Here is a 61,102-nt window from a genome sequence, read left to right on the forward strand (position 1 = left end):
TAACTGTCATTTTTATCGTTCCGGTCAAATATTGCAGCACAAATATTGTTAACATCTTTAATATGTGAATGCTGGCAAATGGCAGACCATGGCATAAACGGGCGGTTCTTCGCTGCACGTCGTGCATTCAAATCGTTTAATGCACAGCTAGCCGTTGATTAACCCTTACAAATATAATTTAATTTAATATAGTTGACTGATTTATTTATTTGCTTAATTTTGAAATTATATGTTTCATTCTGTTTTGACTTGCCATTTCAAAGATTAAATTTAAAAAATACTACACTTCATTAAAATATCTGTAATATGTTTATTGCAATATGTTACCCCATCATTGCCACACATGGCCCAGCTCTGGCTGAAAGGGTACATGCCATTGCCAACAGGAGGCCAGGTTGAGGCCACATTTGGGCCAAGATCGCTTGCTACGTGGGAAGGACCACACTGTTCATGATGAAACATCACTCTTAGGGCCAACCTATACATTGTCTTTACTTTTGAATAACTAAAATACAGATTGTCACTTTCTATGGTGAGAAGTTCAACATTTTCAGTTTACTTGTCTCATATCACAAATGCTATAAAGTCCTACTGCAGTCAGTATATATGCTATTAAATAAAAGTATGTAGACAAATTTTGTAACTTGCATGCAATTATGGCAGTATTTTTAAATAAGTGTTATGGTGGACAGAGGATTAACAGGCTGTGTAACACTGAAGGTCCAAATACAGAAAATACCGTACAGTAGTTGTACAACTGGTGCTTCTAAAGGAAAGATCATGGATTTGTTAAAATACAAAAGGGTGCTTATTGGTCATGTATAACTGCACAAGTAGCAAAACGTATACACACACACACGTCTGGTTTGCTACCCTTGTGGGGACTCTCCATAGGCGTAATGCTTTTTCTACTGTGCAGACCGTATATCCTAACACCCTACCAACCCTACACCTAAACCTACCCCTTACAGGAAACTTTCTGCATTTTTAGATTTTCAAAAAACTTCATTCTGTGTGATTTATTAGCTTGTTTACCCATGGGGACCTCAATTTAGGTCCCCACCATGACACGAGTCTCCATGAGTCTGTGTGTATTCAGGTTTAAATCCCCACCTGAATAGAAAAACAGGTACACACATAATAAACGCGAATATGGACACTTCTACCAGGAGCTAACAGACAAGCAAACTGCAAAAGGTAAGTACCTTTTATTAATGTACGTTATTGTAAAGGAGCCAACGAGACGAGAGACATGCAGATCCATGTGCGAGCTTTATTACAAAGGCGTGGTCAGGAAACAAGCAAGGGTCAAACAGCTATATCACAGGCAAGGCAAAGAGTCATCCAAAACGGGCATGAGTCAGTCGATAGCGAACAATATGCCAAGGGGTTTGACAAGAGAGGTAAATCCGAAAACGTAAGCAATAGTCCAAGCAGGGGGCGGGGCAAGGCAAACTATAAAAGGCTCTGTAGGGTAGCTAAAGCTAGGGCAGCGATAAGTGCATACAACACTCAGCAGTGAGGAAGAGAAAGTCCATGGCTTAAGTAAGGCGTACAAATGGGAATCAGCTGTGTGTGATCAGTGCAATCAGCTGTGGGCGTGTGGTCAGTGCAATGGATGATGGGAACTGTAGTCCGGAGGTGACGTGCAACAGTTAGTGTAGTGCAAGAGTCACTGTGGTGAGTGAGTGGCCTCTGGTGGTGAGTGAATGGAAGTTCACAGACCGGATTCATGACATTTATAGCCTAATGTTTTATAGTTACATCAAGATACAGCGCATTGAAGTGAGATGCTAATCGCGATTACATATCATATCCCAATGCCCTACCAGTTACTGTGTTTTGTTAGTATGAGCTAATACTGTTAGTTATTATAGTATTTTTCTTCCATGTTTTTAATTTGCTTTAATACCAGACAAAACAGGTGTCTTCTGACATAATCTTTTTTTCTTTCTCTTTCTCTACATTTCCAAGCATTCATTTTGCCATTAATTGTAATAATCCAGTGATATTTTTGTTTGGACAAGGAGTCTGACAACAGCCAGTGCTCCACACAGAGATCTGATCTCATCGTCTAAATCCAGAAGAACTGTGGCAGTGTCTCCAAGATGCTTCAAGAAACCTACCTGCAAAGCTAAAAGTTTTAGGCACTTGTGTAAAATTTCTGTAAAATGAGGATGTTGTCAAAAATAATGCCATGAATAAATTTTCTTTATCAATTAACTTCTATTAAGTAAATTAAATCAACATTTAGTGTGACCATCCTTTGCGTTTAAAGCAGCTTTTGCTCTAGGTGCACATGTGGTTAGTTTTTCAGGTAACTTTTCAGATAGGTTTCTTGAAGCGTCTTGGAGACGTTGCCACAGTTCTTCTGAATGTAGTCTGTCTCAGTTTGTTCTGTTCTTCATGTCATTCCAGACAGACTGGATGATGACCAGATCAGATCTCTGTGTGGAGCACTGGCTGTTATCAGACTCCTTGTGCAAACAAAAATCTCACTGGATTATTACAATTAATGGCAAAATGAATTTTTGGAACTGTAAACTGATATTTCCTACTGAAACACTACAGCAAAAGAAATAACTGACTTAAAACCATTTTTTAGCTGCTGAAAATACTAGTGTTCTAATCATTTTGGACACCACTGTATATGGAGCCCACAGGAGTCAGTAGACTATTGTGGATTAATATAAAACTTATGTGCTCATGACCTCATAATGAGAGTAACCCTAACTGATAAGATAGAAATGCAAATTTTAGCTATTCAATTCCTCCTGGGGGCTCTGAAGAAAGTGACACAACCGGAAACTGTAATGCCTGAGCTCAAAAAAGTTTCTCGTGCACACGCGAAAGTCTTCATTTTTTATTTTTTTGCCAATGTCCCTTTTGGGAGAAGGGGGAAAAAAAGACAACCTGTATCTGGAGATTATAACTTTATATATTTCTATATTATATTTCTATTTACCCCATATATTAAACCGTGTAGCGCACTCTAACACGATATAGCCTACTGTACTTTGAGCAACCATGCATGGTCCTCTCTGATACCGTGACCCAGATAGCACACAAAATTTTGACAAAATTATATCCCAGTATATAATTTCATGATGATAAAGTTCCCAGGATTCTGCTATGTCTATTTTAAAAATAATATTTGTATTAAGTCTCTGCATTGTTCCAAAGATGGCTCTATAGTTCTCAACTGAACGTGCAGGAGAAGCATTACTAAATTTGGCCAAAGGAAAACTGTTAAAATCTAAAATTTTCTATATTAATTTGTGCATTTTTCAAATGTTTATTAAAAGTGGAAAAATTCATTAAAAAAAAATCTGAAAAGAACTGAATATTTTACTTTTTCGGGTAACATTTTGTGTGTACGGTTCTAATTTCAGTTTTGGTTTTCAGCATGGCATTTAAAAATACAATAACCGTTCTTTTTTCATTTTTTGGTCAGGGTTAAAAAACAAAAAACAAATGGATAATGAAAGGAAAGTATCGTGAAGTATGATGATTTCTGATCATACAAGATAATGTGCATGAAAAAAAAAATATTAATACAATGTTTTGAGAACTATTTCTGTAGCAGTCATATCTGCCTAATAGGTTTATTTATTATATAGCTCTCCTGAGTACATTTTCTACCAAAGCATAAAGATTGTACTATCACAATATGGAAAGTTATGAATGAATTTAATGGTTTTTTAGTTTCAGTTTCAGTTTATTTATAAAGCACCACTAAACACAACTATCGTTGACCAGGGTGCAGTACAAGTAAGTCTTACAAGTAACCACAAACAAAATTAAAAACATAAGCAAAGTCACAAATAACACTACAGAACACAAGACAGAGCAAATTCAAATCACGAATAATAAGCCAGCTCAAATAAAAATGTTTTTAACCTGGATTTAAAAATGGGTAGTGTAGGGGCGGCTCTGATTTCTGTAGGAAGACTATTCCAAAGTCTCGGAGCAGCTACGGAGAATGCTCGATCACCCCTAGACTTAAGTCTGGTTCTGGGAATCACTAAGAGCCTTAAGTGCTAGAAAGGCGCTATATAAATAAAAATTATTATTATTAATTATTATTAAGTTGGCAGACCTAAGAGCTCTTGTAGGTTGATGGTCTATCAACAGATCCGAGAAGTAAGAGGGTGCTGAACCATTTAAACACTTATAAACCAGTAAGAGCATTTTAAACTGGAGGAAAAAAAACCTGAAAGAAAAAAAAAAAAAATGTGCAAATTTTATTTTTTATCACTAAACTACTGTCATAAAAAGTTATAGATTTGTATATACATAACTCCTGAATAAAAATTCAAATGTGTTTGGACTGATTTAAAAAAAAAAAAGAGTTTTGAACAAATTTGATTGGTTTGTCGATAGTGAGCGCAAATGCAGGTGATAAGCTATGGAGTCAATTTAATGCCGCATATATATGCAAAAGAAAATAAAGTTTTGCAAAAGAAAATCAGTTTTGCAAAGAAAAATAAAGAATTGCAAAAGCAAATGAAGTATTGCAAAAAGAAAATAAGTTTTTCAAATAAAAATAAAGAATTGCAAAATAGATAAATGAAACAGAGCAAAAGCAATGATTTTGCAATACATATTTTCCATGGCCATATCTACTAATTTATTTGCAATGCAGCTTTTATTTTGTGTTTCAGTCAAGTTTGAGCTTGCCATACCGTTTTCCCTTTTCGCTTCACGTTTCTGCGCGTCTCACTTTGTGGCGTTGTTTTGACATGGGGGTGGAGTCAGGGGACGGGGGCGTGTCTAACAGGCCTGGGCATGCCTCCCTGGAAGTGACGTCATCGGCCCGAGACGCAGATCACAGCTGATCCAGGCACCGTCATTGAGCAGAGGCATGCGGGCGGATCGTTTCCTTTTATTCACTAGCTTTAAAACATGCATGTTTTCATTTTAAAGAAGTTAAAGAAGTTGTTAATATGAACATCTGCTGTTTATTTCTCTCAATGTGTGCACATTTTAGCATTAAAATGTGTATCGTTTCATCTGGTTAACTAAATGTGCATTAATAGTGCTTGTTTAAAATCTCTTAACCTGTGCACAGCGCTCTTTGTTTACATTAGTTCAGAGTTACTGCTAGTTTTAATGTAAAAGAATGCAATTAACTTCACAAACTATACATCATTAAAAAGGTCTAAAACTCTAGCTTCATATCCATCTCGACTTCGTTTTTCATTTACATAACTCCTGGCATAAATTAAGAAATGACTGGCACTGGAAGTTAAAAAAAAAAATGAAGCTTGAGTCTTTTTGGTTTAAATTTCTCGTGGCCAAGAGATATTAATGGGTAAACAAACCAGCGTGACCATAGCAACCTGGGATTATCAGAGATGTATTTATTAATATTTTATTTTTAATTAAGAAATTATACAAAAAAAAAAATACATTATTAAATTATTATATTAACACCACCACGGGGTAATTTTACTCATGGCTGTTTTTCAAATAGGCTACATAATATATTTTCAATTAAAAATATCCAAGTCTTACAGTCATTGACTTTTACTAAAATTGTGTTATTTACAATCCCCTGTTTATTGTTAAAAAAATTGTTTAGATAAAACCAGAACAAAAATGGGGCATTTATACCTATAAGCGCCATCAGGACAAATTTACGCATAATTCCTGTCATCACGTTCAAATGAAGATGTTTTAGATGTTTATTCCTCTACTCATAAATGTTCAAACTTTGGATTAAATATTAATTTGTGTTTGCAATTTTTTATCGTTTATGGTTCGCTACTGTGTTGCTTATTTATTCCTGAAAAAAAAATCTGAATTATGATGTAATGAATAAAACAATTTTTATGATTACCCCAAGTTTATTGGTGTTGTTCTCTTATTCAAATGATAAATTATATAACTAAACAAATTAATTAATTAGGTGAAACTGTGCACTTGAGTCTGTCATTGTACATCCTTTGCAATGTGGTGAATTAGTATTGCTTATAATAGTCTATTTAGGGTGTTTTAGTCATTTAAATAACATGGGTTATCTTGAAACATTTTATTAGCTATAATATTACAACATCCAAATATATATTTAATTCCTCGTAATTCTCGTTGTCATTGCAGGCTGGTTTATATTCATCATTAAGAAAAGTGATTAGTGTAACCTGCTTAAAAATAGCTGTGAACTTAAAACAATAGGACAAAAACATAGCTGATGACTAAAAATAATAATTTTATGACTCTAGACATTGTGAAGACAGTGGCATAATACAGTGACATACTACGTTTTTAGCCATATCAAAACAGTAGTCATGGCATGGGTAAATTTGACCCGCTGGCGCTTTTAGGTATACAGCGACCTCTGGTGGTTGAAGTGTTAACCATAGGCTACGTACTGGACTGTATTGCGATGTAGACAACATTCGCAATTAAGTTTATTATGAATAAATGTTACATAAAGTATAATAAAATAGGCCGACAAGAAAACATTTTTATCCATCCCACAAGACTTGTAAGTCCATGTATTGTATTAGTATTGGTAATATTTTTATATTCGTTGTTATGTATTTGATTTATTTTCCCTTCATTTCGATCTCTTAACGTTCAGGGCTGTATAATAATAATAATAATAATAATAATAATAATAGCCTAATATACACATATATTACATAAAAAGACACGATCAACGGACTGTGGGATGGATAAATATATTTGATCAATCTCTGATAATCCCAGGTTGCTATGGTCACGCGGGTTTGTTTATGCATGATTAAACTCATGGCCACGACATACAGTATTATCATGTTCCCATGACTTAATATCTCGTGGCCACGATAAAACTAAACCAAAAAGACTTTTTAATCTTTTTTTAAACTTCCAGTGCCAGTCATTTCTTAATTTATGCCAGGAGTTATGTAAATGAAAAACGAAGTCGAGATGGATATGAAGCTTGAGTTTTAGACCTTTTTAATGATGTATAGTTTATGAAGTTAATTGCATTCTTTTACATTAAAACTAGCAGTAACTCTGAACTAATATAAACAAAGAGCGCTGTGCACAGGTTAAGAGATTTTAATCAAGCACTATTACTGCACATTTAGTTAACCAGATGAAACAATACACATGCTATAAAAGTGTGCACACATTGAGAGAAATAAACAGCAGATGTTCATATTAACAACTTCTTTAACTTGAGCAAACGCTGCTAATACACATATACATTTGTTAATAAAATGAAAACATGCATGTTTTAAAGCTAGTGAATAAAAGGAAACGATCCGCCCGCAGGCCTCTGCTCAATGACGGTGCCTGGATCAGCTGTGATCTGCGTCTCGGGCCGATGACGTCACTTCCAGGGAGGCATGCCCAGGCCTGTTGGACACGCCCCCGTCCCCTGACTCCACCCCCATGTCAAAACAGCGCCACAAAGTGAGACGCGCAGAAACGTGAAGCGCAAAGGGAAAACGGTATCGCAAGCTCAAACTTGACTGAAACGCAAAATAAAAGCTGCATTGCAAATAAATTAGTAGATATGGCCATGGAAAATATGTATTGCAAAATCATTGCTTTTGCTCTGTTTCATTTATCTATTTTGCAATTCTTTATTTTTATTTGCAAAACTTATTTTCTTTTTGCAATACTTCATTTTCTTTTGCAATTCTTTATTTTTCTTTGCAAAACTGATTTTCTTTTGCAAAACTTTATTTTCTTTTGCATATATATGCGGCATTAAATTGACTCCATAGGGACACTGACCATAATCAACCAATATACATAAAACCAGAAAAATATATCCAAATAAAATATGCAAACAATCAAACCAAAAATATATATCCAAATATAATCATCTTATATGATATACAAAACTTTATTTTCTTTTGCATATATATGCGGCATTAAATTGACTCCATAGACTTGTTATTTACTTGTTCAGATGGCAATATATGGTGAAAATTCTTATTTGGGTCACACATTCCAAGACATAGGCTAGAATCTGTGAATCATGAGTACAGTATCCACACCGGTGCGGTGACTGACTGCCACACACACATTCACCTCAAAACATTAGATTCATCCACGCTGGAGCCATGCAGGAACACCAGATCACAGCCCCGCACACGGAAGATAATTCTGCACAGAGCTGCAATTCCAGGTTTTCAAACAGAGATGGCGACAAAGAGGCAGAATTTACGGACTGCAGCTTTAAGTAAACTGTAGTCATTGAGAGAACAACCAACAACATAAGTTTTTTTAAAGGTATCTTCTGTGTTTTCCTGTAAAAAGTATTTAAATCAGTGTGTTAATTCATCTGAATGACATAAAAATATTATTTACATACCAAAGTTTGGTCACATCTGAAACACTGGGACATTCCAAGTGTTCTCATGCAGCACAAGCCATCTTTAGATACAAAATCTGCACACGATGAATTAATTCATTGAGTGTCCCTGCATTACTAAGCCTGTAACACCTACTGTACTTTTTTAATATTACACTCTTAAAAATAAAGGTGCTTCACGATGCCATAGAAGAACCTTTTTGTCTAAATGGTTCCACAAAGAACCTTTAACATCTGAAGAAACTTTTTGTTTCACAAAAGGTTCTTTGTGGTGAAAGAAGGTTCTTCAGATCATAAAAAGGTAAGGAAGAGATAGTTCTTTAAAGAACCTTTGACTGAATGGTTCTTTGTGGAACCAAAAATGGTTCTTCTATGGCATCGCTTGAAGAACCTTTTGAAGCACCTTTATTTTTAAGAGTGTACATTACATTTCCATGCAAGTAATTTGTTGTCCTATTGCATATAATTGCATACAGTAAGTGTCTGTGCAAAAAAAAAAAAAAAAAAAAAAGCAAACCAATGGAATTTAACTGAACTGTTCATTAATAGTTGAGGTTCATTTACTGGTTAATTTATGTCATTTTAATGTTTACACACTTTTTATTGATTAACTAATAATTTAACATTTGTAAATGTTCAAAATACCACACTATTGATTTATTTATTTATTTTTATTTGAGCCTCAATGATATTTGCAGTAGGTACTTATAGTGTCTTAAAGATGTAGTCTTGTTCATCACTCTTCTGTCTATCAGCAGGGATGTCACAATCATTATATCTCACTTTTACAAAAAAATCTACATTCTTTATATACATTCCTAATATTTTAAAGTGACTTGTTATATTGTGTTTGGCTTTCAACCCCTCTGGTTATCAGAGCAACTTATCGTCTAAATCAGTGTTTCTCAACCCTGGTCCTGGGCACACCCCAGCACTGCACATTTTGTGTGTCTCCCTAATCAAACACACCTGATTTAACTCATGAGCTCATTAGAAGAAACTCCAGGACCTGAAATGGGTGTGTCAGATAAGGGATACATACAAAATGCGCAGTGTTGGGGGGCGCCCAGGACCAGGGTTGAGAAACACTGGTCTAAATTAAACTTCAAGTAGTAGTTACAGGAAAAGTTCTTGTGTAAAAAAAAAATGTTGCCCCTCTTGTTCTTGAATTCCCGTCAACATATTAGATGTCTCAGGGGTTAGTTCATGCCGCAAATACTCACTGATGTGTATTTTGCTTTCATTATCATCCTCCATGTCAAAAGGGTGTAAAAATGTTTGTTTCCAATAACCAGTGTCATTTCTGCATACTGGTTGCATGCAAATATGGTAATCATCTCATTATGAGTGACTCATAACTTGAAACAAAAGGCAATTATTTTAGCACCTATCAAGACATGCTATTATGATTATCAGATTACAACAACCGGTGGGAGGGGTGGTCCTCGTGTCCCCACAAGGATAGTAATACCAGTCAATTTTGACCTTGTGGGGATATTTTTATTTTTTTGGTCCCCATGAGAAAACAAGCGTATGAATCATACAGAAGAAAGTGTTTTGAAAATCTAAAAATCCAGAAAGTTTCTGTCAGGGGTAGATTTAGGTGTTAAAATACCGTTCGTACAGTAGAAAAACTATTTATGCTTATGGAATGTCCCCATAAAACATGGAAACCCAATGTGTGTGTGAGTGAGGAGTTATTGGAGCAAATTGGATAACAGGGACCTCTGGTGGTGAAAATGAGTTTTCATAAGAGTGGAACTGGAACATTTTTAAACTGTGATTTCCTGGTTTGGAAAAGTAATAATTAAACAGAACCATAATGAACTATACATTAAATGTAAAACGGAAAGAAACTGATCTCAAGACTGAACAGAAATCCTTAAAAACTTAGAACTATTTTGCAAAGACAAAATTTGCATAGTATTTAACAAGATACACATTACAAGGAATTAGAAAGGTGTGTGAAGAATGAGGGGAACAAATGGGATGACAGGGACCTCTGGTGGTTGATCTGAGAGTGCATCTTTGAATTACTAAATATAACACGAAATATTAAGAACTGAATTGCCACAGACATGGAATAATTGTAAATAAATACATAAATAAATAAATCGCGATTTCCAACCTTGGGAAAGTCAATTAAATCTGTAAAATCTTGTTTGTTTACACATATTCATTTAGAAGTTTGTTGCCACCCACCAATTTTTGTTGAAATATTTCCTAACAACTTTATCCTGTAACAATTGGAAACAACTTTATTGATTAAAAAGTGTGGAAGACCTGAAAGTAGCCTGGGACCATAGAGAATTAAAGCTATCACAAGACGTTTAGCTGTAAATACACAGAAATGCTGGCTCCAGTCAAATTTGTCTATAGTGACATCATAAATGTTATTATAATAATGTTAGGACAGGGTGCATTTATCAAGTCCTTCATCACTGTTTGTTAACATTCAACAACTACTTTTCTTTAAATCTATCTGAACTATAGACATACTGGGCTTCTGGTAAATTAATCGACAAATTTTATTTGTCTTTAGAAAATGAATGTTAAAAATTTTTCAAATTAATATTTTTAATGAAAAGACCTTAGTCAGGTTAGACGCCGATTTAACGTGCATGAAAATGAGGCTGTGAGACAGACTTGCCTCTCTGCATTACTAAGCTTCTCTGCACTGTATTTCTACTGTATCTTTTCCCTTTCTGTTTCACTTCTAGAGACATTTACTTGTGACTGATAATGTCGGCGACCCTCTGGTGATCAAGTGTGGGGTTTTATGTCTGACTGTTAATTTCAAAGCCTGGAGAATTGCCGTGGTAAGGACATTAAATTACAATTCACATACATCACAGACTGAGTCTGATTATGACTAATAGTTTGGAACATCAATTGTACTTTTTATAATGCATTACATTTACATATATACATATAAATATATCTTGATGCATAAATTGTATATGTGTTATGGTAGAATCAGGTGGAATTAATTGCTCATCAATTTTTGAGGTTATTTTATTGATTTAACATTTTATGCATACATGCTTTATTTCTATATATTTCTATAATTTAAAATTCTTTTTGATTTTTTTTTTTTTTCTTGTTTAAGTCTTTCACAGTACACTCTTAGAAATAAAGGTACAACCTTTTCAAAAGGTACACTTTTGTTTTTATTAGGTTCAAATATGTACACTTTAAGTACTAATATGTACCTTTAAGGTACTAAAATGGACCCTTTAGGTACAAACATGTACCTTTTGAAAAGGTACCGCCCCAGTGACAGCTTTTGTACCTTTATTTCTGAGAATGTAGGGACTTTGAAATGTATAGTGTCTTAGAAATAACAACATTTACAACTACTAATGCTTTTTACAAAAGTTACTATCACAGACTTGAAGTCTGTCAAAGTGGATAATGAAAGCGAAAATCGCATTAGTGAGTATGTACAGCATGAACTGAGTTTTAAGAAATCTGCTATGCTTTCAGGAATTCAGGAACAAGAGGGGCAACATTTTTTACACTTTTCCTGTAACTAGTGCTTGGAGTTTAATTTAGATGTTAAAATGCTGTAAACAGAGGGGTTAAACACTAAACACACTATGACACAACAATTTGAAACGTAACTGATGTATAAAGAATATATAGAGTTTCTAAAGTGCAATATAATTGTGACTTCCCTGCTGATAACCATTTTGTTATGCTAACAAAAAATATACATAATTTAGTTGGAACACTGAAGAGAAGAAATAAATCAATGTGAAATGAATTACAATCAAATAATTAAACAATGTATTCATTTGAATTTTTGATTGGTTTTCCAGATGGCTTTTTCAGCTGCTACTTATGCTAAAGGAAACTTTGGAAAGGTGTATAAAGTAACCTACGGAAACACCCATGCAGCTCTTAAGAAAGTGCCTTCCACTTCTGTATCTAAACAAGAAATTCAGAAAGAGAAAAATATATACTGGTGAGTATTTGTATGCTTAAAACATAATAATAACAATAAGAAGAAGATTTTTGCATATTACTGATGTTAAATATAATTTGAAAAAGAAATGAGACATTTTAACCTGCCGTTTGTGATATTTCATATTTGGCAAATGTGAACTTATTGTAGGTCACTGAATCACTCCAATGTGGTGAAGCTCCTTGCTGAGCCCTGGCTGGACTCACGGGGCATGTGGAATATCCCACTGGAATTAATCTCTGGGAAAACTCTGGAAAAGCTAATGTTCAGCCCACAATCAAACATGGAGGTACTGTTAAAAATTAAGTTTTTTAAAAATTAAGTAAATTTTATTTACATTTTGGATGATAACAGATTTATCCTAAACTTAGTCAAACACTAATTGAAATTCAAGAATGTTTCAATTAAATAAAGAAAAAAAAGATATATATTTGTGTAGAAATGTGCTCCATGAACTAAAAAAATAGCCAGTAGTCATTAAGAACAGCTGAAAATCACAAACTGTAAAGTAGAAAAAATATTTAGTGTATCACTTCTAACACCTAATTATTCAGAAAGCTACACAATTTATATATATAAACAAACACACCTTTTATCTCTGTGCACAAAATGTAATTTACAGATCAATCCACAACCTTATAGTTTGAATTTTATCAATGCAAGTAGTGCTGATAGCTGTTATTTTCTTTCTCAGCTAACGAAGCCTGTCATGGTCACCATTATCAAAGGCATGTGTGAAGGCCTCACTTATATGCACAGCAAGAATATCGTTCACCAGGACCTCAAGCCTGACAACATCATGGTGAGTCAATGAAGGTTTTTCTGGCTGTGAGACATGATTTCTGATGCGTGTGAAAACAAATGCCCACATTTGCACAAATGCACACACTATGTTAATAAAATTAAACAACTTTTAAATAATTTTAAGTAAACCTGCCAAAATGTAAGTTTTTACTGTTATTCATTACATTCCATATGTAATACAGTACAATCTTCATGCTTTGGTAAAATATGAACACATCTCCAGAACGGATTAGACAAAAACAACAGTTGTGCTGTGGAAACCATGATCCACTACCATTCAAAAGTCTGGGGGAAGTAAGAAAAAATAAATTAATACTTCTATTCATCATCAAGGATGCATTAAATTGATCAGTGAAGTCATTTATGATGTAACAAATGATTTACATTTTTAAAAAATGCTGTTCTTTTGAACTTCACATGCATCAAAGAATCCTGAAAAATAAAATGTATCAGTTTCTACAAAAATATGAGGTAGCACAATTATTTTCATTGATAATTTATTTCGTTGCTAATAGTAATAGTAATAGTAACTTGAGAAGCAAATCAGCATATTAGAATGATTTCTGAAGGATCGTGTGACACTGAAGACTGGTGTAAAAACAGAAATGTGACCCTGGAGCACAAAACCAGTCTTAAGTCGCTGGGGTATATTTGTAGCAATGGCCAAAAATACACTGTATGGGTCAAAATGATTGATTTTTCTTTTATGCCAAAAATCATTAGGACATTAAGTAAAGATGATGTTCCATGAAGATATTTTGTAAATTCCCTACTGTAAATATATCAAAACTTCATTTTTGATAAGTAATATGCATTGCTAAGAACTTCATTTGGACAACTTTAAATGGGATTTTCACAATATTTAGATTTTCAAATAGTTGTATCTTGGCCAAATATTGTTCAACAAACCATACATCAATGAAAAGCTTATTTATTCATTTATTTATATGACCCTTATGACTGGTTTTGTGGTCCAGGGTAACAAATTATAGAAAGACATTACAATCTGATCCCAAACTTATGACCGGCAGTGTATATATTAGGAGATATTATATATGTTAGCTCTGGATTTGAAATAGTTTGCCAATACAAACTGGTTGATTTAGTAAATGTTATCTCATTATGACTGATTATGTAAAAAAAAAAAAAAAATCAACAAACAGAAATTATATGAACCCTAGAAGAAAATACAACTGAATCATTATAATGTGCCTTATTCAAGCATTTATCGTCATGTCATCTCTTTACAGGTGGAATACAGCACTTACCGGGCCGTCATAATTGACTTAGGCCTCGCCAGATTCCAGAAGAACGGGCTTTGCTTTGGCGTAGAAGGAGGCAATTTGTGTTACTCTGCTCCAGAGATTTTCCAAGGGAAACACAGAGACCAGTACTCTGATGTGTGGGCAATGGGTAAAATCATAACAGAGCTCCTGATCGTGCCCAGAGCGAGACTCCCTCCGACCATCGACACTGTCTATGTGTTTGGAGTCATGGGTATGAATCCTTACAGTTTCCCCCTCTCTAGAATGGTGGGCAGCTTTGTTATGCTCAGACCTACAATGCAGCAGGTCTTAGGAAATATTCTTGAAGCAGGAAAGAGGTGGATTATGTTTAGCAACGTTTTAGGGAATATGGGAATAGCTTTTTAAACAACTCTCAACTCTCAAAAAAAAAATCTGGTTACTGAAGTTTATCAGTGATAAACTTATTCCCAACTCTCTTAGTTTTGGGAATAGGTTTATCACTGATAAACTTCAGTAACCAAATTTTTGAAAATTTTAATTCTATGGCCAGAAATAAAAAGAGGCCAAATGATTTTGTAAATGTATGTTTGAATGATAAGAAAGAATATAACTTAGTTTTACTGTACTTTTTCTTGTGATTTATAAATTATACAGATCATATTTTTTTTCCAGTACATGTAGTTTATTGGTTGATTATGATCAGTGTCAGATTAGTGGAATAAGTTAAATAAATCAGTGGTGTTGTTCATTTTAATATACTGGTTGATGATTCATTTTAGTTAATTTTTACTGATTCGATTGAAATATAAGCTGTTTATTATCAACTTTGTTTCAGAAATGGAAAAATGGAAATGTGGAAAGTGCAATTATTTGCAGTTTGTAGTTTCACCACTAGAGGGTGTGTTCAATCACAAAAAAGTTATAAAACGCTCTTTCAATTGCAGCCAAGTTGGTTTAATTGTAGATAGTGTTGTAAGTAACACACGCGCACACACACACACACACACACACACACAAACAGTATGAAAGGGTGTGATTTTAGTTCTTGTGTTTCTATGTGTTTCTAAGGCATTTTCAGAATGTGTCATTCTCTTGCCATGTTAAAGAAACCTGTCCATTTACAAAAATACATTCTTTGCTACCTTCCTGCATGCTGCTTGTTTTTCTTAACCTGTCTGATAACGTTTCCCAGATGTCAAAGGGGCTTAAAACATGTTTCTAGTACATAGGAAGACTTACTGCTTACTTTTCATGAAATGAGAATCTAATGGAACAAAACACTATTAGGGTACACTATTAGAAATTAAAAAAAAAAAAAAAGCTTTCCTTCTTTCCTGAATCTTAATGAATCCTAAGCAAATCTTTGAAAATTTGAACTTTTGCATTTACATTAACACTGAATTAATTTATATTTGCACTTTATATTAACAGGGTGAATTCAGTGACATTCACTGTGGTTTCTTAGTCTTGTGTTAAATGTAAAATATATAATGTGTTAATGAGTTAATTAGTTGGTGTGATGCTATCGGTTTTCTACAAGCATAAATACTGTACAATATGATTAGATATAGCTTAAATGTTACAATAAATTAGGACAGCACTAACAATTTTGCAGTAAATTCCACTCTATACTTTACCATTTGATTATTTGCAGTTCGTTTTTCCAACCAGCAGAGGGTGTGTGGGAACGCTTTGTAAAATTCAGCGAAACTACTTTCAGTTTAAAGTGCATTCCTGTGAAAGATGTGCGCTTATTATCATTGTATTTATGTGTGATCAGTAGATGATAATTTCACATATGTATCAAAATAGATAGATACAAAAGAAATGCAAGTGTCTGCTATGGAAAAAAGAAATGCAACCTCTAACCTCAACAGCACGTGTTGCACCTGTGTGACACAAATCACTTCTTTGAACGCTACAAGTCAAACGTTTGGACACACTTGAATCTTAAAAACGTTTGATTTAAAGCCTTGTGCTCAAATGCATGAAACAGAAACAGACAAATATAGGCCTCTAAACTGAAATTTTTAAACATATAATAAATAATTCTGGATAACATCTAGATCAGGGGTGTCAAACTCAATTCCTGGAAGGCCACAGCCCTGCAGAGTTTAGCTCCAACCCTTATTAATCTCACCCTGATCCAGCTTATCACGTCCTTCAGGTTTATTTGAAAAATACATGGTTTGTGTGTTGGAGCAGGCTTGGAACTAATCTCTGCAGGGCTGCGGGCCTGCGGCCCTCCAGGAACTGAGTTCGACACCCCTGATCTAGATAGTGTATATAGCCTACACATTTTATATATGTAAATCTAGTCTGAACTGATATTGTGTGGGTCATTTCAACTGATGTGAGGTTTTCTAGAAAGTTTAATTGAAAATTAATTATTTAATTCATTGATTCATTCATTCATTGATTCCAAAAAGAAAACTAATACGTCCAAGTCAAACCTTAACTGGTTTTTATTTTATTTATTTTTTTAAAGAAAGACCATCAACATTTATTTTGTTGCCGTGTGCAGTGGTTTTGTTGGCAATGACCCATCTGTACAGTGAGATCACCTGAGGGTGTGAGGGTCATGTGACAGTGAGAATCTGAATCATCAGTGGGGTGTGTCATCGGTGAAGCACCTCTAATGATTGGCTCACAGAGGAGAAAGAGAGCCGGAGAGATACATTACCTCATAGCACAGGAAAAAGAGATGAGGTCATACTCACCTGACTCATATTCCCAGCTCAGAGAAGCATTTACACTCAAAGTAAACCCCAAGTGTTTATGTGAGAGAGAGAGAGGGAGGAGGGAGGAGGGGGAAGAGTCAGTACAGTCATAGAGTTCAATAGCAGGAAGACCTGAGTGATGACCATAGATAATAATATCTCTTCAAACATGAATGATAAAGCAAGAGAATATAAGCACTTATTATCGAAGTATTATTATTATTATTAATGTTGTTATTTACATATAAATAAATACCAATCAGTCCATATTAAGTGCCATTAATTAATATTGAATAGTATTATGTATTATTATATAATATACATTGTATTATATTATGCATTAAAGAACTATTAATTAAACACACTTAATATGGATTTCGTAATTGTCACAAGCCATATTAAGTCCATTATTATTTGTACTTAAAATCCAGAAGGTGCTTTAGAAAAACAACAGCAATGCATTGACAAATATTATAGATAAAAATAGGAAAGTGGGTCTTTTTTATTATTTATTTGTTTTTGCCGTGCTCTTATTATTAATAGTATTATTATTATTATTATTGTTGTTGCTATCAAATCTACAAATGTTACAAATCATGTAATCCATATATTATTTTATTATATTATATTATATATATGACTTATATTATAATTCTGTTATGTGTTAATTACGTCTTAATTAATCACTCTTAATCAGGATTCTGACGGTCAAGTAATCCATATTAAGTGTGATTAAATAATATATAAATCATCATTTGTTAATGTGACATTTTTAATAATATATGTGAATGAATTATGATTTATTATTTTATTGTATTATAATTCTGTTGTGTATTAATTAAGCTTAAGGTATTAATGCTGACTGATTCGTGTCATTGTTATGTGACACCACATTACAGCATGAGTGTGTACTGACAAATGCTCTGCTGGATGATGTCATATTAGCTCATTATTTACAGAATGTGGGTGTAGTGAATACAATATGAGTATATGAGTATATGCAAACATATTGGCTCTGCCAGGAAAGAGAATGTTCAGCACAGACTTCAAGAGACGCTTCCAATGACTAGACGCAGATTCGACTGAAACAAGCAAAGTGAACGAGTGGAAAGACAAAAGGGGGACTTGATAAACAAAGGACCCAGGCCCACAGACAGACGGAGCAGGCAGGGAAACATGATCTGTTATCCATAGTTGATATTGATTTGGGCCTTGGGCTCCCAGTGGAGACCATTAATGGAGGCAAATGACCTTTTGGACATAGTGACTGTCACTAAGGTGCTGGCACTGATCCAGAATATGTGAGAAAGACCCGTCATGTACATCTCATATTAGTGCTGCCATCTGATCGACTCGTGCTGATGCAACTTTAAGTGTCCAGCTCTCTGACTGACCAATGAAAACACTGGAAAAACTGCAGATGCAAATGAGAAGAGACTGAGTAAACAATCACCTCTATATTTGCAATGAGAAGAATTTCATAAGCATTTCCTGAGAAAGCAATTAAGTATGCTTGCCTTTGATGGTAAAGAAATATGACATTCTGTGTAGTCAATATGTAAATGAAACCAGTTACACCACATACTCCTGTCACCACAACCACAATATTTTCTTTTCTTTTTTTCAAAGCTGATGCATTGCATGCATTTGTAAGTATATAACTGCATTTCATTCAAATCATATATTTATGGATATTATTTATAGTTATAATAATATTTATTTCAACACACACACACACACATACAGTAATTAAAAAAAATATATATATTGTAAGTGTTTAAACTGTTTTATATAACCCTAACTAAACTACAAATAATTGTGACTTACCCCATATAGTGTGATAACATGCCCCACTTTAAAGTCAATGTATGATCAAATTAAATTATTATTATTATTATTATTAAGATACGTACATGTATTTTTAAAATTTGTATTTTTATGTTCAAAAGCTTTTTAGTAGATTTTGTATAAATATGAGCCAGTACAGAAACTACATTTTCAAAAATAAAATATGAATTACCATTTTAGGCTACAATAAGACAATAAAAAAAATATCAACAAATGGTATTGGTTCTCCAATTGAAACTAAAATATATTTGGATGATGATGATTATTATTATTATTATTATGTTGTTGTCGTTGTTGTTGTTGTTATATTAACTTATAATATAATATGTTTTTGTTCCCGTTGTCTTTTTTTAATTATAATATCTATTTACCAAAAAAATGTTGTGCTTTTATTAGTGTTTAAACTGTTTTAACTAAATAAAATGCTATTGAATAGGTTCCATTGTGACAAATTACTCCACATAGTGTGACAACATGTCCCAATTTAAGGTCAACATATTTTTAATTAATTCATTTTGTAATTCTTTTTTTTTAATCGATTTTAAGTACATGCATAATTAAAAAAAGAAAAAAAAAAGTACTTTGTATGTTTATGATTTAACTGAGTTTCAATAGTAAGCCCACCTTAAAAATATTAAAAATATCGTATTAAAACAAATTTTGAAAATATGAATTGGTAAAAAGTGTAACTACCAGTGTTATCAGTTTGCTTAATATAAATAATATTTTTAAAAATAATATTTAATGTTTTAATTCTATTTAAAATATCACCATCTGGTATCAGATCTACAATTCGAAAAACAATACATCTGTATTATTAGTATTAGTATTAGTATTATTGCTGCTGCTGCTGCTGCTGTTGTTGTTGTTCCAGATTTCATCTTTGCCGCCAGGCGTGGCATCATGAGGACAGTGTCGTCTGAGGTGGAAACACGAATGCTCTTTGTTCAAGGTTTGCCTGCGATGTTGCTAGACACGTGCTCGCTCTCCTCTCTCTCTCTCTCTCTCTACCATAAATGTGCAGTGCAGATCCTGCAACGTCTGTCTGATAACTCCCCGCGTCTCTTCTTCTCAGCGCCTCTCTGTGTAACAGCACTCCATGCGCAACGGTAGTCCAAACAACAACTCGGTGACCCGCTGCAACCAACGGCAAACAGGGTGGGCGGACCCCCAAATTATGTCAGTTTAACTCTTTCAGTTTGGGGAAATATTGGGGCCAGATGTTTCAGTTCCTCAACACTCGCCGCGTATTTTCGGTCATGTTATGACACTCCGCTGATCAAACATCACAACAGAAGTGCTGTTGTTGAGATGCAGAGCGGCAGCTGGATGGTGTTGTTTGCAGGCGCACATGTGTGATCATCCTGGCACGCCTCTCCTCACAACACTACACAATGAACTATGATGTTGTAGCCTAATATTTACGGCATAAAATGACGCTTTGGATTATTCATTAGAAGTGAGTTGTTGGTTGCTACAAAGGAGTCTGAAATGCAACGGGATGGATGGATGGATGGGTGGATGGATAGATGGATGGACGGTGACTCTGTCTCAGCGAGGCAGGCATGGCAAGCTGTTTGAACATTTATTATTTTACACTAGTACTTTATTTTAGAAATAAATAAATAAATAATCTAACAACAACAACACTAAAAGTAGCGATTATTTATTATATTTATTATATAAGTTATTACCAATAGAGACCAGTATATTTCTCAGGCTTAAAGGATAAAAGGATATATAAAGTAGGCCAATATAAAAATAACAAACAATTTTCTTAATACAAACTCATCTTTTTTGTGTAATGCTGCTATTCTTTACTGGTGTTAATATTAATATTTTTATGAATTATGATGACTCACTTGCAGGTGATAAATAAATTAGGCTACACCATGCAATCAATCAATCTATCTATCTATCTATCTATCTATCTATCTATCTATCTATCTATCTATCTATCAATCAATTAAAATAAAAACAACATATTGTTAAATCTCCCCTGGATAAGTATTACTACTAATGATACATTAAAATAATAAAACAATAATACTAAAATATCAAAATATGTATAATGCATATTTTTAATTTTTGAAATGTTATTTTTATTACAAGGTAGAATTAAAACTAGTGCTGTACAACGATTAATCTAATTAAAACAGTATTTTTGTTTATAGTTACTTTATCATTACAGTAATTTTGAACCAGTATTACTTTTATATAATTAAAAAAAAAATTATAAAATGTATTTAGATTAACTGGATACACATTACTAATAATGAATTAACATAAAACATAATATTAAAATATGCTTAGTGCATATTATGTTTTTTGTTGTTTGTTTATTAGATTTTTAAATATTAGTAGTAATTCTATAATAATTGCATAAATAATATTCAAAATAATAATTCAATTACAATTTTGTTTATTGTTACTTAAAATAGAAAATAATCGGTTTCTATTTAATTTTTGTATACGAAATATGAAATATATTTAAATATAAATTCTATATTTTTAAAAACATTTATTTATAGAGAGAGAGAGAGACAGACAGAGAGAGAGAGAGAATTTATACAAATATGAAATTGAAAAAGTAATTATAATAATAGTAATATAAAATTTGATTAAAATTTAGTTTATTGTTATTTTAACAAAAGTAAAGCGGTGTCTTTAGTAAGAAAAAAAAAAAACATGCCGCTCATTCACAGTACCAGTGACATAAAAATAGATCGATTCTGGGGATACATGCAGCAGCGGCTTGCCATAGGCGGGGACTGAGCGAACCAGACGGGGTGGAGCATCGCTTCGCCTGGCCCCTCTCGGCGCAGACATCCTTGTGTCCCGTTCGCCTTGTGCGTTTCGGAACCAGAGAGGGGGCTGGTCTGTGGGAGGGACTAGCGCAAAGGGGGGACTAGGACCAGGAGGGGGCGGGGTGGCGGCGAGGGTGCTGTTTCTCCAGTCTCTTACCAGTGTCTTTGTCTCACACTCTTTTGTTAGCCATGCCTAGCTTGCTGGTTCTAGCAGGGATCATGGAGAAAAATGGGGGCTACGGCGGGGATTTGGCCGGCTCCGGCTTCGGCAGCGAAGGTCTCCTGGTGCCACCCGAGGAGGAGGAGGACGATTCCCGTGCCCTTAGAGTTGCGCTGGGCCAACTGTCGCTGCTGGGTCTTGGAGAGGGCGAGGACGGGGCTCCTGCGGGTGGAGGTGGTGGTGGTGGTGGAGGAGTTCAAGACAGGAGTAACAATAACCACCACAATCACATCCCAGCCGATTCAGGGATGTTACAAGGGAAGAACAAGTTGTGCGCCCTGTACGAGAGCTCGCCCACCGAAACCAAAGGACGGGGCTGCAACATAACGGAGTGCGTCCCCGTGCCAAGCTCCGAACATGTGGCCGAAATAGTGGGGAGGCAAGGTAAATACAACGATGCGCACTTTCACATGCTTTCCAACTCGTTGTTCTCCAGGGTGCGCGGCTCAAACTAAGTGTGGAGCTGTCTTGACAAAGAAAAAGGGAGTGGTGGTGCTTTTAACGTGACTGTTTTAGCCACAATTCAGCACTCTGTTTCAGCGCGTAGATGGCATGTACATGGGCATTTCCTCTTAGCTTTACGCAAACTTATCAGCGGGTACGAGAACAAAGGCGTTATTCCACATCCACGCCTTGAATGTCAGCACGCTGCTTTCCCTTTGTCGTCTGAGCGCGCGTAATTCTGGTTTTGAAACAGAAAATGGAACGCGTGTGCGCTCGCTGGATACAATGTAACAGTCAACGGTCTTTGTTGACTGGATACATTGTGTCAGTCGTTCCTTCGCGCGCCTCTGTAGTTCCTGGGGGCTTTCATATGCAGCACCACGTTGTTTTTGTCAGGCTACCTCAGACAAAGAGCACTTGTCGGGTAACTTTAGTCCACCGCTGATGTCCGAATGTCTCGCGAGCGTCTAAAAGTGCTGAAATGTTGATAGCGTGGTCAGACAAAGAAGTAAAAGTCCTCGTGTGCGTTGAGGGCAGAGCTATATAAACGTGACTTGGCGGAAAAGTTTAGCATTTTGAATGTGTGATGATATTTGGATGCAACTGCGTGTTGTTGGGTCGCTTTGGTGACCCCGTTGTCTCAATAAGTCACTTTGTAATACATTTCCAGCATCCTGGAAAGCCGTGTTGCATTTGGTCCTGGAGAGACAGACTATAAAGACTGTATTAGAGTCACGCCCCGTCTACCAGTACAACAGCCCTGCACTCAAAGCAGGGGGTCAGGAAGCCTCTGCTGTCCATTCATTAAGGGCATAATATCTCACCCAGATGAAATATGCACTAATAAACGTCCCAGCAAGCGGGTTCCCCGCATATGACGACTTTGTTGAGTTGTAAAGTGGCCTGCGTGCTTTCAGAATCCAAATGGGGCTAACTTGGGATGCAGTGAGCGCGTGGCTTGGAAATTGCTGATTAAGAGGATTCGAAATGGGGTCTTTACCTCATTAGTCACTGATAGTACGGCCACATCCTGTGACATTCGCTTGGCCTTTATTAGGTTAATTTAATTGCATTTTTCTACCAATAGATAGACGCATTTGGCCTCATAATAACAAGCCAGAGTGATGGCGAAAAAAGCAGCACACTTAGGGATCCTTGTTATTGCCATTAGTTGGAATTTTGAGCTGTAAGGTTCCAGTGCTTTGTTCACCTGCAGTGGCTGCCATGCCTGTTAGGAGATGTGCTCCTGCAGCGAGAGGGACGATTCAGCGGCGGGAGGGAATCTGTGCTCCCTGCTGTCAGTGCTAGACAGTCCATCCAGGTTATTTTTTTAGCTTCTGCCGTACACAATGAGGCATGAAACCAGTGTGCAGAGATCTATCCACTGAACAGGCCCCTGGGCGGAGAAAGCCACCCCACTCTTGATAAGACACCACTGAGGTGCTAATAAATACTCTGGTGCTGAACACGAGGCAGATGCTGTGGAGCACCACACCTTGTCATGAATTCATTTCTAAACAATAACTTTATGGGGGATTCTGCGTGCTTGCTTTGTCCTCGAGTCAACTCCTTCTGCAGAATAGCTGGGAAATTACATCTGAAGCACATTTTAATTTGGGTTTCCGTGTTGAATATCATAGTACCTGTAACTGACAGTTAGCACATGGCACTGTTGCAGAGGAGGCGTCATTCAGACAACAGTGATTTTTAAACGCTATTGTATTTACAGATTTTTTTTCTTTGCATCCTAATAGGATACGTCAACACAGAGTGGAACATTTTAATGGGATTTATTATGCTAAATACTAAAGATAATTAAAAGGAGACACATTTTTCTATACAATGAATGAAACGGCAAAATAATATAGCGTAATGCAGACAGTGTAATGTAGGGAAAAAAATATTGTTTTAATGGATTTGTACATTTACCACAACAGAGAAGAGTAAAGAGTTATTTCCAATTTCACTTTGAGCCTCAAACACGAGCAGAAGAAATTTCAGTGTGCATTGTTCAATCAATAGTTTTATGAACAAAAATGACAAAGAAAGAAAGATTAACACCGATATTTATTCTGTTTATGAATAAGGTTCAATGGGTGTAATTAAAAACAACAAATTGCAAAATAATTCTATTTTCACACATTTTGCACAAAATTGCAAGACAATGCTCATTTTATAATCAAAAGTTGTATCATAATATATTTTGTAAAAAAACAAAATGGTCAGACAATGTTTTTTCCCAAAAAAGTATAATTTAACATCTTTTCTACAAAAATAGCAAAACAATGCCCATTTTTACAATAAAAAAAAAAGATATTTATTATATTTTGTGCAAAAAAAAAAAAAAAAAGCGATACAATGCTCATTTTGGTATATTTTGTGTATAGGTTACAATAGAAAAAGGTATGGGACTGAATCAGCTGACTTGTGCAATGAATCTGCAGAATTTTGTATATTTAAGCATGGTAAACTGATGAAACATGGTCAATTTAAACTGTTTAAACAATTTAAATTGTGTTAAATAGAATAAACCGTACCATACTTTTACTGAAAACTGAAATCACAATCAAATGATTCCAAATGTTTACATTACATGAAGAACTTTATGAATGAGTTCTTCTGCTGCTGATTCTGTGCATGGGTGACCTTTTGACCTGGAAACAAACAAGCAAAACAAGTATTATCTGACAAATTTTAGTACTCCTACTACTATAATACTCCTTCTCCACTCAACAGGTTGCAAAATCAAAGCTTTGCGTGCAAAGACAAACACCTACATCAAGACCCCCGTCCGAGGCGAAGAACCAGTCTTCCTCATCACCGGCCGCAAAGAGGACGTGGCCCTGGCCAGACGCGAAATCATCTCAGCTGCAGAGCACTTCTCCATGCTGCGGGCCTCCAGGAACAAGTTGGGCGTCTCTTTCAGCGGCTCACCTCCTGCGCCGCTACCTGGCCAGACCACCATACAGGTGCGGGTGCCCTACCGCGTCGTGGGTTTGGTGGTCGGACCGAAAGGCTCGACTATAAAACGCATCCAGCAGCAAACGTGCACTTACATCGTGACTCCGAGCCGCGACCGTGACCCCGTCTTTGAGATCACCGGCTCCCCCGGGAACGCTGAACGGGCAAGGGAAGAAATCGAGGCACACATCGCCTTCCGCACGGGTGGCCTGCATGACCACAACAATGAGAACGACTGCTTGGGACCTGACAGCGGCAACGGGGGTCTGGAGAGCCGCCTGCAGCAGGTGTGGGGGCTACAGGGTGCCCCGCGCAAGCCGCTTGCCAGCAGCTACCGCCAGAATTTCTCAGACGCCATGGTCGGAAGTAGCAGTGGAGGAGGAGGAGGTGGAGGAGGAGGAGGTGGGATTTACAGTAAAGGTGACTTTACCAACCATGGCAATGGGGACAAGCCATGCTCCTACTTCGGATCTGAGGGCACTCAAAGCTGGGGCGATCCCGACTATCCCAAACAGGTGGCTTACTACGCCCAGCAGCGCTCCAAAAGCTTTGGAGGCCTGCCTCTTCCTCTCACCAGACTGTCGCCGGGACTGCCTGAACCGTGCGGCACCGGAAACTCCAACGCCGTGGGGTCTCCTCACGCCCAGGCGCGCCGCGCCCACAGCGAGCCCACCGCCGTCACCGCCGCGTTCACCGGACGTCTCCCTGTGCCGGATTCTCCACCTGCCGTGGCTCGGGACTGCATGACCTGTTTTGAGAGCAAAGTGACCGCCGCTCTGGTCCCGTGTGGTCATAACCTCTTCTGCATGGAGTGCGCCATCCGAATTTGTGAGCTAAACCATCCGGAGTGTCCTGTCTGCCACACCCTGGTCACACAGGCCATCCGGATATTCTCTTAAAAAGTCGACTTTTCTTTTTTCTCTTCTTTTTTTTGTGGTTTGTTTTTACTCTGTAGAATCAGTTCACTTTTAACGTTTTTTTTTTATTTGGTCAGTATTCACTTTTTTTTATTTTTCAGAAAACACAAAACCAAAACAAGCAGATATTTTAGAACACACTGCTTGGTTTACTAAAAAAAGAGGAAGAAGTATTTTCAGATTTTTCTTTTATATGTACACATATATACATATATATTTTATAAAAGTTTTTTTAAAAATGGAAAGAACGTAGTTCTTAGCATGTTGGTTTGTTTTGCTTTATTTTATTTAATTTTTTACTGGTGCTGTTTTTTTCCACATGCTGTGTGTGGACAGTAACAGAAGAAATAATGTGAACATTTTACACTTTTCCTTTGCTGGGGAGGTATATTATTATATATAAAAAAATATCATTACGAGTTTATTTCCTAAGATTGGAGTATAGTTTTACATCCCAGTATCTTCTGCAAATAAACGAGTATTCTTTTTTAAGGCAAACTAGAATCTTAAATCTTTGCACCTTAAAACTGATGTAAAGTGATTGTCGAAAAAACATTACATTTCTAGATGTCAATGCGAAATAGATGGTATAGAAATAGGGGCTGATATATACAACCTGATGGCTTTAAATTCGGATCATGTTCTAAATGACACAATTACCGATGTAGAATCTGCTTTGCAAGTCAATATTTGAACGGGTAACTGACGAGTTAAACAGGGAGTTTTCTTTTTTGTTTTGTTTTGTTTTGTTTCTGCACCAGTGAGCCTATTATGTGATGTATCTAAAATGGTCTTATTAGGTACAATACAGAAATAAAAATAAAAAAAGAAAACTATTTGAGCAAACTGATTGGTCAGCTCAAAAAACCTTGGAACTCATCCAGCGTTCTGTTTTCAAGAGGATTTCCCGGGTTCTTTCAGTAACGTTTTTATTCTCTTTTCTGCACTCAGTCAGTACGTTTATGATTCGATCTTTTCCACATTATTTAGTAAAACGCTGAATATAAGGCATAAGATGAAGTACAAAAAAAAAAGCAGAGGGGGCGATTGAGGGGAGGGGGTCTGTAATCTGATCCTGAATAGACCAAATAGACAAAAGCAAGCAAGACTTCGAGCTACAGTACAATGTAAATCACCCGTTCCCGAGGTGCTGCATTTGAGTTGCAAAGCGTCCTCTGACTGTCCGTCTGTACTGAGGCAGGTGTTGCATATCGTACTTTAGATTAAGCTTTTTATTTTCTGAGGGTCGGGCTTGTCGGGGGGGAACTGCTCATTCGCTGTAATGACTACAGAGCTCCTCCCTGTGACTATATTGTTTTGTCGCAGTGGTGGTACAATCCCCGGAGCGCCCCGACATGGCCTGCCCTAGGAGGAGCTGATAATTAGCCATACATCAGAGTCCAGGTGCAAAGCAACTGCTGTAGGAAGGAGGGGCAGCGTACAGTGGTGTGAATGAGGACGGAGACGCCGCGCAGGGGGCTAAACTAGGTGCAGCTGGGGCCCCTCCTGTTGATAGCTTGCTCGCTCCCGTTCTGGTATTCCCATTGGGGAGAAAGGGGGCCTCTTTTGTCCTGCCGTGGGGTGAAAAAAAAAAAATCCAAGAGCAGATTTTATTTCAAAGAGAAAAGCTGGCCGTTCTGGGTAGAGAGTGTGACTAGATAGACCCAAAGCATTTTTCTTCGGAGATTTCTCGTTTAATGTGCACAAGTGGCAGGCCGTCGAAGTTTCCATGGAGTCTTCCTTCATGAGCGGGACATCCTGCCGTGACCCCTTCGAGACAGGCCTGCCAGTGCACGGTCACGAGCAGCCAATCGGAGAACAACCTTGAACTCCACAATGAAATCAGACAATTGTAATTGACAAGAAAGCAGGGGGGGAAACGCCCAATTTGGTGGCCGCTCATGCTGAATCAAATTACACACCCACTGCCTGTCTCATTGCAGGCTGGGGGATTTCGGGATAGGGGATTAGAGTGTTTGGAGGTTGGGAAACTGTCTTTTTTTTCCCCCCTTTTGCTAGAAGGCCACTACAAAAGAATGGAGCCACTGAAAATGTACTCAGTTTGAAATGGGTCAGTTTTTCCCCCATCGAGCCTCTCTGCGCCATTGCCACATGTGCGCGGTGTTAGAAGATATGCTAGGGTAAGCTCGTGATTGTATTTAACTTGCTATACCGATTTACCTTTGAGCCATTAGCATCTTTAAATATTAGTTCTGAAAACTTTTGACTGTTACAGCAGATATACTTAGTCGTTTGCCTCATCTGCATTCATGTATTACGGCCGCATTAGCGCCTTGTTTTGCTTTTGTTTTTGTTACTATAAGCGTTAGTGTAATAAGGTACTTTGTTTAACTGAAATATATTTCAAGTCCCTTTAAGTAACTCTCAGATTTGAGATACAAAACTGAAAAGGCTTAACAAATTAAAGCTCTTAAAAGCACCTTATTTTTAAGCAAGCAAACAGCATTTGCAATTGTAAAGCATGTGCATTTCTCGACAGTGAATTCAAATGGCAAATATTCTTGTTATTATTGCACTTAGGTTATATTTTGGGTTAGTCGGTTGTATTTGCACGGATAGCGTATTTTGACACGCTATTTAGCGGTTTTTCTAAAAGTCGCAGTCTTTAGAAATAGCATCTTAATTTACTTTCAAATGAAGGGACAACAATGCGATGGTATTTTCTTACCTTCATGTCTACTTCTTCAAATCCCCAGCACTGATCAGGGACAGACGCTCGTCCATTAAAGGAATGTATGTTTGTACATTTCGGTCATTTCTATATAAAAACCAAAACCATTTTGAAAAATAGAATCAATTATGCAAACCTTAATAGCTCGAATTTTAGAATCTGATTCAGGACAACAGTTGTCTGTCTATATGCCACATTTTGTTCTCCTGCCTCGTTTAAGGTCACTAGGTCAGCGTATGCAGGAAACAGCAATAACTGTCTTAATACTTAATAAAACAAGTTAATCCTTATCCAAAAATGCACTGTTAGAAAAATGCTTCTAAATGGTTGATAACCCTAAGAATTGTTTAAAGCCATGCACATTGTATTTACCCAATTAAAGCCCTTTTTGAGAACAAAACAAAAGCAGTAATGACTTTCCCAATTAGAAAATGCAGCACTTCAAAAGTTTTGTTTCTTAACCAAACGTCGCAACTTCTAATAGAGTGATGATATACTTCAAAGAATGTAGCCTGGATCAATGGAGAAGGTGCTGTGTAAGTATTCAGAGCGAGATATTATTCTTTGAAAGGGAGACATTTTAACTGTTAAAGACTTTATACAGCCAATCACAGCAAAACCTTTTTTGAGTATTATTTATTTGATAGGAATAAGACTATATTTATTGACTTTTAGGGAGATATATAATAAAGACTGACTACCATAGGCATATCATTAAATATATTTCACAATATAAGCAATTCTGAAAATATTGTAATAGTCTCTAGTAGCCTACTTGCTAGTTTGTAATATTGCGTAAGGCGTCATCCCAATAGAAATGAAATAAAGCGTGATGTTACTGATGCCCCAAAATCTGAAAGCTCTTCAGAAAGTACATAACCAAAAATTAGGGTTATCACAATCAATAGGGGAAAGAATTCATATAGTTTAGTTTGTACAGCATTTGCTTTGCCTATACTGATGCATACGGTTATGATGATACAAAAAAATATCTACACACCCTATTGACAGGATTTACTGCATGTAAGAGCAGCTCATAAGAAATAAAACTATATTTACAAATGCATATCAGAACGGTCTAATCATCATTCAAATCATTTCAACTGGCAAGTTCCTTTATAATTTCAGAATGACAAGGGCACTATTATTATGCCTAATCCAAAATAATAACTGCCCGTGCAAAAAGCCATTCTGATCAAGAAGGGGGAGTGGTCACAACGTACGACTACAGATTCACAATGAAAAGTGGTCCGGTTTGGAGTCTGACAGGTTTAACAAGAATGTGTTGTCTAACGTGAAGCTTAATATTAAGAACCACTGTGAATCGTTTCCGTTTCTTTCTCTTTTTTTTTCTTTTTTTTTTCCAGTAATTATGTGGTGTTGTTAAATGGTTGCAGTTCAACAGCTTCTCTTGCTTCTCTTCTTTTTGGTTGTGCATGCTGGGAAATTATTTTACAGAGCATTATTAACCTTTGAACAGCCAGTGTAGATAAAATATAACAGAGCCACTTGTACTACAGAGATTTTTAGTGAGGATTACAGCTGGTGTTTAATGTAATGCTGTACAATGACACTAGTTTATTTTTCCAAACATATTTCTCTTACCCAACATAAAGTATCTAATGCACAAATACCAGATAAATGCTCATGTGTTTACACACCCCAAGCAGAGTCTGTTTAGAAGGTGCTTAGCATTTTAACAAAGTATTTTTATTTTTAGTACTGCCCTGAAGATGCCATATACGATATAATTTACACAAATAATTTATTCCGTTCAGAAGTTCGCATACCTCTAGTTCATAACACTCTGTTTTCTCCTCAAGTGTCAATGATTGTTCGCAGCCTTTTGTGAAAGCTGCATGAGTCCCTCGATTGTCCTAAGTGTCAGAGCTGGAGATCAACATCGTATAGTGGGGAAGAACTCAAATGTGCAGAGCATGCTGGGAAACCAAAGAACTTGGAGGACGTTTGTCAAGAACAGTGGGCTGCTTTAGCACACAGGACAAACCAGAGACTCAAAACTATCACATAAGATACAAACAGTCATTGACGCTCGAGGAGGAAAACACATGAATTTAAACAAGGGCATGTGAACAATTTTGTCTTGTGGAATACTAAGGCGAGACACTCCAGGTGAATAGGGTAAAAAAAATAAGATAATAATAACTAATAGATTTAATAGATAAACTAATATATTCCTCCAGTTGATTAGACTTGTTTATTTCAAGTTTTCTGAAATGTTGAAATATGCAAATGAGGCATTATCCTTATTAAATATATACAAATTTGCATACATTTCCAGAACATAAATCTAAACACTTGATAGAGCCAGATTAAAAATTCTTGTCTTATATTAGAATTAAAAGATTTTACAGAGGGGTGTTTTTTTTTTTTTTTCATCCATAAGTCAGAAAAACAGCTATTAATTTTCACCATGTTTTTAGGGGAAACTGTGATAGAACAAGGTGAATGATATATTAGCAAATCCATCTTTAAAACAGCTTAGAACATAGATAGGAATAAAACTGTAACGTACAGGAGAAAACAGCCTTTAAAGATATTATAACTGAAATCTAGAGATGCAAATAGATAAAGTGCAATACAACAAATACTTAAATGTGTACTTTGCACGTTTTCTTTCCATTAGTTTGAAACTACGCTTTACGTAAGGCCTAAAATCTCAAAATTGACCAGTGCATGAAAAAAACTGTTTTCATCTGAAGTGTCTCGCCTCATTTAAAAAAAAAAAAAAAAACACTGCGTAAGGGATGTACTAAAAATAAAATAAAATGCAATTTAAAAATTCTTCTAGGGGTTTGCAAACTTTTGAGCTGAACTGTACCTTGCATTCCCATAACGCATATATTTGCATTTTTAGTCTTGTTGATATTTTCGAATTTTTTATGCGCCCGGGATAGGCGAACAGTATATACCCTTATATGTTCTGACATAGCAGATAGCGAAGCTGCACGTATTTATCTATAACCGCTGCAGCGTCCATTCCATAGAATCACCAGAGAACATATACGTGATGCACTTAAGCAATTATAATGCCTTTCAGTATAGTACAAAGGGCAAATAATGTATTTGAATGTAAAAATGGCCACCCAACCAATGTGTGATTTTGCCTTTTGTTTCTTTATCAAAAGTGAGCTTTAAGTTGAATTTCATGGCTAGAGAAATACCACCATATCTGTTTAGGTTCTTCCTCACAGCATTTATACAAAGCAACTTAAAAGGGAACTTAAAATGTCTTATAGCTGTTTCGTAAGATTCTATTTTGCTAACATGCATTATTATTTCATAGAGGAAGAGGTCAGTATCTGGATGTTATTTATGAATATCTTTAATGAAGCAAACATATTTATAAGTAACTTCAATACGTTTTGTTTTTTAATTAATAAATTAAAAAGTTAATATATTTCTAAAACGCATGAAGTTGATTTCTACTAAAATGATTAAAACTATAGAATTTTTATTTATGAAAGTTAGAAAAATCCACACTTCTGACAGCATAAAATAAACAAGTGGGGTGGGGTTTCAAAGGCTTATATTTTAAAACGTCAGATATGTAACGTGTGCATTAACAATGGGATAACGGCAGAAATATTTTATAGCATTCGGGGGTATTTTAGTCATTTCAACTTTGTGCCTCAATACCGCATTTTTGCATACTAGAAGCGCTCAGAAGTGTTGTGTACTCGTCCTTTAACACCTCATAGCTGAGTGAATAAAGGGTCCCTTCCTTTTTTATATATTAAATTGCTTTGGTTTTAAATGCAATTGTTATGAAGCGATAACAGGCTGAAGTATAACAGGGTGAAACAGAAAAATGATTGTGCATAGTACACGCATACAGTAGTAATAATTCAAGCAAAAATCAATTACATGTAACGTCGTTCCGATTTCCAATCGTTTAAAAATATGCATGACAAAACTTAAAAACACAAAAAAAAAAACACACACTTTTTTTCCGCAAATCAGATGTTCCGTTATCATATTTGTTTACAGATATGTGAACAGAATGCAGATTTCGAGCACATTCACAGTAATACCGTTATTTGCATGTAACTTCTATCAACCTGTTTTGTCACATACAAAATGAGGCTTATGTACAAACTGCACTCAAGGGCTGATGACTGAGTTTCATTATTACCGAGAGTGTCTCAAACATGTCAAAGCGGTGAACTATTGTTTACAAGATTACACGCGGAAGCATAGTCTCAGTACTTCATGGTGAACACACATCTCGACTTTGTTTTGGCTCTGTGGTGGCAATGATAGTTGTGTAGTGGTTTCAATTTCAGTCAGACAGGAACATGGGGTGGGGTGGGGGGGTTTAGGACGGTCACTGACGTGACCTCGCTTGGGATGAGTTACTCCGGTCCGACAGTCTGTATTTGGTAGCTTCCAGCACAGTAGAAGTGTTTCATACAGCTCTCATAGTGGTCTTAGTGCATTAGTTTGGTCAAGCATCTCCTGGTACTAGTGTTCAATTTATTGTTGATAAACGAGGGGTTTGCCATATCATAGACGAGGCTAGCCGATACTCCACGAGTCGTTTTGATTTCATAATTCAGTATCGTGTCTACACAGGGCACGCAAACTGCAGGTTTTTTCCTTAGAACATGTTCTTTGTGACTTTCATTTTTGATATTTGATCAATGTATCTATGCCATACTAGTTTTGATTTTTTGGTTATTTTCGAGAAATTGTATTGTAAATGTTTCTAATAAAACAAACTGAATAATCTGTCACTGCTACCCTGAATTCTGTTGCTCGCACACCTGATGATTTGAAACAAAACTGATTTTATTAATATATGTCATTAAAATACACAGCAAATTCACACAATTTAACAAAAAAAAAAAAGGGTAAAAAAAAAAAAAAAAATTCACCAAAAAGTTTAAAAACAGAAGCGTTCATGGGTTCCCACGGTCACGGAATTTTAAAATCTCCTCGGAAAGTCACGGAAATTAATAACATTTCAAAAAGCTCATAAATATTTCATCAACTAGAAATTGCTCTTTGTGGGTGCAATCTCTATACGATGAATTTTCCTTATCCGGTATTCAAGAATGACTGGAAAGGTCATGCGGAAGTCACTGGTCAAAAGATGTGGGAACCCTGTAAAATACACAAGTTTCTAAGTGTCTACGTAAAATCTATTCACCCAAGTTAAAAAAAACAAAAAAACCAACAGCTGATAACCATTCGTGATCACTGAAAACGTATAAACGTATTTGCAGTATTCAGAGTCTTTGTTCAGGAGACCCACTGGGAAAAGAACAGGCACGATGACAGAATCTTCCCAAAGCAGTAATTATCAACGACTCCAGCTAAACGGCTGATATTCAGCATAACAGATTGATGGCATTAGCATAAATCTAACAGGCAAGGCATTTAGGGAAGCACCTTGTGTCTTTAAACAAATGACAAGACATAAAGCTGAAAACACGACCCCAGCTGTCCCATCCTGAGGCGAAGAGGATCTAAACGCCGCAGAACACATATGCAAAGATAAAACCACACCAAAAGCCGTTGAAGACAGAAAAGCCAGGACAGAGAGTGAGATCTCGAGAGACCTGCTGCTCTTCGGGTTACATGTAGCAGATAACAAGGGTGGCCAGTGAGGAATTCACTTCCAGTAAGAAAACCTCAGCAGTACATCACAAGCCATCAGTTCCCCTGCCTTGCAATATAATATGGTCAATGTACCCAATCATAGAAGATCCTCTTAGTGAACTGCATCCCACCTGCCGCTCAGTTTGCATGCAGAAAAAAACCTATTAGTCAAAAACAACACCCAGAAACCAGCTAAAGCGAACCTAATCATGCAAATTTCCATCATCATAAAGTCATTAAAAAAATAAACATCTGACCCGCATGTGTACTCCTAGTAGGGATGGGAATCGTAGGGATTTAAAGAAATGGTTCACACAAAATCAAACATTGTCCTAATTTGAGTAAATTATATGACAATATGATTGGATGAACAATTCTTTATGATTCTGGCAGTTAAAACATGGAACAAATCATAAATTAATATAATAACAATGATAAATCATCATATAATTTTTAGGGGAGAAAAAGCACCACACAAGTGACAAGTATACCACAAATGGTGTGTTTTCATACTTTTAAATGTTTGGAAACAAACAAACGAACAAAAAAAATGCCTGAAAGTTCAATGCTGATTTTAATGCACAGTTGAAAATAAATAAGTTGCATCATCATGACAACAAAAACTTTAAAGTGGTTCTATTTTGCATATATATATATATATATATCAGAGATTTAGAATCCATAAGTTCAAGAACCGTTAACCGAATCAAGTGTCATAAAAATAATCAGATGATTTAAGAACTAGTCAACGATTCCCAACCCTAAATCTGAATATACTATACTCTCATTAAACACTACAGCACATACAGCCATTAACTTAACCTATTAACATTACTCTGATCCACAGAAAACACTCCCAGCGCTTGTACAAATGAGTGCCATGACTGGAAGGAGAAACCCTTGAGAAATTCCGATCAATAATCTAGTGATGGATAAAAGCATGACAAAAAAAGCAAGCAAAAAAACACCACAGAATAACAAGATCATATTTGCATTCAGTAAATACAAGAGATGCCGTTACAGTGTAAGAACTGAGCTATGATGACCACAGTTTGAATTTCTCAGGTGTTGAGATGCATGGAAAAGATGTCAGACTACTTCTGCGCTGGCACACTAAAGGAAAAAAAATATATGATTCACAAGTGAATCCCCATTGTGATCAGAAACCATTCAAGAGATACTTAAAAGAAGCATTACGCATTTTTCTTGTTCTTCAGCCCATTGTTTGTAAGCAGACTGTCTGTGGCAAAAAGTGCAGGAATAAAATGAAAAGAGCAGCCACGTCTGAGTGTCCCAGCTAACTGCTCATTTCTAATTAGTCTGAAACAAGAAGCATGGCCTCTCAGTTCTGAGGAAATTCTTGATCCATTTAATTTCAACATCTCTTGTTCTCCAATTTTGAAGATTATTACTCACTTATTCTGGGCATAACTAAGCAAGTCCGTTACATATGTTAAGTACATCACACTCAGGGAATAAAACGGTCATGGTCAACCTTGCAGCCCAGCCCAACAAAGTTGCCGATTTTCCCCGGATCCCATGGTGGCGCTGCGGCAGCTCAGTTATTCTGACAGCAGGCGCCCTGCTTGCCCGAATTCTGTGTGGGCTGCACGGTAATGGGAACCACTTTTGAGCTGGGGGAGAAGCCGTCATCACCACGCCCTGACATCTGCCTCTGGGACACGATACGGTAGATTTCTGTGTGAGAGAGAGGCAGGATTCAAAGATCTGCATGATGGATAGTTGCCTGATAAACGTGATCTTTCAGGTGTGTTACTGACAGTGCAACAACTTCAGCTACGGTTCATTATGACGCATAGAAATGAACAGTGTAACACGGTGTGGCTGAAGTATTTCCCAGGCCAAACAAAAAACTGCAAAAAAGCAAACCACTATTTCTGCATGGCAAACCTTCGAAGTTTGACCTCAAAACACAGTTTCATTCATTCACAGGAAAAGCAGAGGATATCTGTGGCGTGGAGTTTGACGCCATCTAGAGGTTATACTTAACATAGAAATACACCCTGGAATCTCACAAAACTGTCAAGACATGTCTTATGTAAAATAGATATATATATTTTCCTTGAAAAGAAAAGAAAAAAGTATCCTGTTGTTTAGGTCACTTTTAATTAAGCAGATTCTCCCAACCCCAAACTCTCATTACTGTAATCTGACAAAATAATTATTTTATTAAAATTATTTTTAAAGTAACTATTTTTATGCTTTATTTTTGAGTGATTTTTTTTTACTGTATTACAACAAGTGAGAATTGGATTTTTCACATTACAGTTTTTTCACATATTTAAAAAAAAAAAAACTAATTTGCATGATTTTAGTAAATTATATGACAATTTTGATTTCTGGATGAACTTTATGATTCTGATTGCCTTTTTTTTCATTAGTAATTTCAAGATTTCAAGGGTAAAAACACTATATTCTGTTCTTTACCCTTATATGTCTGTTCTGTTATAAATCATAAATTAATAATATATATATAACAAAAAACAACAACAACAATTTTGATTAGATTTTGGAAAGCATTCAATTTCAATCACTTATACCACAAATGGTACATTTTAACTTTGTAACAGTGGGAAACAAATCATGTGCCTAAGCCTTTATTTTGCTGATGCATATATTGTATATTTTATGCATATTTTATTATACATAAAATAGCATACATTTAGAATGTATAAGTTGAGCAGAATTGAATGTCAGAAACGTCCAGTTAATAAAAAAAAACTAGATCACATTTCTCTCTAAAATTAAAAATTCACAACGTTTGAAAATGTTTTTTTATATACTAAATTAATATACTAAATTATGCATACATACTTTGCCATTTAAATACTATTCTTGCCATTACAGTAATGAGAATGAGAATGTTCTTAATTAAAAAATGACTGGTTCATGTTCTTCAGAGTTTTCATGAGATTCACCTCCAAAAGCTTTGTGATATTCACCCTTCTAAATGATTTGCTCAGGACTGACCTGTAAGAATGGTCTGAAAGGCAAGTTCGACATTAGAAGAGTCCAGCGCTGAGGTCTCCAGGAAAGAAAGTCCATGCTTCTCTGTAAGACACACACAAAAATATAAAAGACTTTTTAAATAAATATAGCTTCCCAAATACATTATCATAAACAAAACACAGACCAGCTAGCAAACACTATTTCTGAGATAAACAAGTAGTATGCACTATAAACAAAAAATCATTACTGCATTCAGTACTCAAGATAACTGAGAAAAAGGTTAACAGCAGGTATCACAAACCACAGCACCAGAAACACCTGTCATGGTGTATTAAAGGCAAAGTATATCTTGAATGCACTGTAATTCACTTAGGATTAAAATATTGGTCAAATGTAAAGTAAATACAACAGCATCATGGTATGAAGCTACATTTGCCAATTACCACCCTAACACAACAATGGAGATAGCAAAATAAGCAGACAGCATTGTGACTTTGTTAAATGGAATGCATTACACATGAATAATGCTAAATCAACACTGCCTAAAATAGTTGCCACATCATTTTATTACCAGTACTGCTTTAAAAGGTTACAATGTAGTGCTCAACTTCTCAGAGCCCAGAGAAATGAACATATAAATTGATTAATTCCTGACCATGTGACTAAAAATCAGAGACATTCAAACTGACCAATCAGCAACAAGACCTGAAATGTAAACAACTCAGCCAACAGACCTTGAACACTATCAGCACCATCTGAGAACCTATGAAGTTATTCCAAATGACCTTTGGCGGTTTAACAATTATTTAACGAACTCTCAACTTTAAAAGTATTCTGACTCCTTTATATAAACCTGGGTAAATTATATGAACAAGACCAGTGTTTTCAGGTGCCATTCAATACATTTGATTTGCCAGAAAAACATTACGTATAGAAAGTCTTGAATAATTAGAGTTCAAACTAGCTAATAAAGTCCTCACAACACTAACCTGCAAATGCTTTGGCTTCATCCATAGGAACGGCCCTCAGATGGCGCAGGTCACTTTTGTTCCCTACTAACATGATGACAATATTGCTATCAGCATGATCCTGCAGCTCTTTCAGCCAGCGCTCGGCGTTCTCATAGGTCAGATGCTTGGCAATGTCATACACCAGCAGGGCTCCAACAGCACCTCTGTAATACCTGTGAACACACACACAGACGTTTGAAAGATGCATTCATTATTCAGAAATTAAAGACACACAAATAACACATTTATTCCACAATCTAAGGTGCCCAATAATAGTGTGATTACCAAGGAGCATTTGGCTGGTCGTGTGAAAGAAAACTACTGTTATTAAAGTCGGTATCTTATCTGAGTGTACATCATTAGGGGCCAAACGGTGTGTTTTTATTATTATTCAAATACTTCCCACTTGATGGGAGTCTACATCCTCCCATTGTACTATACAGTAAAAAGGCAAGCTCAAATGATTAGAAATCTGGCACAATTATCCACCTTACATTTTTAACATAAGAGCAGGCACAGCCATTTTTAACTTGAATGTGCGAGGTTTACGGTGTCAGTATCGTCCAGTAATTTTAACTATGCAAAACCAATCTATATTATTTTAATTTATTATCATAATTATAAAAGCAAATGGTTTTAAAATGTACTTCACTTTGTTATTCTTCTAGGTACTTCACATATTTATTTACATGCATGTATTTATTTATATATTGTTATTATTATTTTAATAAAATATAACATTTAAAACTTTTTACACATATCTAGTCAGGGACAGAGAGTGCAAGCATGTGCATCTAACATAATTCTGTATTTTTAGCTAAGAATGAATGAATATTTCTATTCTGGTTAATGAACAGTACTTTTTGTTAACTGATTATCATATGTCTTTGAAAAAAAATAATAAAAAAAAAAACTTACTATTTTAACTATTTTGGCTTTGTTTAAAGTATTTTGAGAGTATTGTATTGTAAGAACTATTTTGGCTTTGTTTAAAGTATTGTGTGAGTATTGTATTGTAAGATCAATATCATCTATCGAGTCATGACGAAAGTGTATTTTTTACATGCCTAATATGTTTTTAACCAATAGGCCTAGAAACTAAATTTTGTTTAAAATGAGCATTAACTTAAAATGATTCTGATAATATATTTTTTCCCAAGCACATTTTAAATATTCCATACCACATCAATCTTAATAATTGTACCTGTAAAAGAAAACCTGCTTAATAATTATGCATATCTGAATATAAGCCATTTTTTTTACTTCCAGTTCTTGTTAACAACTATAGTATAAATGACTATATACAAAATTAAAAGTAGCTAAGATTGACTGACTGATTGATTGATTTGAAATTGTTGAAATGTGCTTGAAAAAAAAAAAAAAAAAAAAATACAAGAATACCGTTATGCCTATAATAATTATGCATGCACTGTAGTTTTTATATTTATTATACTATATTTTATTAATATAATTTAATTAATTTTTTATTTTATAATTACATTTTTTTTTAAATTGGTGCACAAAACAATTGGACTTCTTAAATTAGTTGATGTCTTAATAGAGTCTTTGAAGACACTTACGCTGATGTGATGGCCCTGTATCTCTCCTGTCCAGCCGTATCCCAGATCTGGGCCTTGACGGTCTTGCCCTCCACATGGATACTGCGTGTAGCAAACTCCACCCCAATGGTGCTCTTGCTCTCCAGGTTGAACTCATTGCGGGTGAAGCGAGAGAGCAGGTTACTCTTGCCCACACCCGAGTCGCCGATCAGAACCACTGCGGATGAAGAGGACACGGGTGCGTGAGATCAACCGGCTCTAATTTATGGTGCTTTTAAACGCTATTGTGTTTGCTATTGTCCCTGGAGACACAGATGACACAGAGCACTTTCAAGCAGATTGCGCTTGCAGGAACCGGCCCCCCTTCACCACACAACAGCAATTAGATTTGAATATTTCACACACAAAGGGTGCGTTTCCACAAAGCTTTTGACAATGAATGAAAAGGGCATGACTGAAGAGCAACTCCCTTTTTCACCCACACAGGTAGACTTACGAAATACTGGGAACGTCTGTGTCTCCCGCTGACAGAGGCAAACATTAAACAGATATTACTGAGAAATTACATTTACAGTTACACTACCGTTCAGGTAGTTTAGGGTCAGTATTTTTTTTTAAAGAAATTAATACTTTTATTCGGCAAGGATGTAATAATCTAATCTTTTTGTATTCCATCTATTTGTTTTCTTTTTATTTATTATACAATTAACAAAAGCAAAAAAAAGGCCTCTAACACTAGCTTGCTCTATTCTATCTTATTTTATTTATTATATAATTATAACTATATATTAAAACTTGCTACGTGTACTGTGACTTGTTACAGCACTTGCATATCATTGCTCTTTTGTTGATTTTGATTGCTTCCACATTATCCTCATTTGTAAGTCGCTTTGGTGCATCTGCTAAATGACTAAATGTAAATGTAAATGTAAGGATGCATGAAATTGACCAAAAGTGACAATACAGACATTTTTAATTTGACAAAAGATTTGTACTCCAAATAAGTGATGTTCTTTTCAATTTTATATTCATAAAAGGATCCTGAGAAAATGCATCACATTTTCCACATAAATATTAAGTAGCAAAACCTTTTAATATTGCTAATAATAATAAATGTCTCTTGAGTTGCAAATTAGGATATTAGAATGATTTCTGAAGGACCGTGTTATATTAAAGACTGGAGTAATGATTGCTAAAAATTCAGCTTTGCGTCACAGGAATAAATGACATTTTAAATATTATATTAATAAAGAAAAAAGTTATTTTAAAAATGTAATAATATTTCACAATATTACTGTTTTTAATGTATTTTTGATCAAAGTGCGGTCTTCGTGAGCAGAAGAGACAAACACAAAAATCTTAAAGTAGTGTGTGGACTGTTTTTAATCTTTTTTTTATTATTATTATTATTATTATTATTATTAAATCAGTACAGCCTAGGTGGGCATACTGTAAGGGATAAGAGGAACACTTTCATGTAAAATAATAAAAGATGCTTCAAGAACATCAAATCTCATTTATTTAGATTTTTTAATTGTGAAAGTGAATAAGATTTCAAAGCTTTTGTGGAGAGAAAGATTATTCCAGTCTATTCATCGCACAAAGATGTTGTGTGACTTCAGAAGAACACTTGGAACATGACATGAAGGTGATTTAACAATTACAATTAAAATTTTTATTCAACCTAAACCTGATATAAATTGGGTTAAATGTTGCCAACTTGTCATCATGAAAGAATGAAATCTATAACAGATGCCTCAGCTAATAATATCCGAGTTAGGCACACAGGAATGCACTTTGACAAAGACATCTGCTCGTTTTAAAGCTGGTGGACAAGACATGTTTAAAGAGCAGAGCTTGAATTGAACAGCACTGATTGATTCATGCCATGGTCAAACAGGAGGTCAAGGGCAGAACTTTGAGTAATGGAAGTGTCAAATTCATGGACATAACCACCGCAGATATCAAAGAGGTCAGATTAGTAAAAATAATATCATTAGTATTCACTTTAGTAGTCAATTACTCAAAAAGTAGGAAATTCTCAAACTTTTACATTTGATCTCCTTCAATCTTGTATAATTGGTTATATATCAAAATAGAACAAATGAATAATCTTCTGAATCAAATGAGAGTTTTTAAAACCTTCTGAATGCAAACCCATCCTGAGAAGGACCTGATTTATACAGGTCTTACCGGTTTAACTGTACTTATATTGCTGACACTATAGACGGAAAATTCAAAATCAGTTTCCACACAAATTACTTTTTTTTTTTTTCCTCACATTTTCCATTTGATAAGTGCATTAAATGTCCAAATTGTTTGTTTCCACATCATAAGTTCAAATGTATGATTAGAGACACATTAGGAGAATCCAGTTATGTTGTGCATTATATAATTAATAAAAAAATGTCACTTCAAATGTACAATTTCTATATCTTTTGCCCTGCTTATGGATTTGCCCTGTTGGAAAAGACGGTAACTGTGTTTTGGAACATGACACTTGCTTCTGTCTGACCTAAGATGATCATTAGCTTGTTGACCCGGCACCATGACCCAAAAACCAGCTTGCCCAGCCAAGGACAGTGTGAACAGCTGGTTTTTTGCTGGTCCAAGGTAGTCTCGCAGCGACTGACCAACTTGGACCTGCTTGAAACAGTAGCAGATCACAGCGCATATGTGTTTTAGAGTAGAAAAAGACGACATCCTATGCCAAGGGAGACAAGCAACACATGAAAACGATATGCAGGAGCTCATCGTAAAGTATGGAAGTGCAGTAAGTAACGTGGTACTCACCTTTAAAGAGATAGTCATACTCGTCCTCTCTACCCGTCATGGCTTTAATCTTCTTACCGGCTTATTAACAAGTCCGTGTTTTCAGATAAAGACGTTATGCTCTTCTGGAGAACCACAAGGTGCTGTTATATTTACTACGACGTCAAAGAAACTTTGTTTATGAGACGCATCAGTTGATCACGAGCGCTTCATTACTACGCGCGCTTCATGCGTTGAATCCAAAAATAAAAAATATACAAGATATTTCCTGCTGTCGACGGTTGTAGATAAAGTAATCGTTAAGAAAAACAGGTCCCGAATTCGCCAAAATTACAGCTAATCAACTTTGATACGATGTTGCTGGGCTACGTCAACCAAGTTTCGCCCTGCTGTCTCATCTTAAGGCAAACACCTACGTCATTGTGCTGAGAATTAGCCCCGCCTTTCCGATGATCTTATTGGCCAACTGTCCTGTCTAGCACACGCGTGAACCTCTGTGACCCAATGAAATGTTTAACGGGGCTTCCGTACAGGTGTGTAGTCACAGGTGTGTCTTTTGTAGTTGTCCGGCAATATATATAAGAATTAAAAATATAAGCTACAATAAAAAACGTGGTAGCTGGTTAATACTTTAGAAAAATAGCGTAAAGGAAAGCACGGGGTGAAAAAGGTGTGTTTCAGATGAGCTCTTCCACATTCCACAGCGTGACTTCACTCATGCTTTACAGAGGATGATGGGACCTGAAAATGCCACGTAGGAGGCAATGAGGAGGCAGGGCTGTGCACCATTCAGTGACTGAACTGAAAATGCCATTTAAATTCCATTTTAATTGCTGAATTTAAAATTAAATTGCATCTGTGTCACTTAAATTTTTATGGGTCTGAATTACCCATATAGATGATAGTAATCAGTGTTTGAAAAGAAAATATCACTTCAATATACATTTAATTTAATATATATTATTTCAAAAACATTTTAAAAATCTTTAAAAATAAGAACTTTTGATTAGTAGTACATAAAAAAAAGTATCTTATGCTCACGAAGGCTGCATTTATTTGATTACAATTACCATAATAATAGTAATATAAACAATATTTCATAATATTACTATTTTATGGTAATTTTAATCAAATAACTGCAGCCTTCGTGAGCATAAGAGACTTCTTTTAAAGTTCTAATTAAGAATTTAATTAATATAAATATCATAATCATAATTAACCCAACATTTATGATTGCAAAGACCCAGGTCCAATTCAAACTGGTCAAATCAATTAATATTCAAAAAGTAATCAATTGAAAGCTTATCCTTAAATTCATATTTATTATTCTGTTTATATTGAATAATGATGTTTCATAAATGTCCATAAATGTTTTGTTGTTGTTGTTAAACTGCAAACTGCACTTTGTGAAAAAACAATTCAGACATTTTCATACATATTTCTGCTTTAATTCTTATTGGAAAATGACATGCTGTATATATTTTCTTTATGTCGTGTTAACAGCAGCAACTGATAATACCTGCAGCATCAGCATTCATTTATGACTTATAAATGCTTTATATAGAGATTTTAATAGCACAAAATATTAAATTAGTGCTGATTAGTCTTAAATAATACAAATAATTTTCTTAAACATATGTGTGTGGTTTTTTCCCCAGTTATCTTCATTAGGTGTGTTGAATAAATCACATTAAAAACCAAACAGTGAAGATGAACATGCAAATCGAAAAACATGTTCTTTCCTTCATCTTACACTAATTAAAGTGAAAGTTAATTCTCCAGAATCTGTTGATCTTAATAACTTGAGTAAGATGAATAGTTTGTTGTATTCTTCATTTGTAAGTCTCTTTGGATTAAAAAAAAAAAAAAAGTCTGTTAAATGAATAAATGTGAGTTAAAAAAAAAAGATGTTGGCATGACATTTCATAAATAATACAAAGAAAAATATCCTACTGAGAGGGAAAACATTAAAATTAATTAAAATTGACATTAATCTTTGTCAAACCTGACAAACATTAAAATGTCTTTTACTTGTTACATAATATTTAACAATACAAATATGGCTATGTCAGTCAATGAAATGAATTTCCTTTTGTTTTTTTATCATACTCGTTCTTTCTTAATGATAGCTCTGCTGTACAAGCTGAATTCACAACTCCTTTGGGCCCCTTGTGAAGTCCTGGAATGTTCTTTCACAGGTTCTTACAGCAGGTCTTCTTTTCCTCCTGTGCATCATCTGCTCCAGCTTTAGGCTGAGATAATGTCACAGCATTGATAGAGCCTCGGGTCACTTCTTTGCTGCTCACCTTTTTATGGATTTCTGAAAGAAAGAGATCAAATAATGACAGCGTGATTATGATAATGAAGTGCTTACACTATTTCAAGCCTGACTGAAGAGGAGAAACCCAGAGGGCAAGGAACACATGTAAAGTACATGTAAATACGGTATGATGTGTTCAGAATAAACAGTAGCTACCAGTAAGCACAGTGTTGAACGCTGCCTCGACGTTTACTGACTCCAAAGCAGAGGTTTCCATGAACAGAAGACCATTCTTTTCTATAAAAAAGAATGATAATATGAATCTCAAGATTAACTTTGTTTGATTTTGCTAAATGATATATAATATACACACGCTAAGAGAAGTCTGTAAAAATATTGCCCAATGTACTATGAAGGAACATTCTGTTCTGATTTTTTTTAAAGGTGTTTAGCCCATCATTTGAATTATGCTTTGCATTGTGTAGTGTTTAAGGGTTTAAGGAAATGTCTGTAAATTTAACAGAAAATGTAATTTTATGCAAGGATATTATCCATTTTCTACTGATTTTTTGTTTTTGTTTTTACAGTGCAGTTTCACGGTTTAAAAAAATAGACTGGAAATGTCAAATGTACATTCATTTACATTTCTGCATGCAGCGCACTGCAAAATTCAAAATACAGATTACACACCTTCAAAGTTCCATCATATGAATACAGTGCATTGTGCCTGATTACATTTTTATTAATTTTCTTTAGAGTGAAGGTGTTTTTTCTTTTCATGACTGGACATTTATATGGTTTTTAATGTGGCTTATTTTACTGTCAGGAGAAGAATATAATATAAAAAAAATAATAATACAAAAGAATGTAATGTCAAACATAAATTTACTATCAAAAATGGTGGTAATCAAATCAACTATTTATTTCATCTTTTAAAATGTAGTCAAACAAAAATTTAGTAATTCCTTTCATTATTAATAAATAAAAGTATATTTATTTTTAATTAAAACATGGATGATGCAATTTAATCTTCCTTAAAAGTAATGTTTAATAAATGTTATTATTATTATTATTATTATTATTATTAGTATTACTACTACTACTACTTTAAGAAGTACACTCTACTGTGCAATAATAATAAATAATTTCATAATTTCAAGTTAGAAATAATATTTATTGTGGCAGGTTGTAGTGAAAACCTTTGCGTTTCTGTGTGTTTTAATAAATTGTATTATTATTATTATTATTATTATTATTAATGTTGATGTTGTTGCCATTATTATTACTTGGAGAAGTAAATGCTACTGTTCAATAGTAATATATTTGTTATCATTTCTTCAAGTTAGGCCGAACTTTTATTTTGAAGGGTTGTCATGAAGGCTTTTGGGTTTCTCTGTGAATTTTGCGTAAGCCTGTATAATATAATAAACTGTCTTCAGTAATGACCTGCAAAGTCCTTGGCGTCCTCTGATGGAACAGATCGCACTGCTGACAGGTCCGTTTTATTGCCCACAAGCATCACTACGATATGTGGATCTGCGTGATCATAGAGCTCCTTTAGCCAGCGCTCAGCACTTTCATACGTCAAGTGCTTTGAAATGTCATAGACTAGCAGAGCTCCAACCGCTCCTCGATAATATCTGAGATACAGGAAAACAGATCAGATCAAATCAGATGACTCCATTTACTTCCTTTTTTTTTAAATGAACAGAACACTGTAATAAAAGATTATGTCATAAGCAAGATTACACAATGAAGATGGTTTAAAACAACAGGTGAGAAATTAATTGAATAGCAATAGGTGGTGAAACATGATGCGTTACATTTTTCTCAATTTGCAAAAGAATAGATGAATGACAATTTACATACAATCAAAAATGTATTTGCATCCAAACATATTCGGAATATGAGCAAACTGCTTAAAGGGACAGCTCACCTAAAATTCTGTCATTCTGTGAAATTTGGTTCAATTAAAATATATGTCATTATCTCCTCACCAGACTGCTCTGGACCATACATTGGAAGCCAATTTTGTTTCTAGTTTTTGATAAATTTATATTTTTGCATTAGATTGATTATTATTACAAAATATTTCTAAATGTATTTTTGAACATTCTATTCAGTAAAGAATAATGAATTTTTTTTATCCTGGTGTCAATTATGATAATAATAAGAAATGTTTCTTGAGAAGCAAATCAGCATATTAGAATGACTTCTGAAGGATCATGTGACACTGAAGACTGCAGTAATGATGCTGAAAATTCAGCTTTGCATCACAGGAATAAATTACATTTTAAAATATATTCAAATAGAAAACAGTTAGTTTAATTTGCAATAATATTTCACAATATTACTGTATTTATAATTAAATAAAATGCAGCCTTGGTGAGCAGAAGAGACGTTTTTTCAAAAACATTAAAAAAAAAAAAAACATTTAAATCACACCTACTCCAACAGTAGTATTTGTAATGTACATAAGAACTGAAAATAATTAACTACAGTAAAATAAATCAAATCAAATATTTATTTATTTTTATTTAAGCTCACACCTATGGTCACCGTTCCCTTGTTTCCACAGAAACAAGAAAACTCAACATGATACTGTGTAATTGACATAATTGTCATTTTTGAGGAACTATGGGCATATTTGCTTGTTTAGCACCACCATTTCAATGTTATAACATGTCAAACTCACGCAGAAGTGATGGCCCGGTACCGCTCCAGTCCGGCTGTGTCCCAGATCTGAGCTTTGATGGTCAGGCCATTTAGCTGCACAGTTCTTGTACTGAACTCCACTCCGATGGTCGTCCGGCTGTCATGATTAAACTCATTCTTGGTGAACCGTGACAGCAAGTTGCTTTTGCCAACGCCAGATTCTCCAATAAGAACCACTGCAACAAAATGCATATGAGTGCATATGAGTCTGGAAAAACCACCAACCCAGACTTGAGTCATGCCAATCATCTGGAAACAACAACCATGAATGTCACAACCCTGTGATGAAGGGGGGCCAAAAGCATTCTCTTGGCACAGCTTAAGCATTTGTGACAGATCCCATGATTTTTTTTTTTGCAACACCACTGCTTGGTGTATTAAGCAACATTAACTTGTGTAAAATCAACGATTAGTTGTGGATTAAAATACCAGCCAGTAACAAACTCATGATGTAATTCATTACAATGTCATGTTTGTTGTCTTGGACTTTTGTGGCAAGTAACTCTTCAACAACAAGTGCAACATTAAGAGGCAAAACATGTACTATACAATCACAAATCTGCATCCTTATTACGAAATTGTCTTGTTCGTTAAATCATGAGACAGCAGCAGGTCTGATCCTCGTATTATTCTGTCAAAACAAACCAACACTGGATGAACAGTATGTCCCAGTATAGCACTCCTTATGAAAACCCAGCTAATTGTAGGTGTAAACAAAAATGACTCAAACATGTCAAGAGTAAAATCAACACTCCACCCATGCAGGACTATTTTGACATTTCTGGGATTGGAGTTCATTTATCATATTATGTTAGGAGAAATGGCAGTTATAGACATAAAAAGGAAAAAAAAAAACAGTAAGAAAACAAGAAACATACAAGGTTTAAGCAGAAGCCTTTAAGAAATATTAAAGGAATAGTTCACCCAAAAATGAATATTTGCAGAAAAGGTACTCAGACAATCCAAGATGTAGATGAGTTTGTTTCCTCATCGCAGCAAATTTGGAGAAATTTTAGCATTACATCACTTGCTCACCAATGGATCATCTGCAGTGAATGGGTGCCGTCAGAATGAGAGTCCAAACAGCTGATAAAAAAATTACAATAATCCACAAGGAATCCACACCGCAAGTGAGCAAGTGATGTAATGCTACGTTTCTCCAAATCTGTTAAGATGGAGAAACCATCTATCCAACATCTTGGATGACCTTTGTTTTTTGGCAAACTATTCCTTTAATTAACTCATTTACATCTGTGTGTAATTTCAGATTAAACCATCAGCACAGGTGATACACATATTAAAGCTGGCCCTTCATCATTATCTTGCATGTTTTAAATTGTTACTCTTAAAAGACTTCCTGTTCTTATTGCTTCAGTTCAACTGTTATGAAACCAACACATAATGCAGGTCATTTTAAAAAGTCGTTGTGGTTTGGTGTTGTTTGAGGACTGCTCTAGCGGATCTGTTTCACAATGGGCTTTAACAGATACAACTATTTCCCCTCCCATACTGAGTAACCTTGTGTAAACAAAACCTTGTTGTCATGGAAATCAGATTTCAACTAACCTATATGACTCAATTTCTCTACTCTAAACCCAGCTGCTTTATATATTGCTCTATAACTGTTTTCTTTTTTAATGTCTATATAGACCAACCATTACTCTACAACTACTGCAAACAGTGAAATGAATGCTTGCAGATCACTAAACATCATCTAATAGTGTTTAAAGCTCCATCAGAGATTGTTTAATGTGTATGACAACTCCATCAAAAAAGTGTCAAATCTTACCTTTGAAAACAAAGTTGTAGGCCTCATCAGACCCCATTTTGTCAGTCCTATAAGCAGATCTTCCTTCACTAATCTAGATTAGTGCTGCATGAGTCAAAATCCCAACCAATTCCAAGGAAAACCAAGAATGAAAGTTCCTCCTCTATGCTACAGCGGCTGACCTGAAAGAGCAGAGAAACAGCAAGAAGTACAAATGAAATCCCACCGTTTATGGTGGACAGTTCAGTTGTTTGTACAAGGAACTAGCCCTGTTATTTAGCCTGGCAGTTCCGCTATCAAATGTGCCGTACCTGGGGAAAGGTGGGCGTGACTTTTGGTGCGCTCAAGTCAGGTCAAACAGGTAGGGCGAGCGCAGGTGCAGTCATATGAAACTGGGTGCAATAGTGCACCTGTTCAGCCAATGAAACGATGCCATACACACCATATGCAACCAATCGCTTTTTTAAAGCAATTTCTCCCAAGATCAGGAAGGCATTTGCTATGGAAGAGCCCCTCCCATGGTGCATATTTTGGATTACACGGTGACATTATTGAGTTTCTGTAAGTTTTATGAAGATAAATTTAAGACTTCTTAAGACCAAGTAAACAAAATATAAGGAATAAATAGAATGGAAGACAAAAAAATCATTATGGTCTCTAAATGTGAATTATTTAAGCTTATGACTCAGGAAATAACTTTTACTGTACCTTCTGATCACGCTACAAAAAAAAGTGATGCTCTTTATCAGTATTTTTGTCTATTTTCCAGTACAAATGTCTAAAGATTCTTAAACCAAGATGCATTTACTTTAGATGCAAAATCACATAAAACAGGAAATCTTGTTTTCTGAGAAATGGATCAAAATGAAGTGTGTTTATGATTTAAATTAGAACAAATATCTGCAACTTCTTCATACCCCATTGACAGATACTTGTTCTAAGCATAAACTTAGAAAACAAGACTTCATATCTTTTTGCATCTTAAGTAAATGTATCTTGATTTAATGATGTTTAGATATTTGTACTGGAAAACAAGACAAAAACAAAGGAATTTTATTTATTTTTTTACATTGCATGCAACAATTAATGTTTTAAGAGTTTCTGAATTCGACTTTCTTCTCTGATTTAAGATATTTATGGCCTTAATTTGCAATAGTGTGACTTTAGATCTATTTAAAAATGCAGAAACCCTGATTAACAAAGTGATAAAGTGATATTTCATCTTCAGATACATTTTTTTATACATTGTATTATTTTGGTTCAATTAATATTATTCTAGACATAATTAATAAAAGCATACATTTCTTGTGTTTTAAAAGGTAAAACAACAACATGTAACAAAAAGAGAAATTTATTTCATATTGTTGACACTAGACAGTCTTATCACTGACTGCCAAAATCCTGAGACATAAAGAAAAGATAATAAAAAGGGAAAATGCAGTTCAAATATAATTATTAATGTTTATGCAAAGCATTATTTTGGGTCTAATAGCCACACAATTTGATATAGCAATCATACTGAGTATGCAAATAAATAAAGCCATAGATAATATATTATGAAGGCCAAGATCTTCAGAAGTTTCTGTTACAATGTACACAAATACACAAAAGCACATCCTATGACGCCGCCACTTGTGTCAGTGGTTCCTCGAGGTACTGCACTAAAGCTTCAGCCTGTGAACATAACAAACACAGTTACTATGATTGTTCATGAAAATACATAATTAAGAGTAATTAAGAGCTATTATATACACCAAATCTCACCTTGGCTTTAAGCATCCCAAAGCCTACTGTTTCCTTGGCATACATGCAAAGCAACAAGTTTGCAACACGTGTAATGGCCACCCTGCCCTCCTATAATGACAGAGAAAATGCAGCACATTGTAAAGACGAGTGCAGAACAATACAATAGTTCATCATGTTAGTATTATTTCTAGCATGGTGTAATTAAAAAAAAAAAAAAGAGCACATATATTTGGTAAATCCAGAAACGGCCTATAGCATCTGCTATGCTGAATTTGTGCATATCTTGTATAATGCATATGTTATTGCATATATCAAAGATCAGTCTTCACAATCATTTACTATAACCCTACTATACAATGACATTCCTACCATACAATCCATCAGGATGAATTTCAGTTTGTCCTCATTAAAGGCCTGGTGTCCATTTTTGTCGTAAGCTGCCCAGATGTTGCTGGCAATGGCTGCGGTGACTCTTGCATCAGTGTCTCCATATCCAGAATACGCCAATAGAGAGCCTTCATTATTCAATAACCTAAAATAAAAAACACACACACGAAAAAATTAATAAAAAAAAAAAAAAAGCATCTACATGAATTGAACATAAATTCATAAACAACTCATACTTTGACCTGTAAAGTGGCCAAATAAACTAAAACCAATATCAAATGAGAATCTGAAACAACAACAAAATAAATTATCTGAACTAATTTCACTTTTCTTCATGATTCATTTGCACAAAATACACTAGTACATTAAAAGTGAACCGATATTTTGGCGTTTCCTGTGTGGATGTATGAAGTCAGTTCTCCTCGAGTTCACACAGATAAACATTAAATTTATTGTTGTGTAATGTTTGTGCTTTAAAGTGATGTATGTAATATATTCATTTAAAATAATGGGATTTGATTTGATCTAATAACAAAGATATTCCGCTATTTCTAAATATAGTTTGTCAATCACGTTTGAAGCTACTATATAAATATGACATTTTTAATGATTTAACATGCATTAAGCAAAGCTCAAACGCAACAAAATACCTCACTATTAACTCAAGAGAGCATGTTGATAACATAAATGTAACGCATATTATAGTTTATCAATTTATCTGCCAGCTAAAGCTACTGATAAGAACAAAGACTGAATTTTATATACTCACAGCGTGCTTTGTACGCCACTAGTGTTTGCTTGACTGAGCACTTGTGTTAATGCTTTAGGGCGCAACATAATTTCAAGGAAAACGGCAATAATACTAATACGTTTAAAATGTACGCGAGATTATAGCAACAACTTCCAGCAACCCAACAAGAACATCAGCTGACTTCTAACTTCCGCGCTGGTGGTTCATGGGAAATGTAGTGTCACGGCCCTGCCTACAAACTACAAAAACGTGGCCTACATCAAAACTGAACGTAACATGGATGACTTGTTTGTTTTTCGGGTCATTAATAAAACAAAAGAACGACGAAACCAACTAAAGTTTTTTTCTTCTTATATACTGGAGATTTATAAATGCTTTATTAAATAGAGAATAATGGCAGTACTTCTGTTTTGTCGGTCTGACACGGATTCAACCGTACAAACAGCTCATGTCGTTTAAGATAGCGTGCACTTTAACTGTTAATTTTTTTAACAACTGTTAATTTTTTAACGGTTAAATGGCTATAATTGCATGTAAAATGAAATAAAATAAAAATACTTTTGAGACTTCACAACCCTTCGTTTTGACTTTTGGGAGGTGAGGGCAACAAACCCTTATGTTAAAATTGTATGGGTATTATTACTGACGAATATCTGAACTTCAATCTTCAACTGGTTCACCCTCATTAAGTCACAACCTGGCTACAATATACTGTACATATGCACTCTTAAATACAAATATCCTTTATTGGCTTACTTGGTTCCATGAAGAACCTTTAACATCCACAGAACTTTTCCAATGCACTAATGGTTATTTTTGAAAAAAGGTTCTTTAAATTATTGAAACGTTCTTTACACCAAGAAAAAAAAAGGCATTTAAGAATTATCTTTGAGGAACCCAAAACAGTTCTTTTATATCTGACTTCACCCTTTATGAACCTGGATTTTTAAGAGTCTATGATTTCCAGACTTTAAATGAAGTTACATAACTGTTTTAAAGAATTGTTTATGGTAATTGCACCCACAAAAAGCAAATGTTACAGCTAAGCATAACAAAATCAAAATTCACTAAAAGATTCACCATGTTTCCAATCTTGGAAATCACATGTCAGATTTTCAGTTCTCATATTGTTTTAAGTAAATTAACAAGAAATTCGATTTTTTTTTTAAGTTAAGACATCTACCTAAAGCAATCCTAATGTCTAAAGCTTTGTGATTGTGAAATTAAATGGTTATATAACAAGAACAAGAACAAATGACTTGTGCGTGACCTCCACATTAATTAGACAATAATTAAAAATATTGCAGTTAGAAGAAGAGAATGATCATGCAATACTTTTTAAACTTAAAAAGTAAAATTGCAAGGTGTCAACGCAGCCCAACATTGCAAATAAAAAATAACAAAAAAAAATAAAATAAAAAAAACATTGGATTTAAGACAAAACCAGATGCTAGAAGGAACTACAAACCCCAATGAATGTTGGTATCTGTAATGTAATTCAAGTAGAATAGAGTGGATTATGGACGTGCAGCAAAAAAAAAGTTAAACATTTTAAATTCACAATAAAACTGTTCGTTCCATTAGACAGCTATTGGTTAGCACTGAGAGAAGCTAGCATTACTATCATGCTGTAACCCGTTGTTTTTTTTGTTTTTTTTTGCCAGATCAACTTGAGGAGGATGTATCCAGTACACAATACAAGCGTGTTCCAGGCACTAGAATACTTCTATGTCAAAGCATAAAGATATGGTCGAAACAAATGGTGTCTGCGTTCGCCACTGCTTGTTAAGCTGAGAAATATTTTATTGATGCTTTGTTACAACCTTCCCCATATGACAAGCCTTTACGGTCAATTCATGTACACTCCTCACAAAGGCAAACGACTAAAGAGATGACTGAATATCTTTTCCAAATCTCATCTCCAAAACTCATTCCTTTCTAAAATAGCTGAAGTGTAAGCAATCAGAGTCAAGGTGTTATAGTGATCCAACATGTTCATGTCTATTAGATTTCGATTAACACATCAAAATGTCAAGGAACGCTCAAATCAACGTCAACTGAGGAGGGTGGAAGGGGAGTAAAGGGTAAGCTCTACGTTTCTGCAATAAATACTGGTTTGATCAGGCATGAATTAGGAGAAACAGAGAGAAATTAAGAAACCAAGCATTTTCACAGAAGACAAGAATCCCTCTGGGCCTCGGAATTCAAGCGTATGGATTTTATTCCCCTAACCACTGAGTAGTGCCTCAGGTGAGTGTGTTCTAATTGTAAGGAATGGTAACTTGGTAAGCTTTGTCCCATCTTACTAGTGATGAGGGGTTAGTGTGATGTCATTCCACAGCGATTCTGGTTTGTTTTTTTGATGTTGTTCAAGGAAACAAATTTGAAACCCTCATTGCTTTTTGATTCACAGATTGACTGATCGAAGCAAAAAAAAAAAAAAACACGATTGGAGTAATTGGAATTCTGTCTATGTGGGGCTTGTCAGATTTTATGTGATGAGGACTATGTTTGCTTCTTGTCTCCCTTCGCACGCTCTCAGTTGATGGAATTAGGAAGGCTGAGAGCCGAGCAGTCTTTCGATGGCGGCGTTGATGTCGCCCCCAGTGGCAATGAGAGCCTGAAGGTTGGCTTCCCTGTTGATGAAGCCCATGGCACTCAGCTGCTCCAGCTGTTGCTGGAAACGCACTTCCGGAGTCTGAGTCTGCAAAGCGAGGTGAAAAGAAGTGAGCACAATCAAATATACACAGCATACTCAGTGATTCAGCTTTCAAAATGTTGCACATTTTAAAGTCTGCTCCAGTCCATTTTCAGTGTCTAACCTGAACGGAGTAAAAAGTCTCTGCACACTTGTATCTGGACTCGAAACCTCTTTTCAGTTCAGTCACAATGATTTTAGAGATGCCAAACAATTAGAATATAATAATTATTATTATTAAACTCACCTTGCTTTGAAACACTTAGCACAACAGACTATACACTTAATTAAATCACAGCCTTTTGCAATTAGGGCACTATTGTGCATTTGATTTCAGTTCATTAGACATTACAAGTTATTACGAGAACGTAAAAATATTTGTTTCATTATGAAACTGTGCCAGGACAGATTAGATTATAGCAGGCCACCAGAATACAGGCAATTAATGGGAAACACTAATAATGTTATTAACAACCACCAAAAAAAATAAATAAATAAATAAAAAAACTTAAGTACCGATGCATTCCCTCCAGCAAACATCTGTAGCATCTGTTGCATGAGCTGCTGCTGGGCAGTGTTTGTTCCAGCAACTGTGGTGGGAACGGGGACGGGGGTGGGGACGGGGGTGGGGGTGGGGGCGGGGCTGGGGCCTGGCCTGAGGGCAGAGGGTTCTCAGGAGTCACATTCACCCCTGTGGGCAGTGGGGCACCAGGAATACCAGCAGCCATCCCACCAGGTATCAGACTAGAAAGAGACAAAATCACATTTAATTGGTAAGGTGCAGATATTGCCACACCGTTTGTTTAGATTATGGGGTCTGTCAAAATGTACATAACTGGAATAAAAATAAAACCCATTTAATAAGCATGTGTGCTCTAATCTAGAGGAAGCTGCATTTATTTGACGACAAAGCCAAGAGGGAAATAACTAATAGAAAGAGGATGTGTTCTTTAGGGTTTTTCACTCTGCAGAGAACAAAGTAACTAAGCGATATAAAAAATAAATAAATAAAAAACTTAAAGTTATCCATTTCAGTACATCAACTTTTCAGTGCTACTTAATATTTTTGTGGAAAACATGATATATCACCATTCAAAAGTGAATATATAAAAAATATTTAAAAATATATATATATAAAAATATATATATTTGTAAAAATATTAAATAATAAAATAAAAACTATTAAAAAAAAAGTGGAACTGGAAGTGCACCTGGGCATGAGACCAGGGGCTTCGGTTTGAAGGGTTTGCAGTCCCTCCTGGATCTGCATTAGGGCTCGCATGGCTCGAGGATTTGTCATGACAGAAAGGGATTCTGGGTTCTGCATCTGCAAGTGAGTCAGGAAAACAAGTCAGTTAGCAAATAAAAGCAAATGAAACCTATACCCCATAGACATAATCTACAACAATGCCAACTGGACACACCTGCTGTAGAAATACAGGTAACTGCTGTCTCATTTGCTCCTGCAGCTGTGGATTTCCGGCAAAGAGAGGGTTGTTCATCAACACCTGTAAAAATGTTTAGATTTAGAACATAACAGATCATTATAGTAAATTAAAAGTTCTTTGAATGATGGTCTTGCTACCTGTGAGGCAATATCAGGATTCTGGGCCAGGGACTGCATCATAGTGCGCATATAAGGAGCAGAAAGCATGTTCTGCATAAGCTGAGGGTTCTCAGAGATCTGTTGCATTAAGCTTTGCATGCCAGGACTGTTGAACATACCTAAAAGCAAACCACAATAGATTAGATAGCTAGATAGATAGATTCACTTTTTAACGCCATGCCAGCATCAAGGCTATTTTGATAGACAGATAGATAGATTCTACTACAACATATCCTCAATAAAATTCATGGACCTGGTTTTAAAATTAAAGCCAAATGTTTGCATAAAAGACCATTACCGTTTCCAAGGCTAGAGGAGCTGATGCCCAGAGGGTTGGACACACTGGGTGTGGTTGAGCTTGTGGTGGAGCTGGTGGTGGTAGCCGTCCCAGAGGTGGTGGTGGCAGCAGTGTCAGGGGGACCCCAGGGATTTGGCAGGGGCTCTCGGTTTTCTGTCCTGGAGGGCTGTGTTCCAGAGTTATCAGCATTTCCACCCAATGCCGAGAAGGGGTTATTTCCAAACTGTTCAGATGATGCAATATAGCATTTAATGTTGCCATTTCATATGAGTGTTAAGGCTTCACGGTGAATTTGACAAATTCAATAATATTTTAGGTGAAAACCTTTTATTTATTTTTTAATGAAAATTACATTATTTTCAAATTAAAATATATTTTTAAAATCAATTAATTTATCTGACCTGTTCACGTGCAGCACTAAACATGGGCTCTTGAATATCTGTGTACATCCTCCGAAGAGCATTATAACCCCCGGGAATACTCTCGAGGTTGCTAAGCGCCCGGTCCTGGTTACGCATCATCTCTTGCATCATGGCTGGGTTTCGTGCCAACTCCATTGTCTTGACAAGCAAGAAAGTTAATAAAAAATATCAGTTCCTTAAATAATGCAATAAAGCAAATGCACACTTTTTAGATGTGCAAGACAGAATAAAGAACTTTCTGAAGACAAAATATAACTGCACATAAGCATATATGCATTTTATTATTGCAAACAAATCAAGCAAAATATCTTCTAGTACATATCCAATAACATACCTGTCTCATAAGCTCTGGGTTGTTAAGCATGTGTGAAATCTCTGGGTTGCGCTCCATCAGTTGCTGCATCTGTGGGTTGGCCACTATCATCTGCCTCATCAGGTCAGGGTTGGACATCATGCTCTGCACAAGCGGGTTCTCCATGATCTGAGACAGCATCTCAGGGTTGGACATGAGCTGTCGCTGCATCTGCTGCTGAAGCTCCATGAAGTTGGCAGATCCCATACCGAGGTTAGCCAGGCCCGACAGGTCACCAAACCCAGCTGAAAACATACAATGAGAACCAGCGTAAGACAAAAGCCAAATAAAATAACAGAACTTTCTTAAAAAGAACATAATACTATATTAGGTTTCTCAACATTTGCCTTTTAAACAATTATTTTTAGAAAAGGAACTAATTCAGATTAAAAAAAAAAAATTAAAAAAAAATCAGCCAGTAAACTGAAAAAGTGCTACATTGTAAGATATTGTAAAATCACATTGGGAAATAAGGAAACCACAATATAAACAAACTTCAACTTTATACAGTATATATCATTAAAAGTTAGCAATGTGTTAGGAAGTTCCATGATAACTAAACGCAAAACTGATTTCTTGGGGTCTGATTTCTGATTTCTTGCATCCAACCCATTCAATCCGCCAACCTCCTATGTTAAAAACATGGCCTTTTTTAATCTAAGATTTCATGGCATTTTACGTTCATTTAGTCGTGGCGTCCATTGTAATGGACATGAAAAAATACCAATAAAAACACGAGTTATCAAAATTAATAACAACGGGCTGACATCTCATATAAACAAACTCAAAACATTACTCACCTAGTATATTGGGTGGCTGTGTCGGGGTTGGGGACGGCCCACTGCCCTGGGGTGTGCCCAGGTTGCCGGCCGGGCTGGAGTTAGCGCTTCCAGCGGTGTTGTCCTGCGATGGTCCAGGGCCAGAAGAGGCAGAAGTCTGCGAACTACCACCACCTGAAGCCCTACAAACACAAAACCCTCTAAAATGTAAGCCATCCATAATGCACAGGCATTATCCTACAACACATTATGGATTTACATGTGAAAATACCAGTTATGTTTTGACCCTCAAAGCAGGTCTTCTTACTTTTGTGCTGTTTTGATGACCAGGTGAACCGTGAGTCCGTCTTTAATGCCATGCTGGCCGAGCGTGTCTCCGTCCTTCAGGATCTTACCGGCAAAAATCAGAACCAACTGGTCCTGCTTTGCCTTAAATCTTTTGGAGATTTCCTCTTTAAACTGTTAAGACGACAAAACATGCGGGTTATGATGTCACACGTGAAATCAGATCAATATAACTTAACTTTTGTGCAACACCACAGTCCCTTTTATTAAACCTGATCTCGTAAACATCAACATTAACCAGCAACTGGTCAGACGTACTAACATAAACACTGCTAGCACCACCTTTAAAAGAAATGCTATCTAACACGTTCTTTAATTTATCCATATAGTCTTGAAGTCAATACAAAGCAAAACAGAAAGAGCGCGACCAAAGATGACAGACTAGAATCTTCTACCCGAGCAGGCCGTTTCTTTAACGAGAACAGCGAGTTAGAAAACCTCACTTTACAAGCGTCTTAAAAGACAAAAAACAAGGAATAAGATGCCCAAAATAACCTCATTTAAGTAACAGAAAGAGTGGAAGTCATTCTAAATATCCCCTGCGACGATTTTCGGCTTTGGACTGTTCGTCGTCAATCGTTAGCTCTCCGGCTAAAGCTGTTAGCCACTGGTGTAACGAACGCCCGGGTGATACAAACAACACGAAACCGCAAAAAAATCACCTGTGCGACAGATGAATCCTCGGCGATGGCTATTTCTTCTTTATCCTTCGGTGTTTTGACGGTGACCTTAATGATAGTCGCGCTAGCAGCGGCATTTTCCTCAGTGTTCGTCTCCACGGCAGGATCCGTGCCGCTATTCTCCGCCATCTTTACTCTTCTTTTACTTCATTACATCATCGCACCAACAAGCAGCGGGGAAAAGCGCTACAAACGCCGATTGTTCCACAGCGCCCTCTGGTAGTGTGGAGTGTCATCGACTTCACTTACTGCTCTCACTGTATGAAATGACTCAAGGGACGGAAGTTCTAAACTGCCATGCATTATTATAATTTTTTTTTTCTTTCTTGTCTTCTCGTGATCACGACTTAATTTTCTCTGATCTCTACATAACGAGTTGTTTTCTCGTGAGCACGACTTAATTGTCTCGTGATCTCGACATAACAAAAGTTGTTTTCTCGTTATCCCGACTTAATTTTCTCGTGATTTCGACATTACAAAAATGGTTCTTTTGACAATGATTGTTTGATTTTTAAAACTTTAAATATAAATATAATTATAAAATGTAAATATTTTTATAAATAAAAATCTATCTCTAGCACTCCCTAACTCTAGCACTCTCTATTCTAATTTTATTTTATCTATCTGTCTTCTTTTTATTTAAAAACCCCCCACACATTTGACCCTCTATCAATTGCATATTTATTATCTAACTGCTCGCTTTTCTTGTCAAACTAACTAACTTTCTTTTTTCTATTCTATCTACTTGTTTCTTGTTAAAAAATAAATAAATAAAAAACACTAGGTTTCTTTTTTCTATATTCTATCTACTCGTTTTCTTTAAAAAAAAACACAACCCTTTTTATGGCTAACCAAGACTTGTAATAGCACCGGTTTTTTTTACTTAATATTGATAGTAGAAAAATGAGAAAACGGCGCCTATTTTCGTTTTTTCGTTTATTCAGAGAAGCGCAAAAACAAGATTTTGGCTCGATTCTGATTTTTTGGTTCACGGGGTAGAAAACGGATAAACGACTTCAAAATTCGTTTTCCCCTTGTGGGCGGTCATGATACGCCCCTTTCTGCCGATTGGTCAACCAAATCTGAACCCGTGACGTCATCAGTCTTTCCTCTGTTCCGTTCAAGAAAAATAGTAGTCCTCTGCTGCTGTATCAGTATACCGATTCTTAAACTGTACGGGGCAGGTCCTAGATCGGGCTTTCTTCTGTGCAAACTAAGCGTTTTACAGAAATATTTATTTCAGAAATTTTAATCAGCACCAAGCCTGTTTTATTTAGCTGTGCAGAGTTAAATCAGTGTGAAGCTGCACTGTGCAGAGTGGATGAGAAGCACAGATAAGAAAAGATAGAAAAAAAATAACAAAAACAAAGATTGTATTGGAAAAGATTATATAATCACACCTTCATTCCACACAG

General features: G+C 35.6%; 6 protein-coding genes across 7 annotated transcripts; 2 read left to right on the plus strand and 4 right to left on the minus strand.

Moving 5' to 3' along the window:
- The first annotated feature begins 11,048 nt into the window (after nt 1-11,048).
- Nucleotides 11,049-15,466, plus strand: LOC131522434 (serine/threonine-protein kinase mos-like). The gene is made up of 5 exons (XM_058747922.1): nt 11,049-11,136; nt 12,139-12,284; nt 12,435-12,573; nt 12,979-13,086; nt 14,339-15,466. Exons 2-5 carry the CDS (start codon nt 12,139-12,141, stop codon nt 14,738-14,740), a joined length of 795 nt encoding a protein of 264 aa, XP_058603905.1. The 5' UTR covers nt 11,049-11,136; the 3' UTR covers nt 14,741-15,466.
- A 6,100-nt stretch (nt 15,467-21,566) lies between these two features.
- Nucleotides 21,567-35,776, plus strand: mex3a (mex-3 RNA binding family member A). The gene is made up of 2 exons (XM_058746628.1): nt 21,567-22,314; nt 25,111-35,776. The coding sequence occupies exons 1-2, from the start codon at nt 21,900-21,902 to the stop codon at nt 26,232-26,234; spliced, it is 1,539 nt and encodes a 512-aa protein (XP_058602611.1). The 5' UTR covers nt 21,567-21,899; the 3' UTR covers nt 26,235-35,776.
- Nucleotides 35,777-35,923: 147 nt separating this feature from the next.
- Nucleotides 35,924-43,319, minus strand: rab11al (RAB11a, member RAS oncogene family, like). Its single transcript, XM_058746629.1, has 5 exons — nt 42,902-43,319; nt 40,130-40,325; nt 38,529-38,722; nt 37,561-37,641; nt 35,924-36,267 (listed from the first exon to the last, which is right to left on the minus strand). The coding sequence occupies exons 1-5, from the start codon at nt 42,939-42,941 to the stop codon at nt 36,128-36,130; spliced, it is 651 nt and encodes a 216-aa protein (XP_058602612.1). The 5' UTR covers nt 42,942-43,319; the 3' UTR covers nt 35,924-36,127.
- A 1,416-nt stretch (nt 43,320-44,735) lies between these two features.
- On the minus strand, nt 44,736-50,333 carry rab25b (RAB25, member RAS oncogene family b). Of its 2 annotated transcripts, XM_058746598.1 has the most exons (6): nt 49,935-50,333; nt 49,645-49,805; nt 47,836-48,031; nt 46,587-46,780; nt 45,357-45,437; nt 44,736-45,200 (listed from the first exon to the last, which is right to left on the minus strand). In XM_058746598.1, exons 2-6 carry the CDS (start codon nt 49,679-49,681, stop codon nt 45,073-45,075), a joined length of 636 nt encoding a protein of 211 aa, XP_058602581.1. In that variant the 5' UTR covers nt 49,682-49,805; nt 49,935-50,333; the 3' UTR covers nt 44,736-45,072. The 2 variants fall into 2 exon arrangements, with proteins under 2 accessions (XP_058602581.1, XP_058602580.1); XM_058746597.1 differs by lacking the exon at nt 49,935-50,333 and having other exon boundaries at nt 49,645-49,924.
- Nucleotides 50,334-50,958: 625 nt separating this feature from the next.
- lamtor2 (late endosomal/lysosomal adaptor, MAPK and MTOR activator 2) lies at nt 50,959-52,742 on the minus strand. The gene is made up of 4 exons (XM_058746599.1): nt 52,526-52,742; nt 51,739-51,901; nt 51,388-51,477; nt 50,959-51,297 (listed from the first exon to the last, which is right to left on the minus strand). Exons 1-4 carry the CDS (start codon nt 52,591-52,593, stop codon nt 51,241-51,243), a joined length of 378 nt encoding a protein of 125 aa, XP_058602582.1. The 5' UTR covers nt 52,594-52,742; the 3' UTR covers nt 50,959-51,240.
- Nucleotides 52,743-53,496: 754 nt separating this feature from the next.
- On the minus strand, nt 53,497-59,860 carry ubqln4 (ubiquilin 4). Its single transcript, XM_058746596.1, is given in 12 exon segments — nt 53,497-55,211; nt 55,722-55,856; nt 55,859-55,949; nt 56,417-56,532; nt 56,630-56,713; nt 56,791-56,930; nt 57,110-57,332; nt 57,511-57,669; nt 57,866-58,128; nt 58,684-58,844; nt 58,970-59,121; nt 59,670-59,860. Coding segments are annotated over 12 exon segments (1,824 nt in total). The 5' UTR covers nt 59,817-59,860; the 3' UTR covers nt 53,497-55,058.
- Nucleotides 59,861-61,102: the final 1,242 nt, after the last annotated feature.

The sequence above is a fragment of the Onychostoma macrolepis genome, chromosome 16 (assembly GCF_012432095.1).
Source record: "Onychostoma macrolepis isolate SWU-2019 chromosome 16, ASM1243209v1, whole genome shotgun sequence".
NCBI lineage: Eukaryota > Metazoa > Chordata > Actinopteri > Cypriniformes > Cyprinidae > Onychostoma > Onychostoma macrolepis.

Bases quoted from the DNA above. Each gene is read 5' to 3' on its own strand.
- LOC131522434 (XM_058747922.1), top strand. From the start codon at position 12,139: ATGGCTTTTTCAGCTGCTACTTATGCTAAAGGAAACTTTGGAAAGGTG. The intron at 12,285-12,434 runs GTGAGTATTTGT...AACTTATTGTAG, and splicing joins AAAGAGAAAAATATATACTG to GTCACTGAATCACTCCAATG. The intron at 12,574-12,978 runs GTACTGTTAAAA...TTTCTTTCTCAG, and splicing joins GCCCACAATCAAACATGGAG to CTAACGAAGCCTGTCATGGT.
- mex3a (XM_058746628.1), top strand. From the start codon at position 21,900: ATGCCTAGCTTGCTGGTTCTAGCAGGGATCATGGAGAAAAATGGGGGC. The intron at 22,315-25,110 runs GTAAATACAACG...TCCACTCAACAG, and splicing joins CGAAATAGTGGGGAGGCAAG to GTTGCAAAATCAAAGCTTTG.
- rab11al (XM_058746629.1), bottom strand. From the start codon at position 42,941: ATGACGGGTAGAGAGGACGAGTATGACTATCTCTTTAAAG. The intron at 37,642-38,528 runs GTTAGTGTTGTG...TGTGTCTTACAG, and splicing joins TGAAGCCAAAGCATTTGCAG to AGAAGCATGGACTTTCTTTC. The intron at 36,268-37,560 runs GTCAGTCCTGAG...TCTCTCACACAG, and splicing joins CTTTCAGACCATTCTTACAG to AAATCTACCGTATCGTGTCC.
- rab25b (XM_058746598.1), bottom strand. From the start codon at position 49,681: ATGGGGTCTGATGAGGCCTACAACTTTGTTTTCAAAG. The intron at 48,032-49,644 runs GTAAGATTTGAC...ATTTTGTTGCAG, and splicing joins CTACAACTTTGTTTTCAAAG to TGGTTCTTATTGGAGAATCT. The intron at 45,201-45,356 runs GTAGCTACTGTT...TCTTTCTTTCAG, and splicing joins GTTCAACACTGTGCTTACTG to AAATCCATAAAAAGGTGAGC.
- lamtor2 (XM_058746599.1), bottom strand. From the start codon at position 52,593: ATGTTGCGCCCTAAAGCATTAACACAAGTGCTCAGTCAAGCAAACACT. The intron at 51,478-51,738 runs GTAGGAATGTCA...CTGTCATTATAG, and splicing joins TCATCCTGATGGATTGTATG to GAGGGCAGGGTGGCCATTAC. The intron at 51,298-51,387 runs GTGAGATTTGGT...TTATGTTCACAG, and splicing joins TTGGGATGCTTAAAGCCAAG to GCTGAAGCTTTAGTGCAGTA.